The 72,089-nt window shown below is 34.0% G+C and overlaps 2 protein-coding genes across 2 annotated transcripts; both read right to left on the minus strand.

Moving 5' to 3' along the window:
• Window positions 1-10,694: 10,694 nt before the first annotated feature.
• On the minus strand, window positions 10,695-11,696 carry LOC111400535 (PRA1 family protein D-like). The gene is made up of 3 exons (XM_023027941.1): window positions 11,193-11,696; window positions 10,948-11,003; window positions 10,695-10,779 (listed from the first exon to the last, which is right to left on the minus strand). Exons 1-3 carry the CDS (start codon window positions 11,694-11,696, stop codon window positions 10,695-10,697), a joined length of 645 nt encoding a protein of 214 aa, XP_022883709.1.
• Window positions 11,697-44,057: 32,361 nt separating this feature from the next.
• LOC111401808 (heavy metal-associated isoprenylated plant protein 7-like) lies at window positions 44,058-46,141 on the minus strand. The gene is made up of 5 exons (XM_023029720.1): window positions 46,044-46,141; window positions 45,750-45,951; window positions 45,438-45,652; window positions 45,269-45,356; window positions 44,058-44,714 (listed from the first exon to the last, which is right to left on the minus strand). The coding sequence occupies exons 1-5, from the start codon at window positions 46,050-46,052 to the stop codon at window positions 44,269-44,271; spliced, it is 960 nt and encodes a 319-aa protein (XP_022885488.1). The 5' UTR covers window positions 46,053-46,141; the 3' UTR covers window positions 44,058-44,268.
• Between the last annotated feature and the right edge of the window lie 25,948 nt (window positions 46,142-72,089).

The raw sequence follows: 72,089 nt of genomic DNA on the forward strand, positions 1-72,089 counted from the left end.
CTTCCTCCTATTCGGAGGTGTGCCCTTGTTCAGGGGTGTTAAGCATCTCTATGTCCATGTCGGCTTCATTGTTGGCCTCTGTTATAATGACATTAACAGTACGGGGCTTGAAATTTTTTTAGAAAGTTGAGGTAACATGCCCTTGAGCCCATTTGGTCGCCTCGAACTGTGGCAATCCCATATTCAGTTGGGAACTTCATACACAATGGATGGATGTAACTCCCCAAAGATCTTTCAAGGCGGGTCGGTCCAATACTCCATAGTAAGCTGATCTGTGGTCCACCACCAGGAACTCCATGAAGTCGTGGGCAGGAACTCCATGAAGTCGTGGGCCACTAAGGGGACTGACCCCATCTCGACAAGTAGAGTAATTCGCCTTCATAGGACAATGATGTCGCAAGTAAATCCAAATAGCCGGTCAGTCATAAGGATCAACTCGTGTTGAATCTGCATTTTATCAAAGGTGGATCCGAATAATATGTTCACCGAGCTGCCATTGTCGACGAGCATGCGTTTAAGTCCGTTTCGAGCAACTACGGCTCTTACCACTAACGCATCACGATGGGGGTGGTGAACTCCTTGTGCATCTTCTTGAGAGAAAGTGATTGGAGTCATCCTGTTGATCTCTTGGGTTTTATTGACAATGAAAGTAATCATTGGTGGATCCTTTGCTTCCCTTGTGTAGTTCCTCTGGACATTCTTGGTATTGCCACTGATGTGAGGTCCTCCAACAATTGTATCAATTTTCCTGATAACTTGGCCTCCAGATGGGGCCTAATCCCTATGCTTGAATTCTCCTCTGTCCCTGGATTCTCTCCTCCGGGGTGATTGGTCTCTATATCGCCTCTCTCCCCTATTCGGGGAGGTGGACCTGTGGGTGTATTCACCCCTTTTCGAGGAGCGTAGGTTACTCCAGGTCGAGGATCGAGGAGCATCTCTACATTCGCTGGTGTCGTGTCCGTAAAGTTGGTGAAAAGTGCAAAACCTTGCCCCTTCCAGAGTGTCAAGGACCGTAGCTTTACTTAGCCCCTTGATACTATCGCAACCGTAGTTTGTCCAACTTCGGCTGCACATTGTAAATATTACTTCAGGCTTGAGTTGTAATTTTCTTTTCATTGTAATAGTTATTTCAGTTGTAAAATAGCTCTGATATTAGTAAACGTTTAATATGATTCCTCGTTTTTTAAACGTCTACTCCTGTCACTTAAATTTTTGTTCAGAATGTTATTATAGAAGGTATTAATCATTCAAAAATCTTTCAAATTCACCGGTGTCCACCCCCTGCACCAGCAATTGTAATTTTCTTCTTTCATCAATTGTAATCTTCAGTTTTCATCAATCAATGTTAAATTTACTTTCAATGTATTGAAATTCTCTATTGTAAGCTTTCTATAAAATTGTAATCAAATTTTCTTTTGTCTCGATGCGATCGAGAAAAGGCGGAAGGTAGTCTAACGGAACAGACTAGTGCCACACAGTGTGCCTTTCTGTGCCAAGAAGAAAGGCACCCCGTGAAAGTTGGTATCAAAGCTGCGGCTCACGACCCTCGATAAGAAAGCTATGGATCCAATTACATCCCACACCACTTAAATGTAAGAGCCTCAAAAGAAGGGTACTACTAAACAGCGCGTGGATGCGCTTGATGAGACAACTACTAGGTTGTGCTATGACTTGGACGGTCTCGAGAAAAAAGACGAGATGGCCGAATCCGAGATTCGTGGATTACACATCCAACTTGATGAAAGCCAGAGGGCTTGCACAGCAATGACTGAAACTACTGCAATTATTCCTGATCTTCAAGATGAAATGGAAGCGTTGAGAGCTCAATTACGAGTACTCCAACGTGCGGTGGGTAATGGGTAAGCTCCCGTACCTGAGTATGCTCCTAGACTCAGAATTCCTGAACCATGTACCTACAAAGGGGCACGTGATGCAAAAGAAGTCGAAACGTCTTGTTTGACATGGAGCGATACTTTCTCACAGCTTCGATTAAAGACGAAGCTAGAAACTAACCACAGCTACCATGTATCTGGGTGGAGATGCAAAACTATTGTGGCGAACCAAATATGCTGACATTCAGGCCAACAGGGTTCGAATTGATTCTTGGAATCTCCTCAAGGAAGCAATCAAATCGCAGTTTTTCCCAAAAAATGTCGAGTATCAGGCTCGATGGGCACTTCGAGACCTGAAACACACAAGCTCTATTAGGGAGTATGTGAAATCCTTTTCAGGGCATATGCTGAATATTCGAGATATGCCGAAAAATGATAAGCTTTTCACCTTTATGGAAGGGTTGAAAGCGTGGACACGCACGAAACTTCAAAGATAGAAAGTTACTAATTTGAACACGGCCATGGAAGCCGTCGAATGCTTGAGCGACTACCAAACAGGATCTAGAAAAGATTGACCTTCGGGGAGTAATCAAGCAATTGGATGTGGTAACAGACCTTACAGACCCAACTCGAACCCAAATGGGGGAGAGCGTTAATAAAGAAAGAGCCTATCAAAGCGCCTGCGGCTTTCAGGGAAACTATCATAATAACCGTCAAGGAAATTTTAACGACAGCAACAGTAACAACTGGAACAAAAGAAAAGCAACGGAGGGCCGAACTGATGCCACTCCCAAATTGAAGTGCTTTTTATGCGAAGGACCTCATCAGGTGTCAGAGTGTCTTCAGAAGTGGATGGTGAATGCATATTGTCAACTAGCAAGTGGCGGGTCAAGTTCAAAGCAAGAGGCCCCGCAAGCTAATTGTCATAGTGAGACCGACTCCGAAGAGGATGAGGACGTAGTTTGGGCATTTTCACATCGGCCCATTTGATCCAGGGCCTGTGTTCCACTCTATATGAGCCACATATACAACAGAAGAGATCGAAGAGCGAATGGTCCTATTCCAAAACCCGTTAAAATGCTTATTTAGGAATTTGAGGACATCGTGCCGGACGAATTACCAAAGAAATTACCACCAAGAAGGACGATTGATCATGAGATTGAACTTATTCCATGAGCCAAACCTCCCGCCAGGGCACCATACCGTATATCTCAGCCTGAGCTTGAAGAGCTTAGGAAGCAATTGAGAGAAATATTGGAGAGTGGAATCATTGTGCCTGCAAAGTCGCCATACAAAGCTCCTGTATTGTTTCAGAAAAAGGCCGATAGTTCTCTTAGAATGTGCTGTGACTATGGAGACTTGAACAAGATTATTGTAAATAATAGCTATCCTATCCCACTGGTTGCGGATTGCTACGATCGATTGAGCCGGGCGAAGTATTACACAAAAAATGATCTTAGGTCCGGATACTGGCAAGTTCGGATCAAGGAGGGAGACAAAGCAAAGACTACGGTGGTAATCAGATATGGAGCCTTTCAATTTAAAGTGATGCCTTTTGGTTTGACAAACGCTCCAGCAACATTTTTACTATGATAAATCAGGAACTTTACGGGTTCTTAGATGATTTTGTCGTGGTGTACTTGGACAACATAGTAATCTACAGCGAGACATTGGAGGAACATGTCCAACATTTGAGATAAGTTTTTAATTGGCTACGGGAGAATGAACACTATGCCAAGCCGTTTAAATGCTCATTTACTTAGACATCTATCAGTTTCTTGGGTCACGTTATTGAACAAGGTAAAATGCGCATGGATTTGAAAAAGGTTACAGATATCAAAGATTGGCAACCACCAAAAACCATACATGATGTACGTTCATTTCTTGGGCTATGCAATTACTATCAAAGATTTGTGAAAGGCTACTCAGAAATTGCGCTGCCACTTACCGAATTGACAAAGAAAGATAAGGATTGGGATTGGTCATCCCAATGCCAAACTGCTTTTGAAAGGTTGAAAAAATCCATGTGGAAGAACTCAGTTTTAGCCTTACCGAATATGACTAAACCATTTGAAATTCATACAGATACTTCAGATTTTGCACTTGGTGAAGTCCTCGTGCAAGAAGGACATCCGGTAGCATATGAGCTGAAATTTAAACTAAACAAAACGTCGTTACTCGGCACATGAAAAAGAATTGTTGGCAGTAGTCCATTGTCTTAGAGGATGGCGTCACTATTTGCTTTGGTCTCTATTTATTGTGAAGACAGATAACACTGCAGTTAGTCACTTCATGTCCCAACCAAAACTATCGAGTAAGCAAGCTCGTTGGCAGGAATTTCTTTCAGAGTTCAATTTTATGTTAGAGTATCATCCCGGATCTAGTAATCATGTTGCTGACGCTCTTAGTCGACGGGCCGATTTGGCTGCCATTTGCTCCGTAGCTGCTCTTTCATGAAGCGTCGTCTCCACGAACACTAGAGACCAAATTTGGGCACTTTTGGAGAAGGACCCGGCTACTCAATATTTGGTTGGCCTCATCAAGCAGGGTAAAACTCGCCAGTTCTGGCTCGATGGGGAACTAGTGAAGACAAAAAGAGACCGCCTATATGTTCCTAAGGACGAAGATTTGATGAGATCATTAATTACAGAATGACATGACATGATTTGGGTAGGGCATACCGGAGAGGAACACACTTGTGCACTACTGCAACGTGCATACTACTGCCTTAAATGTGGTACGACATTGCAACCTATGTAAAAATCTGTCTTATTTGTAAGCAAGATAAGGCAGATCATCAGAAAAAGGCGGGCTTGTTGGAGCCCCTTTCCGTCCCAACCCGCCCATTCGAAAGTGTATCGATAGACTACATTATTGGGTTGCCAAAAGTTGAGGATTTTGGCACTATCATCGTCGTGGTGGACCGCTTATCAAAATATGCAACTTTCATTGCAGCGCCTAAGTATGTATCCGCGGAAGAGACATCTTAACTCTTCTTCAAACATATTGTCAAATACTGGGGGCTGTCTAAGGACATCGTCAGTGATCGAGATCCTCGTTTCACTGGCATATTTTGGATTGAGTTGTTCAAACTTCTTGGTTCAACTTTGAGCATGAGTTCTAGTTTTCACCCACAATCTGACAGACAGACAGAGCCCTTCAATTCTATGCTAGAAGAATATTTTCGGCACTTTATCTCTACTTCGCAGAAAAACTGGGTAAAACTTTTGGATGCGGCCCAAATTTGCTTCAATGCCCAAAAGAGCTCTTCTACTAATAAAAGTCCTTTTGAGATTGTTACTAGCCAACTACCGCTACTCCCTCATACAGTGGATATTGAACGAAGTACCAAGTCCCCTCAAGCAAAGAACTTTTCTCAAGAGTGGAAACGAAATATTGAAATTGCTCGGAGTTATCTTGAGAAAGCTCAAAAAAGGTATAACAAGGCTGCAGATCTAAAGTGTCGTTTCATTGAATTCAATGTTGGAGATCTGGTAATGGTTAAGCTTCCCCACAAAAATGTTTACAAACCAACAAGAGAGAAGGACTCAAAATTGACGCCAAAATACAATGGACCATTACCCATCGTGAAGAAGATTGAAAGAGTTGCATACAGAGTTGAACTCCCTTCATGGTGTAAAATTCACAAAGTCCTTCATGTTAGTGTGTTGAAGCCATACTTTGCGGATAAGGAGGGCGCATCTAGAAATGAGCCAAAGCGACCTGTGTTTGAATTGAAGAAAGCTAGAAAGAAAGTTGTTGAAACTATTCTTGACCATCGAATCATTCGATCTTCCAGAAAAGATCACCAGGAGTACTTGATCAAATGGATTGGATGCAGCAGCGAGGAGAATACTTGGGAAAGAGAAAAAGATCTCGGAGCCTTCAAAGCATTAATTGAAGCATATCATGCATTGATGGCACCGAGGACGTCGCCAAAACAAATGGGGGACAATATCAAGGACTGCAACTTTACTTAGCCCCTTGACACTATCGCAGCCTCAGTTTGTCCAACTTCGGCCACACATTGTAAATATTACTTCAAGTTTGAGTTATAATTTTCTTTTCATTGTAATAGTTATTTCAGTTGTAAAATAACTCTGATATTAGTAAACGTTTAGTATGATTTCTCGTCTTTTAAACGTCTACTCCCGTTACTTAGGTTTTTGTTCAGAATGCTATTATAGGGTGTATTAGTCATTCAAAAATCTTTCAAGCTCACTGGTGTCCGCCCCCTGCACCAGCAATTGTAATTTTCTGCTTTTGTCAATTGTAATGTTCAATTTTCATCAATCAATGTTCAATTTACTTTCAATGTATTCAAATTCTCTATTGTAAGTTTTCTACAAAATTGTAATCAAATTTTTTTTCGTCCAGCGCGACTGAAAAAAGGCGGAAGATAGTCTAGCGGAGCAGACTACTGTCGCACGGTGTCCCTTTATGTGCCAAGAAGAAAGGCACCCCGTGAAACAGGGCCTGTTTAATCGCTTCTTCTTCTTCTTCTGATTGTTTGTTCCCCTGGATGGCTCTGCTTTGGTAGGAGCATTTTCATATGCTAGCACTAGCACTGCATTTAGAGTGGCTGAAGCCAATGCCTATGCAGATGTGGGGGCTATTGTGTGAGCAGTCTGGGTCCATTGCTAGGTGACGAGGTGTGCGGCTGATCCTTGACCCATCTGCCTCTGCGGCAGGGGAAGTCCCTAAGCCATGCGATTTCGATGGTCAATCATCTCATCATTAACGATTTCCACCCTCGTCATTTCAACCAGCTCGTCATAGGTGGTGGAATTCTTGCTGCGTATATCCCTCCAGAACAGAGTGTTTATGTTGAGGCCACCTTTCAAAGCTGAAAGGGCCTCCATGTCAATGACTTGCTTGCAGTACGTGATTTCATTGGTGAATCTGATGAGATAACTTTTCAGCGTCTTGCCAGGAGCTTGCTTGCCTCAAGTCTTGTAGGCGTTGCATTGGGGTATCTCCTTCCCTTCGTGAAAGGTATTAGTTCAGAAATGTCTTCTTCAAGTCTGGCCAGCTTCTGATGCTTAGGGGTGGTAATCTGCTGTACCACATTTCAGCAGATCCGGTGAGGGTTAGATGAAAGGCCTTACATTTCAATGCCGACGAGGCTCCTCTGAGGCTCATCTGCGTCATGTACTTAGTCAGGTGTTTCTGTGGGTCCCTCTTTTCTTCATACTTTAGGATTTTATGAGCATGAAGTTTGCAAGCATTGGGAAGTTTCGAATTTCTCTGGAGAAGGGAAGGTTGTCATCATCATCGATTTCGTAGAAGCGGCATGGCCCTTCAGAGCCTTCCTCCTCTGATGCGTTTTTGGGAGGTGAAGGTGCCTCTTCTCAACTACCACAATCCACTAGGTTTCTCCTCTCTCACCTATTTCTAGGCGAAGGAGGTCCTTGCTCCTACTCTTGTCGAACTGATCATTGTACGGAGCAGACCCTATTGCTAGGGTTCTGCCCTATTCTATCGAAGACAATGACAGACCTTTAGGGTTCGTATTCTGATGGGAAGTTCTCTCCTAATGGTAGTTCTGCTGGTTAGCTTCCTTGCGCGTAGGATGTCACATCCACACCTACTTCTCTTTCAAGGGGGTGTTCCCGGTGCTGGCTCAAATGGCCTCGACCATGAGGCACAATAATTTCTTGAGCTAGATATGATCCTTGAGGCACCCAGAAGCCTTAATGACTTCAGGTCTGCATAAAGAATTCTCGCATCGCCACATTTTGAACGACAATGTCCCTCATTCTGACAGCTATTTGAGCCATTCCTTCAGTGAGCGCTGCTGTCATATTACCTTGGTGACGCCGGTGATGGGGTCTCCGATGCGTGACATTGGTCCTGATTACCTCTTTTTCAGAGGCATCCCTGTGCTCTTCAAAATTTGCATCTTCATTACTATAACTCATTTTGTTTATCCTTTCAAGGGTGTTAAGAACTTGTAGGTTAACCTTGTTCTTTTTCAAGAACGTGCCCTTTTCAGGGTAAGTCGATGGTTTGCCGGTGGCTTTTCCTGTGGACAATGTAGAACTTTTAGACGGAAAGTTTCCCACAGACGGCGTCAATCTGTTGATCTCAAGAATTGGACCCTCCACGTGGCCAACGGATAACTACTCAACGTGATCCTCCCTGCGCACAACAATGCACGGTCAGAAGCAAACGACAGGAACCAGCTGTGGTGGTGGCGACCGCATACATTCCGACTGTCAAGTCAGCGTTAGGTGATCGAAACAGTGCTCAAGCTATGCAAGAGAGTGGGGAGGAGAATATATATTACTTAGTATGGAGAGCTAAATTATAAGAGTTTCATTACCTCTGTCTCTTGCTAAACCTTAGGTATTTATAGATGTAGAGCATAGTTGGATGCGGGACACGTTATGCATCTGATAGTATGAGGCTTCTGCTCATAAGCGTCAATCAGTCGCATCTAGTGTGGACGAGCAATTAGTTCTTCTGAGTTGAGTTGACATAAAGTCGATATGTCATATCAACTAGACCCATGGAGATGTCACATCAAGATCCGACATATCTTTCTGAAAGTAGCGACAGAGGAATCTGTTAAGAGAGTGCCTCGGATCCTTAAACGCTTCTGCGTTAGGGGCACTTCGGTTACTTCATTGGATCTACTCTTCACCTTGCAGCGCGCCATATTGAGGTCATCAGGAATTGGTATCACTTCAGAAACACTTCGGATGTACACGTGTCACTTTAGAGAGTGTTTTGACTGTTGTGCCGAAGTGGTTTAGTTAGGGACGTAACACAAGGTCTTACGAAATTGGGGCTGATAAAATAGCCACCGTGGAGACTTCTATTAATCCCCACCATGGAGACTTCTATTAATCCCCTTGTACTAGAAGTTTTTGTTTCTTTTTCTTTACGAGCCTTCGGTAGAAATCACTATCAAAACGTGACTGTAAGAGGAAGTCTATTGGGTTATAAAGTGCTCCTTTACAAGTAATGTAAGACACAGTCTTCACATTTGACATTCCCCTAACACAATTTCTCAGTTCGATGGCCCGCTCTTATACTGAAGTAATTCTTATACCCGTTTAAATGTGTATGCCAAGTGTGACATTTCGCGATAGTTAAAAATCTAACCATGTTATTTTGAGAACATCAATTTTGAAATCTAATTGCTAGTTTGTACTTAGTGAATTCTATTATGATGCTCCTATTTCACCCCCGTTTCTTAAAATTCATTTTTTTTCCCAAATTCATTGAAGTGATTTACAATTTTTATCAATTTTTCAACAACTCATTTTACCAACTTATTTTAATATCTACTAAAAATCTTTTTTAAGCCAAACCAACTTGGATATTCATTTATTTAATTTGGGCTTCCCCTTTCAAAAGCACGACTCTAGGATCCCCTAGCCACTTGAAAATAAAATAGCATAAAATGCTAAAAATGAACATTATAACGCTATCCGTTTTCAATCGAGTATTCCACCAAGAACTGACATGCTAAATAGAGTTCAAGGAGTTTCTTGAGCTTCAAGCAAATACACTTTCCTACCCATTATACCCGAACATCCTAGAAGGCTATGTATGTGGTAGATCACTCAACGTTTACACCCTCCTCAAGCTGTAAATAAAGAGTCCTATGAGAAGCTTAGTAGAAATAAAAAAAATTGGTCAACGTCAAAGGAGAGAAGAAAAAATCTCTATTTCAGGCTTCCACTTTTGTGCCTAAACATTAAGGGTGCTAGCTGCCGCTAGTAATTAAGCATCTTTCCCTACGCTAAGCTAGAGCTATTAGAGTATAGTTTGAAACTGAGCTGGGTTATTAAAGACTTCTGTTATCTTATTAGATAAATTATTCTGTAGCTTAAGAAGATCCAGGGTATCAGGTAAATGTATTGTGCATGTCAAAAAACACGCATCACAAGTGATAATGTATACTAACATGTATGCGTATACAGTATTCATGTCTGTGTCACGAAGAACCAAAAAATAAAAATAAAAAAAGTGAAAAATAAAATTGAAAAGCATATGTCGATATTCTTTTTACCTCATTGGCAGCAGTATTTTTATGTAATCCGTCCCTTGGAGCTATGATAACAAAGCACTGAATGCACCAGAGTTTGTAAAATGACCGAAGTTCTCTAGTTCCAATTCGTGAAGAGAGTTGAATAACTAAGAATTATTAAATGAGGCCACCGAGCTGGCCCCGTATGCAGCTTATGGGCCCTTTTTGCCCCAACAAGGCTGCACTATTAGCTGCAAGGCGAAGGGGACATCACTGGCACGACCCCGTCCCAACAACAATACATAATGGATCACAGAAACTAACAAATACTAGCAGTGATATAGACACAATGGATTACAGAAATACTCTGGCAGACAAATATAGAAGAAGCTCAACAAGCTTTTCAACTCAAACACATTCCAAGAACTTCTCAAAGAACATTTACGTATATATCCAAGGGTAATGGATTATCACAATACAGTACGAGAGATATATATGTAATCACACAGTGATGCACTGCTCAGAAGTGGTGACCACGTTCTTGTGCAAAGAAGAAGCAAAAAATTTAAGTGTTCCTGCATTCTGAACCATATAAAACTTCGGTAGCCTGAAAGACAACATTTCCATGCACTTCGACCCACAATTCTTCAGTCGAATAATTGAAAGACCAATTCACATGTTACTCACTTGTTATGAAATATATTACTCCATTTAGAACTAGTAAATCACGGCCAGCATTTACATAATGTTAGAATCAAAAGAACGTAAAATGCAGTCCTAGTGCCATAGGGGCAGTGATTTTAACCAGCATACAACACAAAAGTACAACCATAGGCCTTGTAAACAAAATTTAAGAATAAGAGCATAGTTTAAAGTAATGTTCATCTCAACTGATCAAAACCGAATTTTTCTTCTTCATGAATTAAATCTGTCATAAAAAGATTATAAAGATGAGCTAAGCTGTATCTTCAAATATCACAAGCATTTATATTATATAATAGAGAATCCCACCCGACTAAGCTATCAGAATACCAGATTTAACAAACACCTCTTTCTAAAATCCCATAACAATCTCTCTTTTTGGTTGATATATCTTTTCACTGCTTAATCCCAAATAGAGTAAATCACTATTACCCTAAGCATATCACTTTTCTCACACAAATTTCCACATTTTCTTGATGCCAATGAAACTGGATATTATACGTCAAGATAAATAAATCCACATAAACATAGAGTAACGTAATTTTCATTAATCGAACGCTGAAATTAGATAAATTGCAACCAAGAACATAAAATACAATTCAAAACAGCAATCAAGAGCTACCCAATTCATAATTTCCCAAATAAATCAAAAACCCAAAAAATCCCCAATTTCAAACCCTAGCATAGTCTCCCCTAGGATCATCCACAACATTTAGCAAAGACCCATATGGCGAATCCTCCTCAACCTCCTCCGGCGCCCTCAAAACAGCGTGAAGAAACACAATCACCGCCCCAATAATCGAAGAAATAAAAATATTCCACCAAACTTTGGTCCATAAAACAGCAACCAGAGTGAGTAAGAGAAGAAAACCCAGTATGATTTTCTGGTCAATGGTGTGATCGAGGACAGTCAAGGGCTCGCTGCGCGACAAGAATAAGTATATGTATGCCGAAAAAATGCAGAGAAAAAGTATCAAAGAGAGGGGATGGGTAAGAAGCGAGAGGAGGAATACGAGAAGAGAAAGGAGAGCGTAGTTCGGATAGAAGTAGCGAAGGTTTTGGGTGAGGCGAAAGCTGGCTTCAGAGAGGGAGATGGGGAGGCTAAGAGTTGCAGGGTCAAGGAACTGCCGCCAAGGCCGGGCGGTGACGGCAGCGTCAGCGGCGGTTGGTGGCGATGACATTGGCCGGCGGATGATTCGTCCGAAGTTTTTTTCTTCCCGTGTGATGACTCGGTTAAAAATTGGACCTATTGACCTGAGCGTGCACCATATAGTTTAAATACAATATGGCCCTCGTTTAACTCATTTCATTTTCATTTTCTCTATTCTATTTTCAACAAAACAATCTTTCACAAAATAATATTACACGTAAATCGAAAAAAAATCTTCTTTTTCAATTACTCATTTTTTCAAAAAAAATATTATTCCATCTATTTTCATTTTCACAAAATGGGGACCAAACGGGACATAATTATTAATAAATAATATTAATTTTATACTGCTATAAATTAAATATTTATTAGTAAAGAATCATTAAACCCCTGCAACCATATTTATTATGATTATCATATTACTTGCAATCATAATTCTTTTTTATAAATATGTGATTTTAGTTTATTGAACCAAGATTGACCTAGAATTAAAATAATAAAAAACTTATATATATTATTAATTAAAATAGCAATTTAATTATTTACCATCAAATGGAGAAACAAAATGGGCCAAAATAATTTTATAGTCCGTATACCTAGGGATGGCAATGGGTCGAGCCGGCTCGGCCCTTTAATCCACGAGCTCGGCTTGTTGCTCTTAGGCTAGCTCGGCTCGGCCCATGAGCTCGTAATGTTTTTTTCATTTTTTTTTTTGCACATTTTTTACACCTTTTTAAAAAAAAATTTCAATTTTCGACTCGTGGGATCGAGCCCCCTGCTCGGCTCGGGCTCGAGCTCTTCATTTGACGAGCCCGAGCCGCCCACGCTCGGCTCGGGCTCGAGCTTGTCATTTGACGAGTCCGAGCCGCCCACGAACCGAGTTTTAACGAGCCGAGCGGTCGAGTCGACGAGCCGCTCGGCCCGTTTGACATACATACGTATACCAAAAGTCCAAACCCTAATATAGAATATGCATTATATAGGCAAAACTCAACATTTATTTATATTTTGCCGTCTCGTCACTTCCCTCCAAGTCCTTTCTCTCTATCTTCTCTCTGACACACAAAATATATGTATTTGTATATAAGAACATAAAACCATGTATCTGTATTTGTTTAAGAAAGATTTCACCAAAAATATACTAGAGCTCTAGTGACTATTATACAATAGGAGTGGCAATGAATCATTGTTGTTGTTGTTCTTCTTCTTCTTCATTTTACACTAATTTTATTTTGTTTTTACAAAATATCAACTCTGAATCACCAATTAATCGATTTTCAATTGAATCAAAGTTCCCAAATTTTACCCCAATTTCTTAACATTAGATTTTCACACTATAACAGAATTGGACTTCAACCTTGTTCCCAGAATTTTCGGTTGAATGGCCGGTCTAATCCAATTTTGAAAGCATCGATAAAAAGGAATTAATGCAAAAGCAAGTATATCAACACATTCTCGTGGAAGTTAATCTAAATCTAGAACGAGTGTTGCAGCAATTTTTCAATCACATTTATATCTACTACTGCAATTAATCAAGTTCACACAATTCACATCATCTGTTGCATTGCAAATGCCATACATCTCATGACACCAATCATATTCATATCTCATAGTTAAATAAACAAAAACTATGTTTTCCATGCGTTCTTATAGGGATTTAACATTCGCTATATTATAGACTGAGCCCTTGATTAGTTACAAATAAATGTATTTTATACACTAATTTAATCCGTTAAATATAATTACTTGGAATACTTTTAATGGATTATAGCTTAATCTCATATAATTATCGTTTGTTAAGTGAAACTCGATGTTGGAGGTAAAACTGAAAGAAAAGGACGAGATTTTAGCGAAAAAAGAAGATTCTAAAAATTTGGGGATCAAAATGCAAACATTCAAACTGTTGATTTGGACCAAAGATTTATGATTGAAGATAACATGAAATAAATTGAATATAATTGAAAGACAAAGGATTGATTATAAGAAACGGACTAAATTAGACCGTGGGACGAAAGCTAGGGACCAACAATTTGGTCCCATAGTTGAGAAACCATACACACGCACCATACAAAAAGGCTTGTGACGCAACGCCAAAATCTGGCTAACCCGAGAGCACAACGACAGGTTGATGCAATTACAATGGTCCAAGCCATAAAATCAAATAGCTATAAACTGGGTAGACGAGCTAGTTTCCTTGTATTGATGGAACTCTAGATGGAAAGAGCTAGTAGCCATGATTAAACCTAATTTTACGGCAGAAATAAGAGGACCACATACCTTACGTAGAGAACACATTTAGCAACGAGATACAAAGCAGTTAACGTAAAGATTTGAATATTTTAAGGCTCATATTCAAGATCAAAATCAAGAAATTGATTCTTTATCGATCTTCTTGTATTTACTCTTTTTTGGAGTGATGAATTTTCATATATCTATGTATAAATTCCATAGAAACGTGCTACTCAAAACTCTCCCTTGTATTGGATGAATATGAAACCATTGTTTACGTATTTTTAATTCAAATACCAAGTAGTTAGCGTATTCTGGTATTTTTATTATTATTCTTTCCTTCTTATTTCATTACATGATTGCTTAATAACCAATAGGTAATTAGTTATTTGTTGTAGTGCTTGGAGGTCCACAAGAAGTTTAAAACATTGCAAGATTAACATACGGACAATAAATGTTAGGAATAACACGTATGTCGTATGCAATCGCGTAAATAATTGCTTAATTAATGCATTACTTTATATATGAATTTAGAATAGGGATATGACAGGATCATGCTTAGAATATATTTAACCTACCTCGAAAGAGATGGTTTGACAAAATTGGATTATTGAGATTCATCACATAAATTAATACAAACCAAAGCTTCTAGATAAGTTATATAATAATTAAGAGATAAAAAACTAAATCTCCTTCGTATTGCATAAATTCGAATTATTCACTATATTATTATATGTCAATATGGGATTTCACCAAAAAAAAAATTGGCACCGTGTGGTGGAATAAAGTTTTTAAACTGAATTTAATGATTCACAATTGGATTTGAAATTTTTTATTATTTCTGGCTATTCTCCACAATCCTAATTTCTCGTGTTAGGTGTTCTTTTTAGGTACTAATCAACAATGTAAGCAAGATTCTGACAATGGAGAAGTAACAAAACCTTTGTAATGATTAACCTCGACATGGAGGGTGAAGATATGCTTGGAGGAGATCCAATTTATGAAATTTGTTATGGAATGCATTATATTGGACACTGGTTGTATTAGTGCACTGATTCCAACATGTCGAAACTTCTTCGATTTAGACAATATTTAAGATGACAAAAAGTAATGCCAAATCTGATAAGGGATACATGTTTGTGAGATATTATGTACCTGTCGATTGGAATGAGAGCATCATACTTGTGGGAGATGGTCCATCTATGATGAATGAGAAGGCATTTGCAAGTACTATAGTAAACTTGCCAAGTTGGTTGAAAGCAAAATGCCTGAGGGAGATGCCAATCTACTGGGACAAATTTAAAAGGTTGGAATACAATCTACTAGCAAAAGTTGAGTGAAAAGACTTCTCATTGCTCATGAATTTAGAATGTGAACCGATCAATAAACACTATGAGATATCAACAAGTGGAGAAGTGCATAATGAGAATGACAAATTAATTACAAATGAACCAAACGAAGAAGTGACAATTCATAATAAAGAAGTAATTCATGAGGATAAAACTAACACATATTCTTTCGACTTTATTGATTGTCCAATAATTGATTTGTGATTAAGCTCGATAAGGAGGTAAAAGTTTGCATAGTTGAGTTTGAATTTAATGGAATAGGCAAGTCATATATCATTAAAAGTGGCAATGTAGAGATCTAGAGAATAAATGAAAAGTAGACAGAGTCAAACGAAGCAAATTGAGTAAGACATTAAGAGCTTTCTTTACCGTTCCATTATACATCATCAATAAAGTCAAGTTAATGACATTAAATAAGCTCTTATTATGAGACAATCCAATTTTATTCCCTTTTATTTATTATTCTTTTGAGATATTAGATACTTATTTGCTTTTCTGTGAGTTAGGCATCTTCTTTGCCATAAACACGTCTTTGAGGTTCTAGTGCATGGTTTAGAATATCATTGACGTGACACATGCACCATATTGGCACTGACGTAATGTTCAGTCTACAATCGCTTTTTGTGGCCATAAACATGAACGTGTTCTCTATCTAAGGCCAGATATAACCATCTACGACTGCAACCTATAACAATAAAATCTGAATGTGTCCCATATATGCAATTGCAACCTATGACCATAACAAGCAAACACGTCCCTTCCCTACTTCCCCTACTTTTATCCTCCTTTGTGCCCATGTTTTATAGTTGGTTATGATGTGTTTGAGTACTGTTGAGCCCAAATAATAGTGCCTCGCATACTTGGCCCCTTTTAAGGCTGTTGGGCCGAGTTTGCTGAAATGTTTCTGATCCAAATTGCAAAGAGACACATTCTCTTGAAATGTGACTTCTGCCTCCTTTGTGGATATAATCTGGCCATATTTCTGGCCATCTTCTCACCGTTGATGAATGACCCTTGACTTACCTGATTAAAAACGTTTTGATGCCTCATTCCTTCTTCCAGAGAGATCGATTCTGAGTGAATTCTAGGGTTTTCCTTTTTCTCTCAAACCACCGATTTTCTGAGTGAAAATGATTTCTGTAAATTTGAGTGATTTTTTATACTACACTTGATGTATAGCTATGATATTGCTTAGTGCTAGTTGATGGTTGTGTGTGAAACGAGATAAAAATAGTGAAGAAACTTTGTGTTTCTTCGTACATTTGTAACGTTCTTGGTTCTATTTCTAGTGGATCTAGAGCTATATCTACTTAGTAGATGCTCAACGTGGTGAGTAGGCCGTAAGGCTGAACATCCGGGCCTTTGTGGCGAAAAATCCTTTGTGTTCATTGTTTTATTTTTCTGCAACTTCAATATTTTAGTGATTCTTGCGATAATCTGTATTCGGAAAACCTCCTAAGATCTAACAAGTGGTATCAGAGCGTGTTCTCTGGAGGATTTGGATACGTCTTTCAAAATCCTAAGTTTTTGTTTAAAAATTTTTTTAATGCCAAATCTTTGAGGTTTTGAAGTTCTTTTTAAACATTCTATCTCGCTGAAATTTTTTGATAAATTTTTTTTGTATTCTTTGAAATCTTGAATATTATGTTGGGATGATCTGCTGGGTCTCTTGATATAAAATGAGTTTTTTTCTTTTGACATATTCTCAATCCTTGTGTGATCTGTTGTTTTGGTCGTGTTCTTTGGTGAGTCAAATTTCTTGACTCATTACGATTCTTTGGTGAGCCGAGTCAACACGTTCTGATTCTTACTGAGTTCCCACTGAGTCACTATCAACAGTCAGCTGTTCGTGCTTATTCTAAATTCTTGCACTGTCTCCGGTATACTCTGTACCTTTTTTATTATTGCTGATTACTTGTGTCAATCCTTGAAACTAGTTATTAAGGTAAGTCACCCTCTAGTGCTTTCCTTTGTCCAAGGTCTCATTTGAGGACCTGGGAATCTGAGGGAGTATTGGAACAAAGGGTAACCACCCCTTAAACCTCTTTTCAAGAATTGAGTGTACGTTTAATTACTATAACTGTGTATTTGTTACTACATTTATCATCATGTCCACTGCACACAAAATTGAGATTGATGTATGGAATGGTAATGGTGACTTTAGTTTATGGAGACAAAAACTGAGGGCTCTGTTGTTACAACAGAAATGTGCACATGCTATTGATAATACTTATCCTGCTGAAACTAGTGCATATAGAAGACAAGAATTAGATGATATTGCCTAGAGTTCTATATTCCTTCATTTGTCTGATAGTGTAATTAGAAAAGTTGGTGAAACTACCTCTGCACAAGCCTTGTGGGATAAACTGGAATCCCTTTACCTAACTAAATCTATTCCTAATAAATGTTATCTTCTAAGGCAGTTCTGCAATTTTAGATTTGATACATCCCTAGGACTAGAAGAAAACATTGATAAATATGTTAAACTAGTCCAGGACTTAGAAAATTATGATGAAACTCTCTCTGAAGATCAACAAGTTGTTGGCCTTCTAAACTCCTTAAGTGACAGATATAGGGAGATAAGAAATGCCTTGGAATATGGGGGGCAAGATTTAACAGTTGACATAATAATCTCTTCTCTAAGAAATAGGGAACTTGAATTGAAAGTTGAGTCAAAGGATTTCAAATATGGTGAAGGATTACACATAAAAGAAAAACAAAATCAAACTAAGAAAAATGCAATGTGTAACTTCAACTACCATAAAAGAGGAAATTCCCAAAATTCAAGGTTCAAAGATAAAAACAGAAACTAAGTAAAATCCAAAAATCAAATTAGAAAATGCTACTATTGTGGTAAAACAGGACACCTGATTAAAGACTGTTTTAAGAAGTTATCTGATACAAAAGAAAAACATAATTTTAATGATTCTGCAGCTGTTGTCTGCAAAGGAGAATCAGATATACAAGGGGTTGTCCTTGTTAATACCATAAATAGGAACCCAAATGAGTGGGTTTTGGATTCTGGGTGTACCTTTCACATATGCCCCATTAAAGATTGTTTTCTGATTTTGTTGACCTGAATGGAGGGCAAGTGCAGATGGGGAATGACATGAGTTGTCAAATAAAAGGGTTAGGAAAGGTAGATCTCTTGATGCAAAATAATTTTGTACTCAAATTAGAAAGAGTGAGGTATGTACCTGAGCTAAAAAGAAACCTAATTTCTTTGGACAGTTAGATGAAAACTATGACATAAGAATCCATAAAAGCTTTATCAAGCTGATGTTTGATGACAAGGAAGTTGTCTCTGCCCCTAAGATTAATGGCATATACACTCTGCAAGCTGAACCTCTGGTAGGTTTCAACTCTGCAGCTACTGATTCACAATGTGACAAGTCTTTGACCTGGCACCGAAAACTTGGCCACATGTCTGATAAGGGATTAACTATTCTAAACAAACTGGGTTTTTTGGGTAAAGATAACCTTGAAAAATTAAGCTTTTGTGAAGACTGTGTAATTCGTAAACAGAGTAAATTACCTTTTAAAACTGGAACTCACAAATCCACCTCCATTTTGAACTATTTTCATGCTGACCTATGGGGTCTAGCATCCACTAATACACTTAGTGGTTTTAGATTCTATCTACTCATAGTAGATGATTTTTCTAGGAAAGTATGGACTTTTCTATTAAAGCAAAAATCTGATACATTCCAAAATTTTAAACAATGCAAAATTATGATTGAAAATCAAACTGATAAAAGGATCAAAGCACTAAGGACTGACAATGGCCTTGAATTTTGTAATTTGGAATTTGATACTTTTTGTAAAGAATCTGGAATATCAAGGCATAGAACTGTGACATACACCCTACAGCAGAATGGGGTAGTTGAGAGAATGAATAGGACCCTTTTAGAAAAGGTCAGATGTATGTTGCACAGTTCAGGGCTTCCAAAATTCTTTTGGGGAGAAGCTCTAAAAATTGCAACCTTTTCGGTAAATAGAAGTCCTTCTAGTGCCATTGACTTCCAAATCCCTGAAGTACTATGGTCAAATACTTCACCAGATTATAGTAGACTTAAAATTTTTGGTTGTGATGTATACTACCATCGAAATAAGGTAAGCTTGAACCAAGGTCTCAAAAATGTATTTTTCTGGGATATAGGGAGGAAACTAAAGGGTATAGACTTTGGCTTAAAAGTCAGAGGGGTTTTAAAGTGATCATTAGTAGAAATGTTATTTTCAATGAAAATGAGTTTCCTTGTAAAATACAATCTGAAACTGAACCTACTGGAATTAAACCTGTGAAAGAAATTGTTCTTGAAAATTCAGAAGACAATACTAATGATCAAAATGATTTTATTGAGGTTGAGTTGCCTCAGTCTGAAAATGATCAGGATCTGAGTGAACCTGAAACTGTGACTGAATGTAATAACCCTTCTCTCACTAATTACCAGCTAACAAGAGATAGAGACAGAAGAAATAGAATCCCATCAACCAGATACAATATTGACGAATTTGTTACACTATTCTCTATCCTAAATTCTCTAAATTCAGAACCTGTCACCTTTGAAGAAGCTATAACATGTACTGACTCCAAGTTATGGCAAGATGTAATGAATGAAGAAATGGACTCCTTAATAAAAAATAAAACTTGGATCCTTGTCAACAAACCTAAAAACCAGAAGGTTGTTGACTGCAAGTGGATTTTTAAAATAAAAGAAGGAGATTCTGCTACTGAAAGTAAAAGATACAAAGCAAGACTTGTTGCAAAGGGGTCACTCAAAAGGAAGGAATAGACTATAATGAAATTTTTTCCCCTGTTGATAAATACACTTCTATAAGAATTCTTCTTGCCTTAACTGCACACTTTAACTGGGAGCTTAATCAGTTGGATGTAAAAACAGCCTTTTTAAATGGAGACCTTGAGGAGACCATTTATATGAGTCAACCAAAAGGTTATGAGATAAAGTCAACTATGGAAAATGTATGTTTGTTAAAGAAATCCCTCTAAGGCCTAAAGCAGGCCCCCATACAATGGTATAAAATGTTTAACTCTTATGTTCAGACTTTAGGTTTCATTAAAAGCAGTTATGATTCTTGTTTCTTTTTCGAAGGGTTAGGTGGACCTGAATCTGTTTATCTACTTTTATATGTAGATGATATGTTACTTGCATGCCTTAACAAATCTGAAATTGATGCTATTAAAGTAAAGTTAAAATCTGAATTTGAAATGAAAGACTTAGGGCAAGCTAAGAGAATTCTAGGGATGGAAATAGAAAGAAATAGAAATGATTGCACACTAATCCTAAAACAATCTGCTTATGTGCATAAGATACTTGAAAGGTTCTCCATGCTTGATTGTAAACCTATTTCCTTACCACTTTTCAACAATTTTAAATTGTCTACTGAACAATCACCAAAGACTGATGAAGAATGTAAAGGAATGGAAAGAGTCCCTTATGCTAACACTGTAGGATCTGTTATGTATCTCATGGTATGCACTAGGCTAGACTTAGCTCATGGAATCAGCATATTAAGTCGATTTATGTCAAATCCCGGTGAACTACATTGGTTTGCTATGAAATGTATATTGAAATATCTGAAATGAACATCTAATTTGGGCCTATTGTTTAAAAGGTGTGATGATGGCATAGTTCTTAAGGGCTATACTGATTCAGACTTTACTGGCAATTTAGATAAAATAAGATCAACTTCATCTTATGCTTTCACTTTGTGTGATAGTTGCATTAGTTGAAAATTACAATTGCAAAAGCTAGTGGCTTTATCATCAACAGAGGCAGAATATATAGCTTCTTGTGATGCTGTTAAAGAAAGTCTCTGGTTGAAAGGTCTTCTGAGTGAAATTGGTTTTATAAATAGCTCTGTCAACATTTATACTGATAATCAAAGTGCCATCCACCTTAGTAAAAATCCAATGTATCATGATCGCACAAAACATGTTGATGTGAAATTTCATTTTGTTAGAAATATGGTTGAACAAGGTCTAATTAAGTTAGAAAAAATCTCAACTGAATATAATCCTTCTGATTTGGGAACTAAGGTTCTACCCTTAAACAAGTTTAAAAACTGTTTGAATGCTCTAAACATTGTTTGAAGGATACAATGTTTTAGAAGTTTCTAATATTTTGCTTTGAACTAATTTCTATTTTTGTTTTACAGGATAATAAGAGCAAATGAAACAGGTAGTGATCTAGCCACTAGAAATTGCCAAGATGTATTCAACAAGGTGGAGATTGTTGAGCCCAAATAATAGTGCCTCACACACTTGGCCCCTTTTAAGGCTGTTGGGCCGAGTTTGCTGAAATGTTTCTGATCCAAATTGCAAAGAGACGCATTCTCTTGAAACGCGACTTCTGCCTCCTTTGTGGATATAATATGGCCATACATCTGGCCATCTTCTCACCGTTGATGAATGACCCTTGACTCACCTGATTAAAAATGTTTTGACGCCTCATTCCTTCTTCTAGAGAGATTGATTCTGAGTGAATTCTAGGATTTCCCTTTTTCTCTCAAACCACCGATTTTCTGAGTGAAAATGATTTTTGTAAATTTGAGTGATTTTTGATACTACACTTGATGTATAGCTGTGATATTGCTTAGTGCTAGTTAATGGTGGTGTTTTGATAGTTATGTGTGAGGCGAGATAAAAACAGTTTCTTCGTACATTTGTAACGTTCTTGGTTCTGTTTCTAGTGGATCTAGAGTTATATCTACTTAGTAGATGCTCAACGTGGCGAGTAGGTTGTAAGACTGAACATCCGGGCCTTTGTGGCGAAAAATCCTTTGTGTTCATTGTTTTATTTTTCTGCAACTTCAATATTTCAGTGATTCTTGCGATAATCTGTATTCGGAAAAAACCTCCTAAGATATAACAACTACAATATCAATTGTTCCTTATTATTAGATCAATAATGATTGATTTCTCTTCATTTTGTAGGAACGTCTACCTAAAAAATACACAAATCAATAATGAAAAAGGGAGAGAACATAGTCAATTGGACCATCTAGCTTTGACATTTTTATTCCAAATCAGTTTTTAATATCAGACATAATTTCGGAGAGCACCTAATGCCTTTCTTTGCCCTTTTATTATTACTTGATGATATTTTGAGACATTGAGATCAATGTCTGATTTAAGTTTGGAGGTTGAAAAAATATTGAGTTTTTATTGCTTTTGAGTGATTTTGGCAAAATTTTATTGCTTTATAAAAGTAGAAAATTTTGAACAAACTCAAAGAGACTTTCTTTTATGTTTGCTTGTGTGGGTAAGGTAGTGTTGCCAACTAAGATAAATTTATTTGGAACTAAGTATTGATTTATGAATTGTGAATAAGTTACATGCTTAGAGTAATTTATGTTTATCTAACCAAAATTTGATACTATTCGCGCACGTGAATTATCTTTTGAATTTTGAAGTGGTAAGTTGATTCATGCTTAAATATATTGAAATAGTAGAATTTGAATCCTAAACCCAAACATCATTATATTTTACATTGTTAAACCATTTTGAATATAGTTTGGGGGTGATTGAATTATTGTAATGTGATACAAGGATCGATGGGAATTGCATTTATGTGAAAAATTTCGTGTGGATTGTCTTAAGTTAATAAGATGAAAACAAGATTAAAATCTTAAGTTACATGTCGATTTTTGAGAATGCTTAATGAGGGTTATTACACCAATTATTGAATAAAAAAAGGAAAAAAGCTAACATGATTCATGATTGAAAGCTACTCTATATAAGATCTCAATGAGGACACTTATTGAAAATTGAAAAATGAAAACTCAAAAAGGGGGGATTAAAGCTAGTGCACGAAATAGTATAACACAGCAAATATGAAAAAGCAGATGCATGAAACAAAAGATACATTACATACATGGTTAAATCCCAAACACTTACTTTAGAGGATTTGACTTTTGATAAAGGATTATTGGTCTATTTTTTTTAAGCAAAGACCACTAGTGTGACTATTTTATATCATAATAAAATGAAATGCATGAAAGGAGATGGCATATACCTAGCCTCCACTAAATGAAAAAAGCAACAAATCTCTCAAAATGAAATGGAGGTAAATCCTAAACACTTACTTTAGAGGATTTGACTTTTGATAAAGGATTATTGGTCTATTTTTTTTAAGCAAGGACCACTAGTGTGACTATTTTATATCATAATAAAAAGAAATGCATGAAAGGAGATAGCATATACCTAGCCTCCACTAAATGAAAAAAGCAACAAATCTCTCAAAATGAAATGGAGGTAACAGTAAATGAAACATGAACAAAAACTGGTAAGGACTACTTAATCGTACTCTTGTGGTAGTACATAGACATTGACCAGGTCATACGTCTTATATATTTTCTAGTCATACTAATCTTTGTAGTCGAGCTCAGTACTCTTAAGAGTAAACCTTTGGGGTGGTAGTACATAGACATCGACCAGGTCATACGTCTGATATATTTTCTGGTCATAGTAATCTGTGTAGTCGAGCTCGTTCACTAATGAAGGTTCTCCCCTAGGAAGAACCCACTTTGATGAAAAATGCTACCCAAGATATGGTGGACTAAACGTTGGGTGAAAAGCAGATACATCTGATCGCGTGGTGCTCGTTGCAGGTACTCTGTGCTACAACATCTGAAGCATGTGAGAGTGACCCGCTGATTGAAGGTACACTTGCCTTAATATTACCTATGCAATCGTTAAGACCCATACCATCCATGTCACTCTGTACATGTTCATTCACCTTATCCAAGATAGGAGCCGTGATAGAATGACTAGGTGAAGGTATAGAAGTTTAACTCCTAGAATATTGGGACAATGGTCCCTTACCAAAGAGCTTGAAGACTAAGTCCTCGATGGAAAACCTCACGGTAGATCCAACCTTTAGGATGTTCATCTTCCTGAAATGAATGATCAACATCTGTTTTACACTAGATCACTCTAAGTGAATCTCAGTCAATGGTCCTTGTGCAAGGGTGGCCTAAGGTATTGTCTCTATACTGATCTGTAAGGAGGATATCGATCCTTGTGATGACTGTGTACCTTCTGTATGTGTTCCCAAAGAAAGAGAACTAATATGTGTCGGCTCGGTGGTACCTTAGTAGTGAAAAGTGAAATAATAGTTGTAGTAGTGATAGTAGGGGGAGGGGGTACGTCGATAGGAGCTCTAGTATATGTTCAGTAATTGAAAGAATAATTGGGTGTACTCTAGAGCTACTGTCATGAGGGTTGAGGTAGAAACTATCGATGTGGATGCTAACTTTGTTCGAACTACGATAGAAGTAGTGAGGAACATAGTAGACACTGCTGAAACTGGAACCCACTGCTTTCGCGGCTCCACAAACGTCACCTTGCCTTTATCCTTATCAGCCTTATTAACAGTGGTTACAGTAGGAAGAGGGGGCTGACCAAAGGAATGTACAACAACTGGGGGGAGGAGGGGATGTTCCCAAAGGACACTGATCATTAGAGTAGCCCATACGTCTACAATCGAAGCAAAAAATCGATCGTTTCTCATAGATGAATGTCTGCCATAAACAACAGTTATTTCGATAGGAACCTCTAGTTTAGGCTCAGTAAATGAAAGAATAATTGGTGTACACTGTCGATGTATATGCTGACTTTGTTCGAATTACACATAAGTAGTGGAGAACATAGTAGACACTGCTAAAACTGGCACCTGTTGCTTCCTCACTCCACAAAACATCACATTGTTTTTATCCTCATCAACCTTACTAGAGTGGTCATAGTATGAAGAGGGGGTTGAACAAGGGAAGGTATAACAACTGGGAAGAGGAGGAGGTGTCCTCGAAGTACATTGATCATTAGAGTGGCTCATGTCTACAATTGTAGCAAAAAATCGATCACTTCTCATAGACGACTGTCTGCCAAAAGCAAGGTTGCCATCGCTCTCAATTCAAACTCTATTGGACAATTTAAGCTCCAAATTCACCTCAATACACACCATAGCCTTACTAGGGGCGCTTCATGTCAAAGGTGGCCAAAGAAAAAATGAACCCCTTGGCACCCAAATGTACTAGAGCAAGGGGAACGAAACCTAAATGAGAATAATCATAGTCTCCTTCTCGGGGTTGAAATCACATGTCTACTTAAGGACCCTCATTAGACACCCATCAATATGCTAGGAAGGCTTAAGAATGAGCCTGATGTAGCATTCCTCATGTGTAAGGTGGATAAGTATATGTGCGATGTCAATCATCCCACTTCAAAGCAACCATGGTCAGCTCACCAAAATGTATAGAAGGTTACTTGAAAGAGAACCCAATAGCGTAAGAGTTATTTGAAGCCTGTTGAACCGATGCAAATGACTTTTATGCACTTTTCTATACCTGAGATATGTCCAGACGGAGCTAGAAACTACAGTAGCATAGGTTGTTCGACCTTGATTGAGCACTGTTTGGGCCTCATGTGGAAAAATCGATCGGAGGAATGAACCCGAATTAACTAGATGAACATTTTGGTCAAAAGTCACCAGAGGACGGTTGGAGGCTCCATTTTTCGACCAAATTCATCCGAAGTTAGAAAATTACCAGTTTGAAGCAAAATGTTATGCTGATCAATGCTGTATAGTATGATTCTCGAGATAAGGTCCATACCAATCAAAATATTCAATTTTTTTTAGAATTTGGGAGTCGACTGTTTCGACGATTTGGGGGTGCATTCAAAATTTGTTGAGCTGGTTTTTGTGTCAAATCTGCTCCAAATGATGGGTAATCTACTGGTCAAGCATGTGTAGTGGTTGGAGATGTAGATTGGGAGTAAATCACAGTTGGCCTCATAGTTGAGAAGACATATAGTTGCACCATACAAAAAGGGCTATGAATGCCCTAAAATTTGGCTAAACCAAAATAACAATAGCAAGCTGATGCAATCCCAACAATCCAAGCCATGCAATAATGTGACTATAAATTTGACAGACGAGCCAGTTTCCTTGTTTTGATGGAATTCTTTATGGAAAGGACTAGGAGCTGCGATTTGAACTAATTTTGAGGTAGAAAACAAGAGGACCACATATCCCTACATGAAGAACACATCTAGCAACGAGGTACAAAGCAATTAACCTCAAGATTTGAAAATTCAATGCTCAAATTCAAGAATTGATTCTCTATCAATCTTCTTGTACTTACTCTTTTTTCGGGTAACGACTTTTTATATAGCTTTGTGTAAATTCCATAGAACATGCTAGGCAAAATTCTCCCTTGTATTGATGAAAATGAAATTATTATTTACTTGTATTTAATTCAAAGACCAAATGATTAGTGTATTTTAGTGTTTTTATTATTCCTGCATGTTTATTTCATTATTTGATTGCTTGATCATCAATTAGGTAATTAGTTGCTTGTTGTAGTGTGCTAGGAGATCTACAATAAGTTTAGAACACTACAAGATTAACAAACGGACAATGGAGCATACGCAATCACATAAATAATCGTGTAATTAATACGTTACTTTGCATATGAATTCAAAATAAGAATATAACCACATCATGCTTAGATATGTTTAATTTACCTAGAAAGAGATACTAACTTTTGAAAGAATTAATTTTAATTTTAATATTTCAAATGTAAAGTAAAATAGCAAGAAGTGACGGAATTTTTCCATATTTGACAGCATTTACCGTTTGGGTTGACGTAGTCATCAATCAGAAGGGTGACAAAGAATTATTTATAGAGATGATTTCAAATTTATTAAAAATAAGACTGCTTCGTAATTTCGTCGTGAAACTCAAGATTTAGTATGAAAATAATCTAAATCATCAATGATGTACTCAGTAGCTGTACATTAATCAGCCCACTAGAGTAATTTAGTTATTTTAGCAAAAAGTAACTCAAAGAGAAAGGTTAAACACAAAAGGAATTTGATGTTGGTGTACAGGCCCTCACAAAAGAGGAGGCCTTGCGTCCAATAAAAAATTTTCGAGCCCTCCTCTTGTGAGGGGGCTGTACATCAAGCTTATGTATAGTAATCGAAAATAAATTTTCATCTTGACGTGTTTTGTTAATTTGAGATGCCAAGGGACAAATTTAAAAATAAGTCTTTGTGTCAAAATTTTAGCTTTCAGTCAAATAATCAAGTATTCTTCTAATGAGAAATTTCATATCGATATTAGGCTTCTTTCGAAGCTCATATTAAATGGCGAATTTTGTACTTGTGAAAAAGTTATTTCAAATAAGCTAGGCCTAAGTTGTTGTTAGAAAGAAGTTATATTTCAACTAAGGTTATTTAAGCATTTAACAAGTTTTGGGCAGCCATACAAGTGTCAAATATTTCCATCTTTTAATTTTTTTTTCTTTTGTTTTATGTTTTTATTATTAATATTTTGTAAGACTAGGATGAAAGCAAATTGGATTAGTTTGTTAGATTTCCGTGTGAATTCTGGTGCAATTCAAATTACCAGATAGAGTCCTACTGTCAAAAGGAGACCTTCCAAACTACACCGTCAACATTGAAATAAAATTGCTTCCATTAGTATTATTTTCATACAATACACGCACCTCCATTCAAAGGAGAAAAAGTTTGGAAAGGAATTTGGTTCGACGCAGTCACTACATTATCACTGTGAACCAAGGTAGGATCCCTACACGAAGTTGTCGTTATATGAATTTAATTTTCATTTAAGCATGTTCTTCGTTATATTAGTATGAAGTATATAAAGTGTTTTTAGAGTTTTCTCTTAAATTTTGATGAAAGAAAGATTTATATATGTTTAAACTGATGGTCGCAAAGGCTCATCAGAACCTTAAGTATATGCATGTTAAATTGATGGTCACAGAGGCTCATCAGAACCATAAGTAGATCATTTGATCATCGATTCACTTATTTATGAAGAAAATATGTAAAAATGAATGATTAAATATATAATTATTATGTTCATGTAGCACGTGTAGTCTACTAAGTATTTCTTTGAGATGCTAACTCTTATTTAACTTTTCAGAGTAATCGGGGATCCGATGGTGGTATGGCATGTAATATTTTTAGAAAAATTATTTCTTATGTTTTAGATTACTGCTTTTATGTTTAATAACCATTGGGCGTCCCTGAAATTGTAGTTTGAATTTATGTTTTGAGACGGAAAGGTTTTAACGTTCTTGTGTGTTTTTTGAAGATTTCATAATTTTGCCACTAATTTCAAAATTATGCAAATTTATGCTATGGTCGATAAATTTGGAATATTTTTAAATTAATATTTCTTGAAAGCTTGAAGACCAAATTGATAATGAAATTGTTTCATCGTTGATATAATATTTTTATTGTGTTTTATTCAGTTCGAGTTACAACACTGGGATCTAAATATTTCCAATTTTTGGCCTAAGTTTAAAAATTCACCTAGACCTAAATTCTTAAAATTTTGAGGTGATGATGATAGCCATATGAGTTATCTATCTCTTGGATTTTGAATCATGAACTTTGGATGTGTGAAACTCAAGTTATGAACGTTTTCCTGAGAGCTGCCAAAAAGTACCCGAGAACAAATAGATCCGATTTTGAAAATAGTTTTGACCAGTGTATCGATTGAATTTGTACACGAAATTCTAACCTGAAATTATTTTAAGTGTAAGATTTCTATAGTTTAAATTTTGTACCTTTTGGATTTCATTTAGTTGTCAAATGAGATTTATTTCAGAAAGTCATACGAGCTGAAAATCTAAACTTTCCGAAAGAAAATTTTTTAAATTTGTAATTGGTCCTCAGAAGTCTTAATTCTTTTAGTGCAAGTTGAATTTATGCATTTTATGAATTATTTAGGTAGGGGGTTACAAATTTAAGGTCTTTGTAATGTCACGAGCGCCAGAGCTACGGGCGTTACATTATGTGTAGCAAAACTCAATAGAAAATAAGTTAAGATTTGACCATTAATAAGTGGGTTTCATGGATAAAAAGCCACTTTTTAAATTATATTTACCAAAAAATATAATTAAAGTAACTTTTGCTCTTTCTAACCTTAGTGGAACATTGCAAAAACATTGATGGTAAACTAGATGGTAGTTGTGCTTATACAACCATCACATAAACAACCCAACACGATACAACAATCATACACATATTGAGCGAGAGGAAAAGAAAAATTGACAATCTTATCACTTTTTGTGACAATTTTAATTTCTTGTGAGTTAATTGTTCCAATGGTCACTGAATTTAGGTTCATATCTTTGATTGATCACTGAAATTAAAATGTCGAGTTTTGATCACTAAACTTAGGTTCATATCTTCGATTGCGCACTGAAATTTAAAATGACGTGTTTTGGCCACTGAACATTGAAAAATATTGTACATTACTCACTGAAATTTGAAAAATATTGTGCATCACTCACTGCAAACTCGATATTTTTCAAAGTTCAACAGTAATGCTAATGCGTAACGTACGGCATATTCCAAAATTCAATGATCAAAACTCTACATTTTAAATTTCAGTGAGCAATCGAAGACATAGAAATAAGTTTAATGAGCAGTCGAAGACATGGACCTAAATTCAGTGATCAAAATTTGACATTTTAAATTTCAGTAATCAATTAAAGACATGAACCTAAATTCAGTGACCATTGAAACAATTAACTCCAACTTATCACAGTATAATAAATGAAGGTTCATTTTAAAATGTTTGATATTCAGCCCTTGTTTGGGCCACATTAAACAAAAAATATATTTTTTTCAAAAAAATTATTATTTCAAAATATATTTTTCTCAAAACCCCATTAAAATGGTACCTAAACAAGAACTTAGTGTAAATCATTGAACACTAACGCAAATTTTGAAAGTGGAAATTACATCAAATCAAAATTTTTAAGACCATAATTCAAAATTCAAATCTAAAGTTTGTTTATAAACAAATTATATGTTAATTCAAACTTTTAAGATTATAGAAATTATATTAATTTACCACCTATATTGACCTAATTCAGTTTTCACTTTCACGGTGCACACACTACCTATTCCACACCTCCATGGCGCACCTACACCCAAGATGCTTGCTCTGACAACTCTTCATTGCACAGCAATTGATCTCCTTGGAGCTAGGTGTCGTTGCAAGGGCAATGCGCACGAACACGAAGTAGTGACGCTCTCAGTCGTGCGAATCGCAATTGTATCTATTTCTTCTTCTTCTTCTTTTAATTTTTAAAGATTTTTGTGGTAGAGTTCTGTGGTGTTTGATGGACATTGTGGAGTCTGTGGCCAATGGTTCGTAATCGCTATCGCGACAGCAAAGATGATGGTAGGTTGTGTGTTGTGTTATGATTTGGCGATGGTTTTTGTTGGTGGTGGTGGATGTGGTGATGGATCTGGCGGTTGGGGTGATTTTCGTTGGTTCTGGCGGTGGTTTTAGCAATAACAGTAGTGGTTTTATAGTTGAAAATTGTGGTTTGTTGGTGGTTGGGGTGATGAGGTGGTGGTGGTGGTTTTGAAGTTGAAAATGGTAGTTTTGTTGAAGGTGGTGGTATGCTACTTTCGGTTGGTGCCATGATGGATGGGGTTAGGTGGTGTAGGTGTAACTGTGAAATAATCCGCGACCTATGAAATTTTTTATCGATTAATTTGATAACAAATTATCAAATTACATAGAATTATGACCTTAAATTATTTAATTCATAAAATATATTTTTAATTTAATTATTTCATAAATAAAATTTAATTAATGTGTGATTTTAAAATTTTAAACTTTGTTTTTTTTGTTTTGAAATGTATCATACTTAATCTCTTAGATGGATATGAATTTTTTTTATTTTAAAATATACAATTTTTTTAATATAAAATAATGAGATAATTATTGATAATTATTTTGTGGTATCATAATACGTAGATAAGTCATATCTAGTTTATAAAATTTAATTCATTCCAATTGTAACTTTTATTTTGGACCGTATAAATACAGGACATTAATTCTTAATAATACACACAAATCTATTATATTCTCTACTTTCTTCTCTTTTTCTATCTAGTTTATAACACGTTATCAATATGATAGGTCAAATTTTTTAAAATCTAATATTTTTTTAGGAAGAAAAAAGGCAGTAAACCATCTTGAATTTTCCGACCGAGAAGACTAGGAGATCTTGGGTGAATATGGATTAGGAAGCTCTCCGGAATTATAATTAGTGGAAAAAAAATTCTTTGTCATGCTAGTAGACATGACAAAGCTCCATATCATTTATGGTCCGTCTCAAGTGACATAACCATGACAAAGCTCCACACCATTCACTACAAAGCAAGATGGGATACATGCATATTTTAACTAAAGCTGCCCGATTAATTATATTAAAATGATTTTTTCATGTTGGTTAATTGAAGTAATCATTATGCCTTTATATATTGATCTCATGCACATGTTTTTTGCTTTATTTTTATTTATGTTTGTAAAACATATACATTTATGATGATTATCAAAAAAAAACTTGTGTCTGTAACGTAATTAAATAATTTTTTATGTCCTGTTATAAATTTTGAAATAATAATTATTAAATTGTTGCTCCTGAAGTAATGCAACATCATAATTAATATTTCAAAAAAAAATATTAATGGTAGATTTATTTGATATAGATAGTTTGTTCTTGTTTTTGAAGTAGCACAACATTATAATTAATATTTTTGAAGAATATTACTTGCTCCTAAAGAGCATGAACTATATTTTTTTGATATTCCAGGAGAACATGAATTATAATTTTCAATATTTCAGAAAAATATTGACATATTGCTCATGAAAAGCATGAATTAAAATTGTTAATATTTCAAATAAATATATTGATTTATTGTTGCTGAAGAAGTAATAGTAAAATATAAAATACTCCTGAAGAAGTACAACTTTACAAATATTAATATTTATCTAGAAAACATACTCGTGAAGAGTTGGTGTTTTTAAACAATAGTTTATTAATGTTTCAAAGTAGCACAACATTGTAAATATTCTAAAAGAATGTTATTGCTCTTGAGTAATAAACTATTATTGACAGATATTTTAGTTATATTTTACTTGCTCTTGAAGAGCAAAATTAAATAAAATCTAACGTAAATTATATTTTTACTCCGAAAGAGTAAATTCTTTTATAATTTATTATTCTAGATAATAATATGTTAATGCTCTTGAAGAGCGTAATATTATAATTTTCAATATTCCAGAAGAATACTGACATACTACTTTTGAAAAAGCAATAATTAAAGATAATATGCTCTCGAAATAGCATAGGTTTCGAAAAAAAAATATATCGTGTAATTTATGAATTGTGTGTTTATTCCTAAAAGAAACTATAAGACTTAAGTCATGTGGATATTAATCATTATATAATTATATTATGTTTAATCATATTTTTTGAAATTAAATCATTGAATTATATTTTATATTGAACTAGAAGTTCAACAATCATTATATAATTGTATAATATTTAATCATATTTTTCGAAATTAAATCATTGAATTATATCTTATATTGAACTAGAAGTTTAATCTGACTTTATTGTTTGGCATGACCAGTTGAATTATTACTAGATCAATAATGATGTGAAATTAAAAATTCAAATGGATAATCAATGAAGAATCGGAAGATTCTTCAATTCAATCCTATATGATATTTGTTTTCTTTTATGAAATTTTTTTATTAACCATCACTAACTAACATATGGACTAAATTTCCTATATATTTTAAAATTAGTCAAGATGATATATGGGGTCCCATTATCCTCCATATTGATAATCTAAATATTATTTGTATCTAATAAATTTGATATATACACTAGATGATTGCACGGTGTTCACAACTTGAAATTTGCGAAATTGCTACTCAAAATTTAAACTATGAGCATAATTTTCAGATTATATAATCGAGACAATATCTTGTTAATGTTAGTGATTCTAAATCCCAACTTTTTAATAAGTGTTAGTTGATATGTCGATAAATAGTTTAACACCATTATTCGTTAAACTCCTACAATTAATTGAGAACAAAGTTCTTCCCAATTATGTGGGAATGCTATTATGAATTATGCCAATATCATAGTTCCCTTATTTATAATTGACTTATGGTTAGAGCCTATTTTTTTCATCTAATTATTTTGATAATGCATTATTTATAAAATTGAACTACCACAATGCATGAATTGGAAAAAAAAATGTTGAGAATAAATACGTAGATTGAGCCATTATCCCAAATGAGTAATATTTTATAATGCTGAAAAAATGATTATTAATTTATTTGGATAATTCTTTCAACGATAAGGAGGAAGAATTAAGAAGTTAAAAATAATGTATAAATTCATCATCATCTAAAAATTCTCGCAAAAGAACTCGAACTGAAAGTTTGAAAAATAATTTATTTAGATATATTTATTGAGCAAAGAAATCAACAATATCTCACGTACAAATTTTAAATGCTCCATTATGAATTGATGTCCTAAGAAGACAACTTGATAGCATTATATTTGATATATTTATACCACACTTGAAGTGTGATAGTGTTTGATTCTAATATAAAAAATTTCTAACAAAAATCAAAGGTGTATACTTATGCAAAATGAAAATAGAAAAAGTGATGTGCATTTCTTTACATAATAAATGTTACAAAGACTTATGTAAATAGATAAAGTATCATGTGGTGGATGTAATCACATGATTCTACCTTGTTGGAGTGACAATGTATGAAATTGGATGTGTATATAATAAATGTGAATATAGACAATTTATCTTGTATAATTTTGATACTATCTTGGAAAGATTTAGTGCTTGTTTGGTAGGAATTTTGTTAATTAATTTTTTGATATTTAGAGATAAAGTGGGTCCTATCCGTGAGAGAAGAATTCAAAAATGACGGCTGAAATAGTGAAATAACGGTCCAAAAATTAATTTTAATTGGATTTTAATCTATACCAAATATGCTCTTAATATGCTTGAATTGTAATTCAAGTTATATTATTATGATGAGAAGTCAATAAACATTGTACTTTTTTTTTTTTTTTTTTCATTTACCAAAGTTTTGTCCCAATGGATTTTTCTGATAAGATTTTTAATGAGGCAACTTTTATAGCGTATTCAAAAGGATAATGTACTATTTTTCCTTCATTAGGATTTTTCCTAATAAGATTTTAATGAAACATATTCTTTGTGTAATGATGTCCTTAACTTACAAGACATTTACTCTAAAGGAAAATGTTACGTGTATATAATAGTGTACACATAGCATTACACTCTCCTCACATGAAGGGGGTCCACACACAATAAAATATTTGTGGGTCCCCCTCCATGTGAGGGGGTGTAATGCATTGTATACATCATGAGTGTACACATAACATTTCTCTACCCTAAAAAAGCATACTCTTATATGTACGAGACTCCCAAAGAGATCAACATGATCCTGTTTTCTAAATCATCATATTAATACAATTATCAAAGGTTGATAAAATATTTCTTATGAAGAGGATGTTATTTGAAAACTATGTAAGACGACATGAGACATACTTCAACAGAAATTGTAATATTGAAGATATTGATATACGAGAAATAAATAGCTTGATACAAGAATTTAAATTAGAGAGAGTAACTGTACTTTTTTTTCCTTTTATCAAGTTTTGTCCCATTAAATTTTCTTGATAAGGTTTTAACGAGGCAGCATTTTATTTAGCCGAACTATTTGTACTCTTTTTTCATTTGTTAGCATTTTTGTTCCACCAAAATTTTTTGCCAAATAAGGTTTCAATGAAATGGGTATTATACAAATAATTATCAATGGGGAGTGTTGTGAAATAATGAGATAATTATTGATTATTATTTAGTGTTATCATAATATATAGATAAATCTTTTCTAATTTAGAAAATCTATCTCATTTCAATTGTAACTCTTATTTTGGATCTTATAAATATACGATATTGATTATTAACAATACACACAAGTCTATTATCTTTTCGACCTTCTTTTTATTTTTTTATTAATCTAGTTTATAACATTTTTGAATTTAAAACGGGAGATATGCCCAAAAAGAGTGGCTCTCACGTGTGCTCGCCCAGTTTATCCTCTGGACCTGTCTTTAGTCTTTACAGTTGGCCCATCATTTACTTTTCAATTCCACTTTCCACGTTGGAATCGAGCTGATCGTTTAAGCTTAGCCACCTCATTCGAAGGAGCGTGAAATATACGGAAGGATAAATTTATTACATTTCCAATCACTCAACTTTCACTAAAATTTCAATTCAATCAACTTTAATTTGTTGGATCTCTTAACTTCAATTTTGATTCACAATTCAAGACTTTACTTGGCACTATTAAATATAACTAGTGTTGTATTCTTATGACGTTTAATTGTTGTCTCAATAATATCCTACATAAGTAATCCTTCAAGTGTTCAATGCCATACTAATTAATGAATTATAATAATGGAATAGGTAAGTTATTCAATTTTGGAGGAAAAATTATTTTTCCTATTTTAGGTAAGATTTGACTCTTGCGAGTTGCGAGTGTAACTCTTTAATGCTTGGACTTAGATGAAAGTTAGTGGAGGAAAAATATATTTATAGACATGATTTCAATTTTTCAATAGGGATAGCAAAATGATTTGCTCTCGAAACTCGAGAGTCCTGCTCTGTCTTGTCTCAAATGGGGCCTTGATTGGGAAATTGAAACAACGGGGAATATAGTTTAGGTCCAAACTCTTATTTTTTATTTAATTATTTTTGTATGTTTTCAAGCCTGCAAACAAGAAGTAAGAAGCCAATTTTCGATGACTTTCAATGAACACTTATATTACATATACATAATAGGTATATATAATATGTTTACATATATATATAATGTGGTAAAATATAATTGGATTAGAATTTTTCCAACTAAAAAAAAAATTCTCTTTTTTTAATATTTCATCTGTATATGCATTATTTTTTAATGAATAGGTGGCTCTTGAAAGTCGTACCGCATGGGTAATATAAATATGGCTACGGCTGTCAAAGCTGAGCCGTCAAATAAAAAAGTGGCATTCAATAATAGCCGCTCCTTACTGCGGCTTCTTCGTCCTAATCTACATTTGTTAGTTTCTTAAAAAAAATAAAAATAAATAAATAATAAATAAATTGAACCTCAATCTTGAGGGTCCCCGTCGCCCCGCTCCTAGAGTTTTGTGAGAAAAATAAATCGTAAAATGTGCCCTAATAGACCAGGAAATAAGAGTTATCTGTACATTGCGCCTACAAGAAGTCCAATTTCATATTTTAGGAATCGAACTCCCACACTGCGGCTGCCAACAAGGCGTGAAAAAACCTCACTTCTGTCATTTGCACCAATAAGTTATACCCGGGGGGCTTACATTTGTAAGTTTCTTGCTTGCTTGGTAAGTATTTATAAATAGTTTAAATTATAAATAAATAAAAGAAGAGGATAAATAAGATAAGTTTATTTTATCCAAACATAGGCTATAAATGATTGACATTTAATTAATTAAAATTAATGATACCTATATATTATGCTTATTTAATTTAGATAAAGATTATTTTTAGTAAATTTTGATAAAAGTTGATGAAATTTATTATTAAAAGTTGATAAAAATTACAAGTCTAGTGAAATATATGATTAAAAATGAGTTTGTGAAAAAAAAATTATAAAATGAGATTAAATAAGGATATGTAAGTGATGTGAAGAATAGAGAGAGAACTTTCTTGTAAGTCTACGTTTAATATTGTTGGGAATTTACTTAAATATGCACAGCGAAATTTAACAAGTTTCAATTCCCATTCAGGATTCAGCTTTGTATTTAGATAAAAACTGTGATGAGAAATATACCTTTACTTATGATTTGCAAACTCTTTCGTGTTATTCCTTTCTAGCAGCTTGAATCTGCCTCCCACAGCTGTCCAATTGTCCAGCCTCCAATGAAATCCACACAGAGAGTAGACAGCAACTGCTAGGGTTTCTTTCTTGTGCTAGCAAGAATAATGAATAACTTATGGACCTCAAACCCTAGCTGCATATATATATAAACCCAAACGGACCCGGCCCGGTCCGGTCCAATATTTAATTAATCCAATTAATCAAACCCGGTCCGTGAATTAATTAATCCAATTAATTAATTCGGGATTATAAATAACAAATTCAATTAATTAATTTATTCAACGATTGTTAAATTAATCAATTGACAATTTGCAGTCTTCCAATTCTCTTTTGTGTGCGACCCATTAGGTTCCCGACCACGATACCTAACATCGTGAAATATTATTTTGATCTAATCAAAATTGATAAATTAATACACCCTTTTAATTTATTCACATTCGCCGTCCCTGATTGACATCTAGCAATGTGTCAGGGCAATACATGTGTCGGGAAATGTGACGTGGTATGACAAAACCAAATTCGTTCGTTTACCGTGGAACTATTATCCTTTCGTCAATACGATCCGATCAATTACGAGATATGGAATTGTGTCAATCTCGATCATTGATCATATCTTTCACTCCACTATTAAGTCAATATAAATCGAAAACTCCTTTTCGACTTATGAGTACACCTTGGCCAAGGATTTCATCACCGACTTAATTGAATGAAACGCAGATCATAATCTCCTACTATCTAAGAGTGACGAATCCTTTATTGATCAATCACAACCTTCATACGGTTCTTGACGTACCCGAACGATGTCGCGGCCCCTTTCAGAGCAACATCCAACACCGCCAAAGTATGACTGTCCTCATATAGGGTACTATGACGACCTCAAGTCAAAGGATTAATTCCACTACCGAACGTTAGAGATTAGCCACTGACACTCAGATAGTTATCCCTGTGGAATCTCTTAGCGGGTCTCCAATGTTTTGTTCTATAACAAAACATCCACATATTCATTTAAGTGTCATCACACTTTAGCTCGTGAGATCAGCTACTTACTTCACAAGTAAGAAATGCCACACGTGATGGTCTAACTGTATTAACGATATCCGTATCTCGTTATTACTTACGACCATGGTTTATTCAAGATCCAATTATATGTAATTTGTATCTCACAATCACAACTCCTTGTGATTAACAGATTACCTAAAAATTGGATCTTCGGATTCTATTATTTAATATTATTTATTACAAAATTAATTTAAATAAATAATAGATCTCGCCAAAATCAAATGCATTAAATATATTAAAAGCGTTTACAACCTAAATCGATTGGATCTAGAGCATAACACTTTCAAATATGTGTGCCATTTAGGCTTACTTCGTCATTAGTTTGGTTAGCTCTTTCTAGTCAAGTATTCTTATTTGAAAAGAACGTAAAGTTTTAGGTTCCAATTCAATGCCATGGTACGTCTAAGTTCTAAAGAGAGTTTCAATTAAAAAAAATTATCTAAACAATATAATTAAATATAAAAAAATTATATATATATATATATATAAATTTTTTAGAAGAATTTTATGAAGATTATGAAGACATATGTTTAGACTTTATAGAAATTGAAAAAATTTATGATTTATTAGTAACAGAACAAGATATTGATGTCAACGAGTCGAGCCGAACCGACTTACAAGTCGAAATTCAAGGCTCGGACTCGACTCAAGTAAACGAGTTAAATAAAAATAAAATTTTTGAGTCGGGTTAATTATGGATTACCTACACCACTTTGGAAATGTGAAACACGATTAAATAAGAGCTTAATATTTTTTGTCATCCTTAAAGTGTTAAATTTTCTCTATTAATTAGTTTTAACATGCAAGTCCTTTAGCAAGTGAAAGTTGTGGGAGATATCATAATCCTTCCTTCACGTAGTATAATGCTTTCATAGGATAAATATATATGTACCGAATTGGTGCTCTAATCTCACATGTGTGAGGGTTCCGGGTGCATTTAAAAATTTCGGCTTTTGGGACCCACCCTCCTATTGTGGGTGTAGGTAGAAGATTCGATAAAAATGTATAGGGAAATGTAACATTGTCCTTCATCAAATAATTTGCAAGTTTCTGTTTCTAACTTTTGCCTTTATATTTTAGAGAAGTTTGTACTCGTATATTCTAATAAATATTCAATATCTTCAAATAACATCAGAATTTGATAATTAACGATTTCTTCGATTCTGATTTAAAAGATTATTAAAACGTACTTAAAGCTATAATAGATCATGAAAGAAGCACATTGGACGGATAATATAATATGCATCGACCATGGTTAGAAATCTAGATTCAGAGGGTGTTTGGTAAGAATTTTTATGTGAAAATGAATTTTTGAATAGTAAATTGATGGGAAATGTGTGGTTGAAAAATAAGAAAAAGTTTTTGATTTACGTGTAATATTATTTTAATAAAGAATGTGTGGTTGAAAAGAAGAGAGAGAAAAATACATTTTGATAAAAATGGGTGCCAAACAGAACCTCAATCTAAACAAATAAATACATTCAAAGTAAAGCAAGGTTTTGATAAATTTCAAGGAGCAATAATCATATTATAATCGAGAAAAACTTTAGTTTCAAGGAAAGATTTTGGTGCTTTGAAAACAGTGGTTACCACTTTCCGACACCAAAACTCAAGATTCTCCAGGTCAAATTGACTCTTCTAGACCTCTTAGGGAACATAAAATATGATTATATTTTTATCAAGTTAATTTCACCAATAGTCACTGGAGTTTGTAATATATTTAAGATAGTTATTAAATTATTTTTTTTACAATAATAGTCACAAAAATTTCTTACGATTACGCTAATGGTGCCGAAGTTAGAGATTAATGGAAAATCCTACATATTGCTGTTAAAGTTGCCCTACTTTTAACCTTCGTGTAGAATATGTGAAGGATATAAGACGTGTTTCGAAAATGACAACTCTTTAATTTGAGGTCAATTTGGTAATTTTTTGCACTAGCTGAGTTGGATAGGAAGGTTTATATGGTAACCTCCAATTGGTTGGATTGTTGATTCCCAAATTGTGTTTCTTTATATGGTTTGTGAGTTGTTCGATTTAATCAACGATTGTGATCTTTAGTTGGTTTTTTAACTTGTTGGCTAATGAATTTTGGGATTTCATTTGGTCTGTTGGTTTTCGATTTTTGACTTCTGAAGTCTCGCATTCTCGCTAAAATCTCTTCTTCTTCTTCTCTCTTTGGTTGGTGTTTCAGATCTTGAAAGGATCTGTGAAACCCTTGTGTAAATCGCTGTTGTAACAATAACATTGGGTCGATTGTTGTGTATAGCTTGTTAGGGTCAGATTTTGGGTTGAAGTTTTAGGAGATCATTAAATCGACGATTAAAACTTGTGCGATCTAACATTTGGTTGATGTAAACACTCTCTCTAGAAGCTTTATTGGCGCACATAGTGGAAGGGCTGGTAGTTGAGCCCCCAGACATGGCCATTGTCGAACTGGGTCAACATTTTTTATGGTCTTACGTTTTTATTCCTCTTTTTTTTTTTTTTTTTTTTTTTTTAACCTTTTCTTTTTATATTTTTTTTTTTTTTTTTTTCCTTTTTTTTTTTTTTTTTTTTTTTTTAACACTTGCTACTTATAATATTCTGCTATTGTAATTTGATTTGGGACAAAAAAACCCAACAATATGGTTAGTGATAAATCTGAAGAGAAATTGGAGATTAAAATTGGAAAATGGGTTAGGGATGAAGTTGAGAAATTGGAAATGAAAATCGTTTTGAAGGGAAAAACATAGTTGGCAAATACAATTTTAAATAAAAAACGGCATCCGGTACACAATGCAAGATAATGTAGTTTTTATCGCCGGTATTTTTATTAGAAACTTTTGTGACTAGTAGTTGTAAGAAATTACATCCAATAATCCTTTTGAGATTTATTATAATTTAATGAGCATTGATGGAATTAACCATTTTTTTTTATATCCAAGTATCCCAATTTACATTAGACTAAATTCTGGACCCCCAAGACCCTTGCTCCTAGAATTTTGGAGGGAGTAAATCGCGGGTTATACTTCAATTGGATCACAGGTGAATTAACCATATTTTTACCACATGGAGAGTGGAGAATAAGTTAAATTAATCTACCTAGATGAAAAGATAAACAATATTATTCCCTAATGGTGGCGATGAACAATTGGCAATCCTCGTTTGGGGTAGCTGGGTAAAGAGTTCACCCGTTCAGGGCCAAATTTGATGAGTCTACCATGCAATCATTGTTCGTGAAATAATGACTAAAAGAGAGGTCAGAAAAATTGGATGTGTACTTTTATGATATTCTTTATCTCCTCCACCAACCTTTTGGTCCTTTTCCCTAAAGAGTAATTAGCTTTCTGTTGTGCTAAACAATAAAAGAGAACAAGTGTCTGAGAAGTGAATAATGGCACCAACCGACTAAACTAATCTTGATGTGACAGTCGAACCTCACATAGCTTTTACTATTCCTACCTAATCAAAATCTTTGTCAATTGTGTTTTTGAGATGTGTCAAAATGGAGTTAATTAAATCATTGCCTACTAAATTTTACTTTAGAATATCACTTGCTCGTAGAATTAAAAAATATTACTCACTGCTCACTTATTTATTCAAACATTTATCCATTCATCTCTCCATTTAAATTCTTTGCCAAAATTGACGAAAAATTCCATGCGTGCTAACGAAAAGCTGACTTCACACATTTATACCGTTAATTTATTCACTTTGATTAAAAAATAAAATAAAATTAAAAAACCCCAAATTACAAACACAAAATCCCTGTGTTTAAATAAAATTAAAAACTCCCAAATTTTGTTTTATTTTTTATTTTTTTTTAAAAACCCTTGATTGCAATAGATGAATCTTCATACATTCTTGTTCTTAAATTCGTTCTTATTTATCACTAGTGAAAGGTATTTGTTAAAAAAATAAATAAATAATAAAACATAATTTGAGGGGTTTTTAATTTTATTTAAATAGAGGGATTTTGTATTTGTAATTTGGGGTTTTTATTTTTTTTATTTTTAATCCAAGTGGATAAATTAACGGTATAAATGTGTCAAGTTAGTTTTCCGTTTGTACACGTGGGGTTTTTCGTCAATTTTGACAAAGAATTTAAATAGAGTGATGAATGGGTAAACATTTGAATAAATGAGTGGGCAGTTAGTAACCCTTTTTTAATTCAGTAGGCAAGTGGTAACATAATGTAAAGTTCAATAGGCAATGATTTAATTAAATATGTCAAAATGTATCCATCAATAATTCAGTTTAGTTTAGTCAAGACTCGTTCTGATTAGAGCCATTCCTCGAGGGCAGCCCAACATGGTATAGCCACAGCTTGTCTCGCAGCACAATGGCCTCTACAACTAGACTGTGTACGGCTCGACTATATCTTTTTGGATAACACTACTTGTATATAATTTTTTCTGCATTAACATATCTATACACTTGTGGTGGGACCCACTCAAATGGACCTCACCCCATGTTAGTGTGGGACACCCATGTTAGTGTGGGACACTTTAATGTACAAAAATTATGTATACCAAGCAAAACACTATCTTTTTAGGCCATTTATAACTCTAAATCAAAATATGAAGTAAATTTTGGATCATTTTATACCAAATCTTGCATCAAAATGAAAATATCTCCAAATTATTACACCAAATGAATAGTGTTTAATTATTTTCTTCATTTTTTTAATTCTTAACAAATTTGTTATTTGAAAAATTATTTATTTATTTATTTTACAATTATATAAGTTACTAAGTCACTATTTGGCCCCCGTTAAAATTATAATATGCTTTTCTCCATTCTTATTAACTACACATTTTTCACTAAAATAATATTACGTGTAAATTCAAAAAAAAATTTCTTTTTTAACCACACATTCTTTAAAAAAACACCATTCAAAAAATTATAATCTCAAATAATGGGGGCCAGACCTTGGAGGGTAAATAACTACGTTAAATTAACGAAAATATTAAATTCATTAATAAATTTTTAAAATGTATTAAAATTAATAGAAATACCACAAATAACAAAATCTGAAATCACATTATTATAAATAGTGCAATATGTTTCGAATCTCAATATCATTATATTACAAAGTCAAAATAATATTACAATTTAATTCTCGAAATCTATATAGTCATCTCACAAATGATCAATAAATGCATATCGAAATACAATATGAGCCTCTTTATCCTTGATTTGTCTATGATAGAGCAAGAAATTCTTGAAATTGATTGCTTTCGTCTTCAATCAACTTAATTCATTCATTAAATATTATTGATTTCATTGTTAAACTTCTTTACAAATGCACATTATTATTATTATTGTTGTTGTAGTATTTAAAAATGTATAACAAAAATAGACACAAATCCTTTACCAATATTTTTGCAAAGTGAAAGGGGAGTAACATTGTATTTAACTATTTTGGTATAAAAGGGAAAATATGGTGTTAATTTGAAGAGTTTGAACTGTTTTTTTTTTTTTTTTTTGGAGGGGGTGCAAGAATGGTGTTTTGGAGATAACATTGGAGATGGCCTTATTGCCTGCAAGTTCAGCCATGTAGGGTCTCGATCCTTTAAAAAAGAAAGAATAATGTTGACATGATTTCAACGTGAATTGTCTCTATTATTTGCAGGCTTCAGCTGGAGTAGGGTGACACAAAAAGAAGGGCAAATCCAAAATTGCAAACTCAAAGTACCCTGCTATACCGTGCTACTATGTGAAATCTTGAAGCACAAACAGAGTTAAACTCAACCAACATCCCTGAATGTTTCATCTTCGACCAAGTAAAAGTTACAGCACAAACAGTTTGGTTTCTTCTCCTTCTATTGTTTATAAAAAGAAAACGACAACTTACAGATCTTTAAATTCATATTGATTAGTCTTTAATTTACCTCGAGACAGCCACCTACGACCGGGGTTAGGTTAGTGTAGAAAAAACAATTCAAACAATACCAGAATTAAGGTACACACATTAGTAATTTAGTACCATGTGTGTTATTCATTGTACATGACAAAATACTATACTAAACGGTGCATATAGCCCCCGCAAAATTCTAAAGCTTCCCTGTAGAAACCCCAGAGTGGGCAACATGTAGTGCGCAAAGAGAGGAAGAACAATTACTCATTTTACCCCTCAAAAGTTATTCAACATTTACATAACAAAGCATGCATTTGGATTCTCATCACTAAACATCTGTGGAGGATGTTCATACAAGTCTTGCACAAACATCTGATCAGGGTAAACATGGAAATTCGGATGAGGCTGGTAATAGTAGAACTCATTCTTTTTCACATCCATTTTAGAATCCTCCTCCAGTTCCGCCTCCGGTTTAGTCGGTGGTGGTTCAGTGGCTGAGCCGCCATCAGCCGCAGCCTCCTCCTTTTCTTTTCCACCCTCTTCGCCCTTTTCTACTTCCTTTTTGCCTCCCTCTGGTTTCTTTCCTTCTTTCGACTTCTCTTTTTTCTCGACTTCGACCTTCATGATCACCGCGTGTTTTCCTGTTCTCTTGTTCACGTGATTAACAAGGCTTTCCGGTTCAAACACCCCTTTCACTGTCACTTGTGAGCTCTTTAGGTCAGGCTCTGCACTCTCCACTCCTATATACAAGCATGTTTGGCTAAGCTTATGAGTTATAAAGTTTACTTATTTAAGTAAATAAGCATGTTTGGCTTGGCAAAATCCTAAAAATGAACCCCAGGCCCAAAGCCAAACATGATCAAAATAAGTGGCGTATAAGTAAATAAGCATGTTTGGTTTAGCTTAATGCTAAAAATGAACCTCTAAGCCAAAAATGTCAAACATAAGCGATTTTTTTTCCCCAAACATGTTGAGAATTGCTTATTTATGCCAATGCCTGTCCAAGATTCTTTAAAGTAACTATACACATTAAACGAAATTATTATTGATAAACAGAATCCAATGAACTAAATATTTTATTACAATTAAAATTCGTAAAGATCCTCACGGGTTAAATAATATCAAATAATTGGCGAAACTTTACTATAAAGAGATGCAAATGACTGAAATGAGAGAGAGAGACAGAATAGCAAATAATCATATATGCAAATACAGCTAAAAAGGGTATAAAGCCATAAAGAGCAAAACAATTATAAGCATAAAAAAATCACTTTTTTATTTTTTTTAATTTCACCTTTCATTCTTTGTATGCGTTTTCTGATTTCTTGAGAACAAGCCTCGCAATGCATGTACACTTTCAGCACCACTGTAATCTTGGGAGGCTGTAAAAATATTTAACAAAAACAAATTATTCAACAAAAATAATAGAAAAAAGTAAAAAAATAATTAAATAAATAACAAACCTCCTCTTTTTTCTCTTCTTTGACCACCTCCTTTTCTTCTTTCTTTGGCTCCTCCGCCGGTGGCGGTGGCGGTGGCGGTGGCGGAATTGGAGAGATAAGCTCAACTTGACGGTGGCTTTTCCTCTGAACCCTAGCTAAAACCTTAAGTGGATCTGCTTTTTCACCTTTAACAACCACCTTACTAGTTTTACAGTCCGTTATTACATCCTCAACTCCTACGAAAGTTAAAAAATATGGGTTTGAATTAAAAATTTCCATTGTACTATACTGCCAAATCCATTTTAACAAACATGACGTCCGGGATCTGATTACCTTCGAAGCCTTTGAGGCACCGACGGACTTTTCTAGCACAAGCTTCACAATGCATGTACACTTTCAATATTATTTCTTGCGGCGGCGGTAGTTTAGGCGGAGGTGCCGCCTTGGATTCTTCAGATTTCTTCTCCTCCGCCTCCTTTACTTCCTCCCGCTTCTTAGGCTCCTCCGGTTTCTGAGCTTCCTCTGGTTTTTTCCCCTACCAAGGAAAAAAAAAAAAAAACTATTAATCCAAAACCAAAAATGAAAATGGGTAGCAGAGTGATGAAGATTGAGATTCGGAATAAAAACCTCTCCCATTAGAATTCAAAGAACACGCAGACACTTTTAAATGTGTGTGTGTGTGTGTGTTTTTTTTTTTATCAACAGAGTTTTGATTTTGTTGGAAATTGGAAGATGCGAGAGTAATGGAGTACTGAGGGGTATATGAGATCTGGAGAGGTCCATAATAGCGTCACCATTTAAGTGACGTGGCACATGTGTAGGTGGCACGTGCAGAGGAATGGTGAGACATGCGGTCATCCTACGTTGCGTTTTGAACACGACTTTGTTTACGTACTAACAACTTTTGGCACTATATATAGCCCATGTTTAAACCACATTTTAGGATAAAAATGTATTATTTATGTCAAATCAATGAGAAATGTGTGGTTAAAAAAAAGAAAAATTTTAAATTTACGTGTAATATTATTTTATTGAAAAATGTATTATTAAAATTATGTTAAATTACTATTAAAAATATATATATTTTTAAAAGTAATATGGCTCAAAGAAGCCCATAATGAAATAATTCTTGTGTTATATATATATAAAAAAAAAAAAAGGTTGACCCCAACTTTGAGGGCTCCCACGGCCCCACCTCGTCTCTAGAGCTTTGTGAGGTAGGTAAATCGCGGGATGTGTCCCAAGAGACAAGGAACGAGAGCTGTCAGTACACTGCGCCTACAAGAAATTCAATTTTATGTCTCTAATTCTTGTGTTATATGCTTTGCACTTAAGATCGCTAAATGCAACAACGGACACAACGGGAGTTTTCGGGGTCACGTGACCCCCTCAACTTTTTAGATTTTTTCTTAATATCTTTATTTATTTCCACAATATANTATATATGTATATGTATATATATGTATATATATATATATATATATATATTTTTTTTGAAATATAATTATATTATATTTTTTATTTTATGTAAATTTATCTAAATAGACATGTAAAAATTAAATAAAAATATATCGTTCTAACTTCATCCACTAATATTTATTTTTATAAATTCTTTTAAACATTTTTATATTCTTTTAAAGTTTGTGTTTAACTAAAATTCTAATAAAATACAATTTTCATCTAAAATCATAATACCCTTATTATAATATATCCTCTTCAACGGAAATTAAAAAAAGAAATCAACACATTATTGAGTTATAATTCTTTTGTAATATGAAAAATAGAATATTATTTTTTATGCTTTTTCAAGTATTGATTTGAGACCGATGAAAATATACGGGAAATTTCAATACCTGTACAAATATTTTTACATTACAAAAGGAAACAACTTAAAATTATTAGTCAAAACACAAACAACCAAAATTATGAGCTTATAAGAAAAAAAGTATATATATATATATATATATATATATATATATATATACACTATACTAAAGAAAATGATAAATCACGGTGAGCTTATAATAATAATAATAATAATAATAATAATAATAATAATAATAATAATAATAATAATAATAATAATAATAATAATAAGAACAACAACAACAACAACAACATATGATTTGATGAGAGATTTGTTTGGTTGATTAAGCAGTATGCTTTTGATATAATCCTATAAATTCAATAAAAGAGATTTGCGAACATTTATAACTAAATATTAAAGCACTAACGTGACATATAGAAAATAAAAAGTAAGAACCAGATTTAATGTTGATAGTGATTGGATGAATATAGTGATTTTTTAAAAAATTTTGAAATTGTAATAGGAATATATTTACAGTGGGATGAATATATAAAATTTGTATGGATCTATAATGTTTAAATGAATTAATTTAATAAGGTCAATATTAAAATTTGATGTTGCTGAAAATAGTAAATTTTTAAAATTTTAATATTTTAATAAGGATGTAAATAGAGTGGGATGTATATATAAATTTGGGGATGTAAATAGCGGCTCCTTTTTCATCTATAAGGTCTTGTTTAGTATGGGTTAAAATTTAAATTTTAATATAAATAAATGTATTTCACTCACACTTTAGACATCAACTAAACTTAATATTTAGCTAATTCCTACAAGTTGCTAGAGTATTTTAATGTGTGTTTTGATGTTGTAATATAGCTTGATGAAATTGAAGAAAGTAAGTAAAAGTTGACAAATTTGAATAAAATGGCTAAATTGTAAAAGATTCAAAGTTCGGGGACTAAAGTGCAATCAATCAAAAGTTGTGTCGAATCACACGATGAAGATTTGAGAGTGCTACGTGTCAATTGGATGAAGAAAAATGTCAAATGGATTAAATATAATTAAAGTATTATCAAATATCAATTTCCAACCGAAAAAGTTATGCTTTAAATTTTTAATCTCACATTGAGACCCATTTTTGACACAGCAAACTACCGAATTGGAAAATGATATCTGAAGTAAAATTGTATCTCTTTGAGTTTCTTTCTAATACATCTTGAATCGCCTCAATTGAATATTGAGAGAAAAAATTATGACAAAAATATTGAATAATGAGCAGTGCTGTCTTCACCCCGAAGTGGGCGCGCCACAACCTTGCGGGGAAAATGTTTCTAATGTTTTTGGACTCTTTTCATGGTTCAATTCTACCCTAATTTGTCCAAAACTTCAAGATGTTATAAATACAACCCTAGAGACCGCTTTTGGAGGAAAAAAAAGATGAGGAGGAAGAATTCAACTCTATAATTCATACAATTTGAAGGAGAATTCAAAGAACAATTCAACGGAGTAAGAGGGGCTAATATCAAGGAATCGAGTGAGAGGCACAAAGAACATCAAAGGGATAAAACCAGTTTAAAACTTCAAAAGAGTTTTTCCTTTTTCTTCTCTCTATGTTATTCGTTAATATGTTTAGATTTAATTATTCTATCATGAGCTAAATATCTAATCTAGGGTTTGATTGTAACCAAAATTTGAGATTATGATTTGATTTTATCACAATTATTTATATTTGATTTTCCACATATGTTTAGTCGTGTCATGAAATTAATGCTTTCAATTAATTGGCCACCAATTGAATGAATCGATGTTAGTCAATTTTGGCACTCAAGAGAGGGGAAATTAGGTAGGATCATATGATTGACACAACGTAGATTTTATGGATTTTCAGAAAAAGTATAGGATCTACGAAATTTACTCCTTAAAAGAATCATGAACTTGATAAATTATTGATTTTAATTCGAAATAGAGATATTGAAATCGAAATCTATGATTAATTTCTAATCGGCACTCGAAAGAGGGGGAAAGAAATACATTAGAGCTCTTACTTTTAGACATGGAAAAATTGAATAGAATAATTGAACATAATTGAATCATAATTGATAATTACGTAACTCATAACCTTAAACGTTCTCATCTTGATTATTATTCCAATTTGCATTTATTTGTTGAATTCATCAACATATTCACCTTTAGATTGGGTAATACTATTGATCATAACCATTCATTCTCTAGATAAAATAAAGACTATATAATGATAGTATTTAGTAAAAATTAAATTACAACCCTTGTGGGTTCGACACTCTTAACTCCATTACAATATTACAAAAATTGACACCGTACACTTGCGGTATAAATCAACCATAGATTACACCATCTAAATTTGACATTTAGTTAATTCCTACAAGTTTTAGAGAATTTTAATGCGTGTTTTGATGTTGTGATATAAGTTGATGAAATTAAAGAAAATAAGTAAAAAGTTGGCAAATTTGGAGAAAATGACAAATTATAAGAGATCCAAAGTTCGGGGATTAAAGTACAAATACTCAAAAGTTGTGTTGAACCTCGCGATAAATATTTGAGTGTTACGGGTCAATTGGATGAAGAAAGATGTCAAAGGGATCAAATATAATCAAAGTATTATCACACATCAATTTTCAACAAAAAAAGTTATGCTCTGAATTTTTAGTCTCACATTGAGACCTATTTTTGACATTACGAACGATCGAATTGGAAAATGATATTTGAAGCAAAGTTGTATCCCTTTGAGTTATTTTTTCAACTCATTTTGAATCATCTTAATCGAATATCAAAAGAAAACGTTATGATAAAAACACTAAATGATATGCAGTGCTGTCTTCCACCTGAAGTAGGCGCCCAGCGCCCGCACTGTCGAAAATAATAAAATTCGCTTTTGGCCCAATTCAACCCTAATTCATCCAAGACTTCAAGATGGTATATATACAACCCTATAGATCACTTTTGCAAGAAAAAAGGAGAATTCAACCCTACAATTCATACAATTCAAATGAGAATTTAAAGAACAATTCAATGGAGCAAGAAGGGCTAACATCAAATATAAATCAAAATCAACAATTAATTTTAAGAATATATTTCATGGGATTCATAAATTTTCAACTTTTATTAAAATTTACTAGAATTTTGATTTTAATCTCCATTAAATAGGAACAAAAACACAATAAATTTGAACTTTTCACTTTTTCTTACTCTCTCGTGACTCTCTCCTTCACCCCTTTTATCGAAACCTTAACTCTTTTAATTTTTTAAAATTTGTTTATATTTTCTCTACAAATTATAACATTTACTACAAATCTTCACTTCCTAATCATATTTTGAACCTAAATTTGCATTTTCTTGTATCAAATTGCGTATATAAAATGATATTGGTTATATGTTTTTTTCCTTGTTATTACTTGAATTGATTGTTTGTATCAAATACATTATAAATTCTTTAAACGTAAATATGAATTGTAGCAAACGATCGAATTGGAAATTGATATTCGAAGAAAAGTTGTATCCCTTTGAGTTATTTTTTCAACGCATTTTGATACACCTCAATCGAATATCGAAAGAAAACGTTATGATAAAAATACTGAATGATATGCAATGCTGTGTTCTACTCGAAGTAGGCGCCGCAGGGCTCGTGCTATCAAGAATGATAGAATTCGTTCTTGGCCCAATTCAACCCTAGTTCATCAAAAACTTCAAGATGGTATAAATACAACACTAGAGATCACTTTTGGAAGAAAAATGAGAATTCAACCCTACAATTCATACAATTCAACAGAGCGAGAGGGGTTAACATCAAATATAAATCAAAACCAACAATTAATTTTAATAATATATTTCATGAGATTCATAAATTTTCAACTTTTATTAAAATTTACTAGAATTTTGATTTTAATCTCCATTAATAGGAACAAAAACACAATAAATTTGAACTTTTCACTTTTTCTTACACTCTCGCGACTCTCTCCTGCACTCCTTTTATCAAAATCTTAACTCTTCTAATTTTTTAAAATTTGTTTATATTTTCTCTACAAATTATAACATTTACTACAAATCTTCACTTTCTAATCATATTTTGAACATAAATTTGCATTTTTCTCCTATCAAATTGCGTATATATAATGATATTGGTTATATGTTTTTTTTTTCCTTTTTATTACTTAAATTAATTGACTGTATCAAATATATTATAAATTCTTTAAACGTAAATATGTATTTTCCTATGATGAGCAAAATATTAATAAAATGATTGTTTGAAATTAAATTGATGAAATGATGAACAAAATATGAATGAAGGAATGTTTTTTAAAAGTAAATTTGCATTTTCTCGAGTCAAGTATGAATCATTCAAAAATCAAGAATATTCGATTTGTACAAAGTTGATTGTACCCCGTAATTCAAAATGTTTAAGTGCGGCCCTAGCTAAACAAGAGATTTGATTGATTTAAAATTTAAACGAAAGTTAAAGTTAAAATATTGCATCACTTAACAAAATTAAATTATCAAACTTCATTTTAAATTACTCGTTTCAATGAATTTATAAGTACCTACTCAATTATCCACCTTCACTTTTATTCATTCATAAATTAAATTGTTTATCTGACATGAAAAGCGATATAATCTCTCAACCACAAATATATGAGATAAGATCATATTTGGCTCCCATTCTTTCAAAACTATTTCTTTATATATTCATTTTTAATCACATATTTGCACAATAAAATATTCTACGTATAAACTTAAAAAAAAAGTTCTCATTATTTAACCACACTTATTTTTTTTTCAAAAAATTACTAATTGAAACAATATTTTTCAAAACAATGACCCCCAAAGAGGGGATGGATTTCACTTGGAAATAGGTCGATAAGTTTCATAATTTCTTTAAACTTTTTTCAGATGACTTTAAATAATTCAGTCATTAATAGTTATTGTTGGCTCTGTCCTATTTGAAAAGCCAGGAGGCACTTGGCAGTACGAAGCCTCAGAGTTCACGTGCGCTCCCTGTAGACTCAAAAGTTTCTCAATTTAGATAAAGGAATGCAGTAGTTATCTTTTGAGTTTTGTCCATAGTGGACAATATTGATATTGTCACGTCAATAGTGAGCACATGACATAATAATATCAAGAGTAAAGTCAAATGATCACATTTGTTGATACAAAGATTGACACACCTTTCACAGTTGAGGTGTAGGTTCCACGTCAATAAAATAATGTCGACCTCTCCATGTGAGTGTTTTATGTCAACCGATATATCAACAAATGTGACTATGTAGCGTGACCCTAATATCAAATAGGACAATGCTCCTCCACTGGAAGAAAGCTTGACAGATGTATTGACACTCTCTTACTAGCGTCGGTCCTGCATGAATAAACAATTGGGAGAAAGAAGTAATCCCACCCTCATTGCAAAAGTAGGTCAGGGCTTCTGACACCATTTTTTGGGTAGTGCAACTCAGTCCTATCAAATATTGCCACACCCATGTTTAGCATAATAATTCTTGTCCATTGTCTAGATGTCAACTTCACTAGTTGATAATAATAAATAAAAACTTAGTTCTTTTCTGTAGCCCGGTTTAGTTTTGTTAAAAATCAAATTTTAGTAAATTTTATTAAAAATTGATTAAATGTGTAGTTAAAAATAAGTTTGAGAAAAAATAAAATTTAAAAATGGATAATTATATTCACAAAACAATTTTTTTATATCAGCAACACATTTTAATTACAAGAAAGATTTCAAATATTTTCTTACTTTTACTTTTATGTCCTTAACATTTTTCTCGTCACATTGCTATTCTTAATCTTCAATTAATTAACATATTTTGACTCTAATAAAGATTTTCAACCAAATATTCTGTAACGTCCATTGAGAAGATATGCAAATATTTTGTTTAACTTTTGTATTAATTATTTATTTAGGTTATTTAAAAATAGGAGAGAAATATTTTTTTGGTCTTTATTACAAATATTTTGGATGAAAATTCTCTCTATAGACAAGATGTAAAAATAAATAGAGGGTTGATGATATATATATATATATATATATATATATAAAGTTGAAAATACAAGTGTAAAAATAAGAAAAAATAGGGGATTTTATTATAATGAAAATGTGGTGTAGTAAACAAAAATTGTGATGTGGATATATTTACCTTTGAAAAATGGAAGCTAAATAGTGATTTAATCATAATTAAACTGCACATTTCGATTCAATTGGGAAAAAAATGAGAATCAATTCTAGATTTTAGCAAATATATAACGAGTTCTTCCAATATATATTTTGGGCACGTTGACAAGTTATCTTTTCTTAGCAAATAGGAAGATGCCAATTCATCTTTAAGAATTGGGCGTATTTTATTTTTATTTTTTTACATCTTCTTATTTTCTAAAAAATATAATGTATTGAATATAAAAAAAAAATGTGCATAAAGGTATGTAATTATTTCAGTTTGAGTGCGATTATTTAAAATCTCATTTTTTTTTCAAACTTATTTTTAATTATGTATTTTTTAATAAAATATTACGTAAATTCAAAACATTTCTCCATTTTTCATCATACATTCTCCAAAATTATTATTACAAAAAGTCGTTTTCTATGAAAAAAATTGAAAATTTAGAATCAACTGAAATAACCAAAAAATCGTCACTTGATGCAATACACACACATACAGACACACACAGAGGAATGATCTCCTATGCACTGGTGACATGGCACACCATTTAATTTGTGAATTCACCAATTTCAACAATTAAATGGTGTGCCATGTCATTGATACTTAATATGAGCTAAGCAATGGTGCTTAAGAGATCATTTTCGTGTATAGTGTTTTTTGAAAAAAAAAAAAAAAAGGTGGTTGAAAAAAGAAAAACGTTTTCAATTTACGTGTAATACAATTTTATGAAAGTTTACGTGGTTGAAAATAAATGAAAGAAAAATGAAATTTAATTTAATAGTGACCAAATATTAATCTAACTCTGATCTCTGTGGAACATACACGTGGCATTGGAACTTGTTCATTTGTTGGGATCTCTTGGCACTACGATTTAAATACTACTACTAAAAACATCTATGAGGACAACCCCTAATTAATTACATGTATGTACCAATTAAATTGAGCTAGGTAAATTAGTCTTATACATTTAACATTGTTGGGAGGTTCAACATAAATGTTTTGTAGCAACAAGAAGACACACACATAAATTCATACTCAAAAATTGTCTTGTGACGGCTGATCATTGATAGTATGGACCATACAAAAGTTATAAAAATTTCATTTAATTATTTATTTTTATTACTTCATATTTTAAGTACTTTTTGATGCATGTTAAAATTCATAGAAAGGGGTCATGCATTTTCCAAGTTAATTAGGAAACATAAATTAATCGGAGTTAGAAAATAAGAGATTATAATTTTCGAGAAATACATAAGCTGGGATAGCATTATGAATTGGAAAAATAAAGAAGTTTATATCGACATGTACTGTACTTTTTTTATTTAGACAATCTCTTTATTATTTTACGAATTTTGGAGTTGAAACATTAAATTTTCAGGACATTGCTTCTACTTTGACCTATAATAATTAGTTGGTTTTGACTTATTTGAAACGAGCAAAAAGTATTACATTATTTAATATTTATCTATGAGTAAAATTTATTTGTTAGAGAAAGGAAAACAAAAATTGAATATTAACTATGTGTTTGGTATATTAAATGAGATTAAAATATTTTTGGACAAAAAATAGAACAATAATTAGTTGTAAAGAAGTTACATACTAAACCTTACCTAACTTGTGATGATTCCTTTTGCATCATGTTTGTTCGCTACTTTTAATGTCAAACTCAATAATATTTTGCATCATCTTCATGCGACGCCGCATTTGTAATAAGAATCGAAAATAACATTCAATAGATGAAATCAGTTTTGATTAGACAACCTATATGCAAACAGGATTGTACAAAACTGAAGTGAGAATTTAAGTTTCAGACATTTGTTTCTCTTGAAAGGGACGTCTCACATTAACAATGTCGTATGCACTTATGAAAGTTTAATATGTTAAATTGGACAATAATTAACATAAAAATGCAAAATTTATTAGGATTAATCTACTTTACCGGAAGAAACGATAAGGAAGCAGTACCAGAAAAGTATGTGATAGGAGATGATTGGATGGAATGGATGATTGTGATTTAAACTATCCAATGATAAAATCACATTAGGCATTATATAAACATTTACGTCAAATATGATGAGCTGATGTACATGTAGCATGATCTAATTTATTAATTCAACTTGTCGAAATTTGCATGCAATATAAAATGAAGAATATTTATCGTCTAAATTTAGGAAAAAATAAAAATTATCGTAAAGTACACATACTATATTTGATGAAATAAAGTGGTCCAGATACTCCTACAGAAGTCATTTTCATTAAGTTGGCATAATGTTGATTGCATATGCACCATGCTAATAGCCCTATAGAAGAGACGTATTTGGGGGCAACCCAGGTCAAGTTGGTCGGGCAGTTGGACTAACAATCGTGAGGTTGCTAGTTCGATTTCCGTTGGAGCTGCCTATTGGCCTTTTTGGTTTGAGCCAGTAAGCTATGGGTAACCTAGGCTGGTTTACCTCCTTGTGGTCCTTGCCGGCTAGGATCACAAGGTGGGGTTTACCTAGTGCGCACTTTCGGGTAGCGGCTGCGGATTCCCTTGTCAACAAAAAAAAAAGAGAGACGTATTTGGTCAAAAATTATCTAAGTTAAAATTTAAAGTTAAAAATTATCTTTTCAACTTCTAAATGGCTAATATGCTTTTAACATGTTAGATCATGCCCCATCAATTCAAACTCCATCGAATTGTTTTTTTATCTCAACTAAAGTCGAACCATAAAAACTGTCATGCATGGTTTTGCGATGATATTTTTTCTGCACTTTATTGTGGTAAATAATTGATATATCTTTTAGTGGATGGATGAAAATTATTTAATTCTTTTTGAAGCAATAGCAAAATGATGTCCCACCTATCAATCAAATGGCTTGATTTTTTTTCCCCCTTATGAGTTTGTGATCGAATCTTTACTTCTAAATTGCCATCATTATGAGCACATAATTTTAGATAAATGTTGGATTGCAAGTAAAACAAACTGATTATTTAGGGGTAAATTAACAGTTGGAATATGTCATTATGACATCACTCAGAAAGTAAGTTCATTCCCTATTAAAATATGTCCTTCATGGCTTCCTTTTGAATCCAAATATGTTGTCACGTAAAATTATTTTTTTTCTATAGCTGTCTTCTATTAGAATTTGACATATGCTACTATTCTAAGGTGTTAAAATTTTAAAAATGTCGGAAATTAATCAAATACTCACTACATTTTTAAAATGATATCATACAATTGTAGTGAAGTATCAAAATTTTAATGATGCAGTACAGTTAAGGAGACATTCTTATATAAACAAAAAATCTAGAATTGCTTCTTTAGGACAACTACTTTATCACATTGTCTAAATAAGTACTAAAAAAGTTACTCTTAAATAGCACTAATACTTTGAAACGATATTGATTTCTTGATATAGTGAAAATACGTACAAAAACTTCCAAAATTATGGACGGATCCAAAGGGGCCAGGGCTGTCCAAGTCTCCCCAAAAAATTAAAAAAAAAATAAAATTATATCGAAATTTTTTAGTCTATCCCAATTTGAAATTCTGATTCCACTTGTGTCAAGAATGCTCCTGGAGGACCACGACCTCCTACCTCCATATCTACAAAATGATATTCTAATTTGTCGCAACATCAATATTTAAAAAAAAAAAAATCAATATTTATATATAAAAATAATATTGACATATGAAAATAATATTCGAGGCTGTTTTTTTAGGTACATATGTAGAAAAGGACGTATGCATGCATGGTACGTTCGGCCCATAGCACCTAGCAGTTAATTATTGTCGTGTGAGTTTGTCCAAATAGAGCTGCAGAAGGTTGAAATTCTTACTGTTGGGTTTGTGAACTAAATTAGGGTGTATTTTTTTGTAAATAAATTGTTTCTTTATTTTCATGTGGGAAAATTTATTTTCTTATATTTCACGTGATTTTTTTGGAAATATATTATTTTCCTATTCTATATTATTTCCATCTTTATGCTATAAATAGTAGTTTTCTCTTTCAGTTTTGTTCAAGTAAGAATTGCTGAATTTTTGTATTTCTCTCTATATTATCAATTAATAAAATATCATGCTTTTGCGATTAACTCTCTTTGTTAATTTCTTTATTTCTAAATCTTATTTCTTGTTGCGATTTTCATTACTTCATATCACGTCGTTAATCTCATTCACTACAATTTTTTCGAGTCTAACAAGTGGTATCAGAGTTTGATTCTTCTTCTAAGGATTAGTTGAGGTGTTTTTAGATATGACTACTATGAAATATGACATTTCGCTGTTAGATCACAATACAAGGTTTTCTTTTTTACAAGTAAAGATGAGAGCTATTCTGTCGTAGTTGGATTTAGATGATACGCTAGTAGGCTTTGAGAAGATGCCGTGGACAATGGAAGGATTTGAAGGCTTTGTCATTGATTCATCTTCATCTATCCAACAATGTTCTGCATGATATTTTGAAGAAGAAAACAGCAATTGATTTGTGGTTGAAATTGGAGTAGCCATGTATGACCAAGAGTTTTACCAATAAACTGGTTTTAAAGCAGAAGTTGTATTCCCATCGCATGGCAAAAAGAGAGTCATTTGAAGACCATATTGCCATGTTCAAGGAAATTGTCGCAGATTTGAAAAAGTTGGAGGTTAAGTACAATGAAGAGGATTTTGCCTTGATCCTGTTATGTTCGCTGCTTGATTCTTATGCGTCGTTTCGAGACACCGTTTTGTATAGTTGGGGTACTTTGATTATAGACGACGTCTATGATATTTTGCACCCAAAAGAGAAGTTGAAGCATTTGGTTGGAGCTACATCAAGGGATGAGGAAACTCTGGTATCTCATGGTGATCGATGGAGGGTAGATCGAGGACGAACTTCAACAATTTGTACTGCTTCTACTGCAAGAGAAAAGAACACGTAAAGAAGGATTGTGACAAGTTGCAGGCTAAATGTGATTTAGTTGCAAATAATGGGACAATTCCGTAATTAGGACGTTACTGATGTTGTCGAGAATTCTTCGGATGGCAGTGATGTGTTGTTGACCATGGTATCTAACGTAGAGTCTAAACCTGACAAGGAGTGAATTCTTGATTCGGCATGTTTGCATCATATTTGTTCCAATCGAAATTTCTTTCAGACATATGAGGCTGTCAAGTAAGGTGGAATTGTGATGTAAAACAAGCAATCTTGCCGTGTTGATGGAATCGGTAGAGTCAGATTAAGTTTGCAGGATGGGACAGTCAGAACAATTAATCAGGTTCGACATGTTCCAAACTTGAAAAGGAATATCATCTCACTTAGTACTCTAGATGCAAAAGGATATAAATTATATGGTGAGGGTGGAGTTTTGAAGGTCCGCATGGGTGTCCGGATTGTATTGGAGGGACAAAAGAAGACTCAGTTATACATTTTGCAGGGAAGCGCAAATTCAGTTAAGAGCATCATGATACGTTTTAGTATCGTGATGGATATTCAGTTTGGTATAGTATCTCTTGTGACGGGTTCTGTGTCGATTCAGAACATTACTTAGGGGAGCATTGGTGGTTCCACTTTGACACCATTTTCAGCGAATACACTGTATTTATTTGCTAGGGTTGGACTCATAGAGCATAGGTATCGTGGTGTCAATAATGTCTGGAATGCTTTTTGGGACGTTGAAGGCCAGAGTTCTAGCAACGGGCTTTCTAATTCAGCATGTGGTATGATTTCTGTTATAGGGTGTGCTTCGACCCTGTTTAGTCAACAGTAATTTCTCGGTGGAATTTTAGAAACACTGGATTTGGGTTTAGGTGTTGCTTGTGGACGCTTTGCAGAGGACGACGGTTTGATTTGAAGAGTTTCGGTTACTGTATTGAGGAGATTGGTTATTTCGATGCAGACGAATTTGAAATCTTGGAGTTTCGTTCGTTGCACCAGAATTTGGGTCAAGGTGAAGATTGTTGGGTTTATGACCCAAATTATGGTGGATTTTTTTTTTTTTTTTTGGAAATAAATTGTTTCCTTATTTTCATATGGGAAAATTTGTTTCCTTATATTTCACGTGATTTTTATGGAAATATATTATTTCCTAATTTCATATTATTTCCATCTTTATGCTATGGAATGTACCTGTGAATTGTGGTTTTCTCTTTCAGTTTTGTTCAAGTAAGAATTGCTGAGTTTTTGTCTTTTTCTCCATATTGTTGATTAATAAAACGTCTTGTTCTTGCGATTAACTCTCTTAATTTTTTTACTTTTAAATCTTATTTTTCGTTGCGATTTTCATTATTTCATAGCGCATCATTAATCTCATTCACTATAATCCTTCTAAGTCCAACACTTTCATATACTTGTGTGCATGTATCCTCCTCAATTTCAGCTATACCTCCATCCAAATCAGATTATTGAGGGGCCTGTAGCAGAACTCTGTCGTGTCGTAGGGTCCTATCAAAGGTCCCTGTTTGTGTAGCTCGGTTGTCCAAATCAACCTTACTATGATTCTCATTATGCCACGTCATTGTTATTATGTATCCTATCTAGATATTCTCAAGATAATGAATTATCGTGACCTGTTGTATTTTGTTAAATGATTGATTCACAAAAAGATATTACGAACGGATAACATTGAAGTTGGATTCAAGAGATCTATTGATAACTGTCTCGTTTAAAAATTTATATGGCTAGAAATATATTGTCTAAATTTATCTTTTGCACATGCCAACGAATGAATTATATGGTGTGTGAACGCATGTAACCAAATTGGGAGAAGTGTGATTTTGAGATGATTCATAATTCAATAAAAACCAAAAATAAGTGTAATATTATTTTATGAAAGTTTATGTGGTTGAAAATAAGTGAAAGAAAAATGAAATTTAATTTAATTTAATGGTACAAAATATTAATTTAACTCTGATCTCTGTGGAACGGACATACACGTGGCATTGGAACTTGTTCATTTGTTAGGATCTCTTGGTACAACGATTTAAATACTACTACTAAAAACATCTGTGAGGACAACCCCCAATTAATTACATGTATGTACCAATTAAATTGAGCTAGGTAAATTAGTCTTATACATTTAACATTGTTGGGTGGTTCAACATAAATGTTTTGTAGCAACAAAGAGACACACACATAAATTCATACTAAAAAATTGTCTTGTGACGGCTGATCATTGATAGTATGGACCATACAAAAGTTACAAAAATTTCATTTAATTATTTATTTTTATTACTTCATATTTTAAGTACTTTTTGATGCATGTTAAAGTCCATAGAAAGGGGTCGTGCATTTTCCAAGTTAATTAGGAAACATAAATTTATTGGAGTTAGAAAATAAGAGATTATGTTTTTCTAGGAATACTTAAGTTGGGATAACATTATGAATTTGAAAAATAAAGAAGTTATATCGACATGCACTGTTCTTGTCTGATTTAGACAATCTCTTTATTATTTTACGAATTTTGGAGTTGAAACCTTAAATTTTCAGGACATTGTTTCTATTTTGATCTATAATCAGTTGGCTATGACTTATTTGAAACAAGCAAAAGTATTACATTATTTAACATTTATTTTGAGTAAAATTTATTTGTTATTGTGAGAAAGGGAAAAAAATAAATATTAACTAGGTGTTTGGTATATTAAATAAAATTAAAATATTTTTGGACAAAAAGTAGAACAATAATTAGTTGTAAAGAAGCTACGTACTAAACCTTGCCTAACTTGTGATGATTCCTTTTGCATCATGTTTGTTCGCTACTTTTAATGTCAATCTCAATAATATTTTGCATCTTTTTCATGCGACGCCGCATTTGTAATAAGAATCGAAAATAACATTCAATAGATGAAATCCGTTTCGATTAGACAACCTATATGCAAACATGATTATAAAAAATTGAAGCGAGAATTTAAGTTTCAAACGTTTGTTTCTCTTGAAAGGGATGTCTCACATCAACAATGTCGTGTGCACTTGTGATAGTTTAATATGTTAAATTGGACAATAGTTAAATAAAAACGCAAACTTTATTAGGATTAATCTATTTTACTAGAAGAAACGGTCCGGAAGCAGTACTAGAAAGGTATGTGACAGGAGATGATTGAATGTAATAGATGATTGTGATTTAAACTGTTCAATGATAAAATCTCATTAGGCATTATATAAACCTTTATGTCAAATATGATGGATTAATGTACATATATCATGATCTAAGTTATTAATTCAACTCGTTGAAATTTGCATGCAATATAAAATGAAGAATATTTATCATCTAAATTAAACAAAAAAAAAAAAGAAGAAGAAAAGAACAAAACAAAATTTACCGTAAAGTACACGTACTATATTTGATGAAATGAAGTGGTCCAAATACTCCTACAGAAATCATATTCATTAAGTTGGCATAATGTTGACTGCATATGCACCATGCTAATGGCCCTATAGAAGAGACGTATTTGGTCAAAATTTTTCTAATTTAAAGTCGAAATTATCTTTTCAAGTTCTAAATGGCTAATTATGCTTTTTGACATGTTAGATCGTGTCCATCAATTCAAACTCTAACGAATTGCTTTTTTCTCTCGACTACTAAAGTCTAACCATAAAAACTGTCGTGCATGGTTTTACGATGATATTTTTACTGCACTTTATCATGGTAAATAATTGATATATCTTTTAGTGGATGGATGAAATTTATTTAATTCTTTTCGAAGCAATAGCAAATTAATGTCCCACCCATCAATCAAATGGCATGAGTTGGTGATCAAATCTTTACTTCTAAATTGCCATCATTATAAGCACATAATTTTTGATAAATGTTGGATTGCAAGTAAAACAAACCGATTATTTAGGGGTAAATTAACCGTTGGAATATGTCATTATGACATCACTCAGAAAGTAAGTTTATTCCCTATTAAAATATAGAGACATTTTCAAGAATGTTCAATTTTAAGAGTTTGAGTTGAAAAGTGTCCATTCATTTGAATTTAGTGCCAACTTGTCTATTATGCTCTTAATGAAAAAATGGAGCAATTGAATGTCATTCTTGACATTTGATTTTTTTTTTTCAATTTGTCACAAATTTTAAGAAGTATCTTCCATGAGAAGTTACATTAAAATAATGTTTCTCGATATTTCATATGTCATTCTCGACATTTGAACACCGTTTCATTTGTCTAAAATGACATTTCATTTTGAATATGACATTTTTCTACATTTGAAATGTAGTTCTCGACATTTCTGAATCAATGAAAAATATAGCATTTATTGTGATTTGACATGTATGCTTTTGACATAAATATGGCAGGTTATGTGTCAAAATTTTATTGTCCAATAATAATTTTGCAAAAATGTCCTTTTTTTTGTCTTAGTGTGGAATTATAAATTGTTAATATGGATATTTGGTCTAAATTCTTCCAAAATAGACATTTTTACAATGGTGGACATTTTTGCAAATAAATAAGTGAAAATGGACATCCCGTGAAATTTCCTTTAAAGTATATCCTTCATGACTTCCTTTTGAATCGAAATATGTTGTCATGTAAAATTGTTTTCTATAGCTGTCTTCTATTAGGATTTGACATATGCTACTATTCTAAGGTGTTAAAATTTTAAAAATGTTGAAAATTAATCAAATACTCACTACATTTTAAAAATGATATCATATAATTGTAGTGAAGTGTCAAAATTTTAATGATGCTGACAGTTAAGGAGACAGTCTTATATGAACTAGAAATCTAGAATTGCTTCTTTTGGACAACTACTTTATCACATTGTCTAAATAAATACTAAAAAAGTTACTCTTAAATAACACTAATACTCTCCAAATAAACATTTAAATAGTTACTTTTAATTGAGACTAAGAGCTCATTCGACAAAACTTTTGATAACTAAAAATTGGTTTTGAGACTAAGTGAACATATTTTAATAATTGTCTAGAGGTACTTTGTTTGATTAGAATAACTTTTAGATGAATTTAACATAAGGTGATTTTCGCATGAAGTGTACAAGAAGTAGAAATTTTGTTAAACGTGCCCTAAATATGTTGTTGATTAGAAATATTATTACGTTGAAACCATATTGATTTCTTGATATAGTGAAAATATGTACAAAAACATCCAAAATTATGGACGGATCCGAAGGGGCCAGGGCTGTCCAAGTCTCCAGAAAAAAAGAAAAAAAAAAATTATATTGAATTTTTTTAGTCCATTCCATTTTGAAATTCTGATTCCCCTTGTGTCAAGAATGCTCCTCGAGGACCACGACCTCCTGCCTCCATATCTACGAAACAATATTCTAACAATATTTTAAAAAAATCAATATTTATATATATAAAAAAGGCTTAATTTCACAAAAGGTCACTGAACTTACAAAAAAATTACAAAACGGTCACTGAAGTTTAAAACTTTCATTAACGGTCATTTAAGTATTGTGACGCTTTAAAAAATGGTCACTGAAGTTTAAAAATTTTTGAGCTACTTTTGCGGCAATTTTTCGACCACTTCCGACCACCGATACCACCGAATTTTGATACCGTTGGAAAGCCTACAATGTCCTCTTCAATCACAACAAAAAACCTTCCCCAAATTCTAAAGGATTCGGCCGGAATAAACCCACAAAGTTGGCTACCCGAAAAGGCAAAAATCTGCCCAAATTTTCAGATTTTTGGTGGACTTTTGCGGCGATTTTTTGACAACTTCCGACCACCAAAATAGCCAAATTTTGATACCGTTGGAAAGCCCACAATGTCCTCTTTAATTAGCTTCCAAAATCTCCTCAAAACTCCAAAGGATTCGGCCGAAATAAACTCACAAAGTTGGCATCCCAGATTTTTGCTTTTTTGGGATGTCGACTTTGCGAGTTTATTCCGGCCGAATCCTTTGAAATTTGGGGGAGATTTTGGATGGTAATTGAAGAGGACATTGTGGGCTTTCCAACGGTATCAAAATTCGACGATTTTGATGGTCGAAAGTCGCTGAAAAATTGCCGTAAAAGTCGCCCAAACATCTGAAAATCTGGGCAAATTTTCAGATTTTTTAGGGCGACTTTTACGGTGATTTTTTGGTCGAATTCCTTGGTGTTACGGAGAGATTTTGAGTGGTAATTGAAGAGGACGTTGTGGGCTTTCCAACGGTATCAAAATTCGATGGTATCAGTGGTTGGAAGTAACCGAAAAATTGTTGCAAATGTAACAAAAAAAACAAAAAAAGTCTTTTTCAACTTTAGTGACCGTTTCAGAAACTTTTTAAACTTCAATGACTGTTTTTGAAAGCGCCGCAATACTTAAGTGACCGTTACTAAAAATTTTAAACTTCAGTGACCGTTTTATAATTTTTCCGTAAGTTCAGTAACCGTTTGTGAAACTAACCCATAAAAAAAATATTGACATGTGAAAATAATATTCGAGGCTGTTTTTCTAGGTACGTATGTAGAAAAGAACGTATGCATGCATGGTACGTTCGGACCATAGCACCTAGCAGTTAATTATTGTCGTGTGAGTCTATCCAAATAGAGCTGTAGAAAGTTTTAATTCTTACATATACATGTGTGCATGCATCCTCCTCAATTTCAGCTATAGTTCCATCCAAATCAGAATATTAAGGGGCCCTATATGACAGACCTACAATAGTGACACCTCAGCCCTATCATAGGGGCCTGTTGAAGGCCCATGTTTGTGTAGCTCGATTGTCCAAATCAAGCCCCCTGTGATTCTCATTATGCCACGTTATTATTTTTATGTACCCTATCTCACTAATGCTGGTCATCCAGGCCCGTGGACAGATCAAAAAACAGGCCACCTCAGCCCCCTGTTTTTTGATCTGTCCCTGAGCCTGGATCAGTAGCCTTTCTCATCCTATCTAGATATTCTCAAGATAATGAATTATCGTGACCCATCGTATTTTGTTTTAAATGATTGATTCACAAAAAAATAAAAAATAAAAAAATGAAATAAAATAAAAAATTATGAACAGATAACATTGAAGTTGGATTCAAAACTTCTACAGATAACTGTCTCGTATAAAAATTTATATGGCTAGAAATATATTGTCTAAAATTTATCTTTTGCACATGCCAACGAATGAATTATATGGTGTGTGAATGCATGTAACCAAATTGGGAGAAGCATGATTTTGAGAAAATTCATAATTCAATAAAAACCAAAAATAAGTGGTGGGTTGTGAAAGAAAACAAGAGACTAAGAAACTTGAAATCAACCGAGTTCGGATATGATGTTTCGGCTTAACTATTTCCTGGATGAGTGTCACCAATAAATTATTGAGACCTCAATATTATTTTAAGATGTCAAATAATTATTTTTTACCTGATTAATTATATCAACTAATAGTTATAGTGAAGTATCACAATTTTAGTAGCAGAACAACCATGTCAGAATAGCTTACATGAACTCGAAGTCAACTATGAGTATTTATGAATTTTGTTTCGCGCGGGTAGTCGCTAACAATTAAAAAGGATTAGACGATTGTGTAAGGGACAAACCTCTTGAGATAGAGTCCTAAAAATGGGTGTTTTATTGGCAATGACTTTACAATTGGAACTTAAACAGAAATGCCTCTAAGGGGCGCAAGTACACGAGTACTGAAAATAAATATTTTAAGTCTAAACTAAGGAATTGAAATTACATATTCTCTGTTTGAGAGTGTTTGATTCGGGGTCCTTTGCTCTATATCTTTTCTTCCTTTTATATTCCCTTGATGCTCTCTTTGTGATCAACCGCTTAGAAACTGCTTAATTGCTTTATAACTACCCACTTTTTTCATGGTGGCCAACTTATCGTGGAACTACCGTCTTTAAATGCTGTCACTACTCTTTGTCGTTCAACCGTCTTCAACTGAACTTCTTGAATCGTGGAACGTGATAAGATTATCCAATAACTGCTTCGATAACTGTACTTCTGGATAACCATAATACCTTATGCTTGCTAAGATCCTGGGCGATTTGAAGGTTTGGGCGAGAACGGGATTACAACTCTGGGCGACTGCAAGGCACTTCATTCGCTCAGATCCTGGGCGTCTTGTAAGTTTGGGCGATGGTATTACTGCGTTCGTGGGCTTACACTGCATTCATTTATAACCCTATTTGGGCCTTTATCTCGAATTGCCCAATTGGGCTTCATTTTTTAGGCTATTTGAATTGGGCTGCCCTTTTAGCATGTCAACAATTACCCCCCAATATGGCAGAATTAATACCAATTATTAATTTTTGCCATATTCACTTTGTGTTCCCCAACAACATTTGAAATTTCCAAAAATTTCAATCATTATTTTCTTCCATAGCCTGAAAAGGTACGACGTTGCAAACCCTTATAACCCCCAAATACACGCCATTTCATCGCACTACTAAATCACGCCTCATTGTACGCGCTTCTCTCTCGCAATATTACTGTTCATCTTCTTACTTCTTTACTACGTTTCTCAAGCAAATTTCAGCAAAACTTTATTTCGTTCCTAATGGCTGCTTCACAATCCCAATCTGGTGACTCTTTCAGTTTCGAAGACTTCCAAAAACTCCTCACTCGGCCATATATAACTCCGAACTTCTTTGCACCAGCCAATGCCGAACTCAACAAGTTCTATCTAGGTCCTTCATTCAACAACGCCGAGGCCGCCGAACAAGTGGCGGCGGGCCAGCTGTTCTCTTGTACTCAATGCCCTCCGTTTCTAAACCATTTGTCGCTGAGGTCGCTTCGCGAAAGAGGTATTCGCACTTGGCCTAAATCTAATGTTGTTTTCCGTAGATGGCATGCTCGCCTTGTGGATCATGGTCCTATCAAGGCAATTTTTGATAGTGCTAGGATTTCTGATTTGCTAGAAATCTCTCTTCAACCCCCTACTTTTGATGCAGCGCTTTTCCCTATTGCTTTAAGTTTTTGGTCTTCTGAGTATAATACTTTTATTTTCCCCTTTGGTCCCATGTCCATTCCTTTAAGGGATGTCGGGGCCTTGGTAAATCTGCCACCTTTGGGTGATACCATTTTCCCTAGTATTTTGATTTCTGGTGTCGCCCCAAAATTTGACAAAAAACTCATCGAGTCCTATTCAAGCCTGCAAAGCTGTTATAATCACTTGAGCGCTGAGCCTTCTCATGCTGAGCGTGTGGCCTTTCTTCAGATTTGGCTTTGTAAATATATTCTGTGTGTGCCAAGCCTGAAGCCCTCTATGAGCTATTTACCTATAGCGTACGAATTGGCGCGTGGTAGACCTCTGAATTTGTGTTCTTTCTTTTTGGCCACCCTTATAGAGGCATGACTTCTCTCCAATTTCAATTGAAGAATGGTGCATCTTCCACTGACAGTGGGCCTCTTTGGTTCACTCAAATGTGGTTGAGAGCCTATTTTCCATCACTTGGTGCTCTATCCCTTTCCTTTCATTCTGCTAGTTGCTATGGGCTAGCTATTGACTCACTGAGCCCTGTACATATGTCCAAAAGGGACATTTTTTCATTCTTTTATACTTTGAATTCAATTCCTTCTTTCTTTCCTTTTCCTCCCTTTTTAACTCCTAATCCCCCATCTACCCTGGACAATGCGAGTACCTCTCTGCTCGTTTGGGTTCAGTTTTTGACCAGGAGGGAGTTGTTCCATGATATCTTGACTGGAACTAATGCCAAAGCTGAGGTTGAAATATATGCTCCCCAATTTTTTGCTCGTCAACTTGGTTTTGGCCAAACTTGGCCTGTTCCCCCTTGTTATTCAAGAAATTTGATAGATCACTTCCACACCATAAATAAGGCAGAGGCAGAAGCTATAAATGCTCGCAATATTCTTTTTGACGAGTAACTTTTCATTAGCTCCCTTCAATCCTAGCCATACCACCCATCCCCTTTTTAAATAACTCTGGCCATCAGTGCAGCGCAAATTGTTTGCAACTGATGCCAATCGCGCTTTCCATTCACTGGATCAGTCGGACATTTCTTCCACTTTTCCTGTTTTGGTCACCCCTGTGTCCATTAGGAGTCCCTCTTCTCCTCGTGCTAAACAGTCTGTTCGTCCATCTACTTCTCTTCCTGCCAAGCCTACTGCATCTAAAAGTGCCCCAAGCTGCAAACGACCAGCCTCAGCATCTCCCATTTTGGAGGATGATGATGATGATGATGATGATGATGACACTCCTCTCATTGTCAGGAGAAAGGTAATTAAATTAGTTTACTTACAAGCATACCTTTCTATACTTGAAACTTTTCTATGTGCTGATGGTTTATTCGGATTTCTCAGAAAAGCTCAGCCTCTCCTTCGAAGGCTTTGGTGTTGGCAGCTCCTGCTCCATCACTCTCTGCTGAGGCTGCTTCATCCAAACTAGCTGATGAAGGGACTATGCTTAAATAAAAACCTTCACTCCCGGAATTCTCATCACAACCAATGGATGAGCCACCTTCTTCCCAGGGTGTCAACCCCCCAAACGTCGAACCAGAAGATAATACATTTTTTGATGTTTTACCTTTGCTTGTGCTATTGATTTTTGACTTGTTGCTTTTTGAGTTCTGTAGATGCTCCCATGGGTTTGCCCATTGTGGCAAAGTCTTTTCTCTCAGACAAAGAGAAGTCCTCACAAGTGGTGGAGCCACAGGTGGTAGATTTGGCTGGGGATATGCCATCTCCCAAGATTGCTGATGAGGTAATCTTTCTTTCACTTTTACTTCCACTTTGTTCATTGTAGTGAAAAACTTCAATGTTGGTGACTTTCTTTACAGGATGCTGATAGGATTGTGCGTTCCATCCAGGACTTGTTCACTTCCTGGGGGCAAGTTAAGACGTCTCACCCTGCTTCAACCAGTTGTCCTTCTGCTTCTTCAGAAGAAGATATGAAGTTCCTCAAGCAGTTGATATTTGAGTATGTGTCTTTTATGGATATGGACATCGATCAGGCTAGTGCTGCCAAACATAAGGATAAGCTTGAGCATTTGAGTGCGAAGTTGGCGCAAGCACTAACACTTCCATTGCTCAATCTTTCTGTTGATTTTAAAGTGATGTTGAAAGTTCTCCATTCCGAGATTCTCTCTTTGCTGGCCAAAAATGTCGAACTGAAGGCCAAAAGTACTCAATATCTTCGCGCTGTATCTGAAAGAGAGTCTTTGCTCATGGAGATCAATAAAGCTGAGGACGAGCTGAAAGAAATCTCTTCTAAAGTCATGATTGAAGACTCTTTGATGACCAGCTTGACTGCACAGATGAAGGAGCTTCAAGCAAGGATGGACGACTACAAAGCGAGAATGGCTACTAAGAAACGCAATGCCTCCCAAGGAATTGAGCGAACCAAGTCTTTGGTCGAGCAGTACAAGAAGTTGGAGATTGATGATGATTTTGTAGCTGAATTGAATGTCACTACTTCTCAGCAGAGCGAGGATTGGGGGAGACTTAGAGAAAGAATTCGTTCAGTCTGGGGCGAATTGTAATTAAGACATTTAATGCCTTAACTTGTCTTTTTGTAACTTCGTATTAACTTTCCCTTTGTAACCTCGTACCGATGTCCATTGGTAATTCTGAATATATTAGCAGCCATTATCATTAATGAACGATTAATTTGTCTTCTTGTGTATTTACTGACGTTGTCTTTAATCGTCAACCCCCCAAGCATTTAACTACTTTATGCTAAGATTTACGCACATTTTCTCTTGGTGTTTCTATCTCTTTTCCCAAGACTTCAGGCCATTTGATCCTAATTACTAGGCACGAATGTGGCTGTTCATATTCCGTCTCTTCACCTTCACGCCTCTATAAATGCACTCATACTCCACACTTGTCATTTTCATTTCTATTCTTTTCTTCAAAACCAATTTGCTGTCATTGTTTGGCATTTTGACAATCGATCCAAAACCTTCGTCTTCCATGGAAATAGATCATTTGATCTGACCATTTTGCCATCTTTCTTGATGTCGCCTTTGGTATGGGAGATATAGGAAATATTCTTTGGCCAACAAAGTTCTTCCCATCGTCTCCATGTTCCTTACAAGGAGTTCGATGATGGAAGACAATTTTTGAGAACGCCTGCAAGCCACCTTGCTTGCTGAGAGTGCTTCTCAGCCTCCTTGCCCGTCATTGTAGTGATGCATTTAGGAAGGCGATGTGAGGGTGCTTCATCTTCCTTTCTACTTACTGAGAGTGCTTTTCGGCCTCTCTGCTTGCCTTTACAACAGTCCGATCAGGATGGCAATCAAGGCCAGTTCACCCTCTTACTCCGCGATCGATCGGGAGATTAGTTTGCTCTTAATTGTAGTTTATAGAGAATTTAACATTTTGTATTTTGCAACTTTGTAATGAACGTTTGATAATAAAGGAATTTATTTGAACGTATTTCGCTCTGACCCTTTTTACTCTACGATCGTTCAATGCGATTTGATTACGCTTTTATTTGTTCACTTTCCCATAAAGAAGAGACATATTTTTTTTAAATATTTGTCATTAATGAACCTCATGTGCTTGGTGCCGTCTAAATCTTCCAAATAATAGGCTCCATTAGGCAACACATTATTCACTTTATATGGTCATTCCCAATTGGGCGACCACTTGCCGTACTTTGGATTGTTGCTATCCAAAGGGAGTACTGTTTTCCAAACCAATTCATCCAGGCTGAACGACTTGGCTATAACTTTTTTAATATAAAATTTAGTCATTCTTCGTTTTTGAACTTGCAATCTATTTAGGCCGTCCAACTTTAATTCGTCCAATTCCAATAAGTTTTGAATTAGTGATTCGGTATACTCATCACCGCTTAACTTATGTTGCAAACACACTCTGATTGATTGCACGTTGATTTTCATAGGCAAAACAACCTCTTGTCCATAAGTAAGTTGGAAAGGAGTAATTTTTGTACTTGACTGAAGCGACGTCCTATAAGCCCATAAGGCATTGTTTAGACATTCGTGCCAATTTCTGACATTTTCATCTATCATTTTTCTTATGATATTTTTTAGAATCTTATTAGAAAATTCTGCTTGTCCGTTGGATTGAGCGTAATATGGTGTGGAGTTCACTAATTTAACTCCAAACTCGCCCAAGAATTTATTCCCTTGATCCCCATTTAAATATGTTCCGTAATCTACCATCAAAGTTTGTGAAATTCCAAATCTATAAATGATGTGGTCACGAATAAATTCTATGACATTCTTTTGGGTGATCTCCTTTAAAGGTATCGCTTCTACCCACTTAGTGAAATAATCAGTTGCAACTATAACAAAGGTATGTTATTTGGATGACGGGGGATAAATCTTCCCTATTAAGTCTATCACCCAACCCTTAAACGGCCAAGATTTGATAATAGGTGTCATCTCTCGTGCTGGCGCCCTTTGTATTGTACCATGCTTTTGGCATGCTAGACAACTCTTTGCATATTGAACTTATGATTCTCCCATCTTTGGCAAAAAATATCCATTCCTAATAATTAATCATCTCATCTTTTGGCCAGCTTGATGAGCTCCACATATTCCTTCATGCATTTCAGCCATAATCGTCCTGGCTTCTTGCAAACTTACACATTTTAGCAATATACCATCAGAGCATTTCTTAAATAACTCTTCATCTATCAGTGTATAGTTTAGCAAATGCAATTTCATTTTTCTACAATCTCCTTTATTAGGTTCTTTAAGGAACTCTTTAATCTCTGCCCTCCAATCTATTGCATCTCCATCTTGTATGCAATGAATTTCAATCGTTCTCGCCATTCTTTGGATCACGGGCAATATTGTTCCATACTCACAAGTAGACTT

Source organism: Olea europaea, chromosome 10 (assembly GCF_002742605.1).
Source record: "Olea europaea var. sylvestris chromosome 10, O_europaea_v1, whole genome shotgun sequence".
NCBI lineage: Eukaryota > Viridiplantae > Streptophyta > Magnoliopsida > Lamiales > Oleaceae > Olea > Olea europaea.

Coding starts and splice junctions, on each gene's coding strand:
- LOC111401808 (XM_023029720.1), bottom strand. Junction 45,653..45,749: donor GTGCCTCAAAGGCTTCGAAG/GTAATCAGATCC, acceptor TAACTTTCGTAG/GAGTTGAGGATGTAATAACG. Junction 44,715..45,268: donor ACGCATACAAAGAATGAAAG/GTGAAATTAAAA, acceptor GCTTGTATATAG/GAGTGGAGAGTGCAGAGCCT.
- LOC111400535 (XM_023027941.1), bottom strand. CDS start 11,696: ATGTCATCGCCACCAACCGCCGCTGACGCTGCCGTCACCGCCCGGCCT. Junction 11,004..11,192: donor CTAGGGGAGACTATGCTAGG/GTTTGAAATTGG, acceptor TATAATATCCAG/TTTCATTGGCATCAAGAAAA. Junction 10,780..10,947: donor AGAAAAGTGATATGCTTAGG/GTAATAGTGATT, acceptor TGATATTTGAAG/ATACAGCTTAGCTCATCTTT.